Source organism: Tachyglossus aculeatus, chromosome 5, assembly GCF_015852505.1.
Source record: "Tachyglossus aculeatus isolate mTacAcu1 chromosome 5, mTacAcu1.pri, whole genome shotgun sequence".
In the NCBI taxonomy this organism is placed as follows: Eukaryota; Metazoa; Chordata; class Mammalia; order Monotremata; family Tachyglossidae; genus Tachyglossus; species Tachyglossus aculeatus.
This window is the reverse complement of record NC_052070.1, coordinates 103,932,146-104,004,234: the sequence shown is the minus strand read 5'-3', so window position 1 is coordinate 104,004,234 and position 72,089 is coordinate 103,932,146. Positions and strand designations below refer to the sequence as shown.

The following is a 72,089-nucleotide window of genomic DNA, read 5'->3' as shown; positions in this document are numbered from 1 at the left end:
AGCTGCTCAATTATTCCTCTCACTGGTCACTTGTTTCACCCACCCACCCCCCAAATTAAAAAAAAACAGAAAGCATACACCCACACAAACACACACGCATGCAAACACACGCGCACACGCGCACACACACGCACGCACGTGTGTATGAGCCATGTCAACCAGATACTGGGTGGCCATCTCATTTGAGGAAAAAAAATTCCACCCTGAAGGCAAGTTTTAGTAGTCATAAAGATCCGAGTTTACTGCAAGCACTGAGCAAGGGGCAGCTGGTATGTTCTGACTGAGGGAAGGTCTTTGAGATCTTTCCAGGCACAATGTCAACAGTACTGCCCTCGTTTTCTGAGTATGGTGACAGCTGTTACCTCATGGGTTGCAAAGAAAAATAATAGGAGAATTTCATTGCGCTTTATCATGTCTTTCTGCTTTCTGATCAGTAACATTGTTATGAAGGAGAACACTAAGATTTTAATTAAGATAAATAGCATGAACTCTGGAAACTCCACTAGTTCATGTCAGGTGGTGTGGAAGCCTGCCATATACACAGTACTTGTTAAGTCCTTTCGATATGCCAGGCACTGTACTAAGCACTGGGTACAAGATAATCAGGTTGGACACAGTCCCTGTCCCACCTAGGGCTCACAGTCTTAATCCACAGAGCAGTGCAATCTAGAGGATAGAGCAGAGGCCTGGGAATCAGAAGGACCTGGGTTCTCATACCAGGACTGTCACTTGTCTGCTGGTGAGTTTGAGCAAGTCATTTCACTTCTCTCTTCCTCAGTTACCTCATCTGTATACTGGGGGTTAAGACCATGTGTCCTATGTGGGACATAAACTGTGTCTAGCCTGATCAGCTTGTATCTACCCCAGCACTTAATATTGCATCTGGCATTTAGTAAGAACTTCACAAATACTTTGAAAAAGAAAGTAATAGATGAGGTAACAGAGTTACAGAGCACTTGTTAAGCAAGTTGGACACAGTCCCTGTTCCACATGGAGCTCACAGTCTAAATCCCCATTTTACAGATGAGGTAGCTGAGGCCTAGATAAGTTAACTGACTTGCCCAAGGTCACAAAGTACTCATATGCAGAGCCAGGATTAGAACATAGAGCAAATAACCTTGTGCATCTTGCAGACGTGAAAATAAATGAAATAAAATCTTTAGGTAAAATATACCCTAAAGAGAAAAAAGTGGTTACATGAAAAATAGGCATTATTTTTTGGGACATCCAAGCATCCTACATTTTTTAAAATGCTAACAAATACATCCAGTTCTCTGTAACATGAGAGATGCATTCTTGCAGAATCCTACATTTAGGAAATCTTGCATTGTAGCATTCTCCCTGTGTCTGACATCACCTGCATGTGCACGACTGCTTCTCTGAACACTATGTAGTGTTCTATTCAAAAGAATGTTCGTCAATCCTGCCATCATGGTCTATCCAAAGTAAATAGTGAAAAAATCGTTACAGTGGAACTGAATGATTCAGTTTCCCAGGCACCACATCCAAACAGGAGCGATAGAAGAGACACATTTTTGTTTTCAATCGGCATCGCAGTGTTTTAAATAGGCTTTGGTGTTTCTATCTCCTCCGTTTTGCTATCTCCTGAGGATATTTTGGTGTGCTTCATGCAGAGATAAACTCTAAAATCGCTCATTTAGAGGGATGAAATCTACTCCAGCAATTAGCTTGTGAGAAAATCAACTGAACAATAACATTAAGCCTAGAGTGCAGATACTGTCATTTTGAGGCATTCAAATGTCTCTTCAATATTCACTGCAGTACACTGTCAAGTCATGCTTTTTTTCCACTCTAAAGAACGGACACCACGTGTAGAGATTAAGCTACGTGGTTCTTGTTACAGGTAGAAAGAGTTACAGCTTATATCTCAAGCAATGCTTTGAAATTAAGGCAGTAAAACAGCATGTGTAGCACATCATTTGGCTAAAAGCATTTTCAACAAGAAGCACAGTACTGTTCCCCTATTTCACAGTAGGTAGCAGTCTTGCATTCCCTTCCTCACTTATTATGTGACAACAATCCACTTTGCCTCTCTGTGAATCTCTTCCCACCTCACTTTCTCCAGTGGAGACAAGGAAGTTCAGGATAAGGAGAGGTAAATGCAAACACAAGTTATCCTTGTGTTTATCACCCTCCAAGTGACCCATGCATCAACACAGCAGAGGACAGTCCGTATATGCGTACAATCAGTCGTATTCATTGAGCACTTACTGTATGCAGAGCGCTGTATGAAGCACTTGGGAGAGTACACTAAAAGACAATAATAATAATAATAATAATAATAATAATAACAATAATGGCATTTGTTAAGCACTTATTATGTGCAAAGCACTGTTCTAAGCACGGTGCAGGATACAGGGTGATCAGATTCTCCCACGTGGGGCTCACGGTCTTAATCCCCATTTTACAGATGAGAGAAGTGGGGCACAGAGAAGTGAAGTGACTTGCCCAAAGTCACACAGCAGACAATTGGCAGAGCCGGGATTTGAACCCATGATCTCTGACTCCCAAGCCCATGATCTTTTCACTGAGCCACACTGCTTCTCTAATAACAGACATTCCTTGCCCACAGGAAGCTAACAATATAGAAAAGGAAACAGACATTAATATAAATACATAAATTACGGATACGTTCATAAGTGCTATGGGCATGGGGGGGGCATTGTGAATAAAGGAAGCAAGTCAGATCGACGTAGAAAGGAGTGAGAGAAAAGATAATGAGTCAGGGAAGACCTCTTGGAGGAGATGAGCCTTCGATAAGGTTTTGAAGATCGGGAGAGAAATTGTTTGTCGGATATGAAGAAGGAGGGCATTCCAGATCAGAGGTAGGATGTGGGGAAGAGGTCAATGGTGAGATAAAAGAGATAGAGGTACAGTGAGTAGGTTGGCATTAGAAGAGTGAAGTATGTGGGCTGGATTGTAGTAGGAGCGTAGTGGGATGAGGTAAGAGGGGGAAAGGTGATTGAGTGCTTTAAAGCAGATGGCCCTCCAGGGCCTGCTGCTGGGAATGAGGCTAACCCCACAGAGACCACCAGTCTTTTGATCCCATACAATTTTCTCAAGTCATTATGCCCTCTTCCCTTTTAGACTGTGAGCCCCCTTTTAGACTGTGAGCCCCCCTTTTAGACTGTGAGCCCCCCTTTTAGACTGTGAGCCCCCCTTTTAGACTGTGAGCCCACTGTTGGGTAGGGACTGTCTCTATGTGATGCCAATTTGTACTTCCCAAGCGCTTAGTACAGTGCTCTGCACATAGTAAGCGCTCAATAAATACGATTGATTGATTGACTGATTGATTGATTCCCTTGAGGACTATAATGATGCCCTCAACACCACCATTTCTTCTGAACTCAACTCATATGCTCCCCTGTTCCTTCGTCATTCTCATACCACTAACCCACAGCCCTGGATCACTTCCACAGTTTGCTTCCTTTGCTCTTGTGCATTAGCCACAGAGCACTGCTGGTAGAAGTCCAGGTATTAAGCTGAACTCGTCCACTTCAAGTTCATCCTTCCCTGCTTTAGCTCCACCCTCTCCTCTGCCTGGAAACATTATTTCTCCATCCTTATCGACTCCCATGCCCATTACCCTCACCAGTTGTTTCAGATGTTTAACTTCCTCCTTAAACAACCTGCTCTCTCAGCTCCCCCAGTTCTTGTCCCTAATGACCTGGCCTCAGACTTCATTGAGAAAAGTAAAACTATCAGGCGTGATCTCCCTAAAATCTCCCCTGCTCCTCTCCTGTCCCTCCCTTCTCCTTCCCCTTCTTCAACTCTTCTTCTTCCCAAATAATATCACCTGCTTCCTCTCAAAATCTACCCCCTCCACCTTCGACCCCATTCCTCAGCAGTTATCAAAGTTATTTCCCCTCTCTTATTTCTTCCCTGACCACCATCTTTAAATGTTCACTCGTTGCTCCCCGTGGTTTCGGGGGCAACTCTCGGGTTCTTACCCTCTCCGGGTCTTCGGACGTCTCCGAACGCGGCCCGCACGTTCATACCAGGAAGAGTCAGCCAGAGGTTCAAAGCTTGGTTGCCGTTTATTTGCTATCAGCGGTTACATGGTTGAAAGAGAGAGAGAGCCAGAGAGAGAGAGAGAGAGAGAGAGAGAGAGAGAGAGAGAGAGAGAGAGAGAGAGAGAGAGAGAGAGGGCACGCGCCCCCCCCTTGTCTTGTTCGTCTCTTATACCCTCCGTTGCCCGGGGGCAGGGTTTTCTCGGGGAATGGCGTATCGAGGCTTTGCCATGTAGCACATGCCGCCCTCCAGCCACTAGCCTAGCAACAGCTCTGTACAGTCACGAAGCGTTTGCTCTGGCTCGCCCCCAGCCACCCGTTGCCAACCATCGCTGGCTGCGGATATGGCCTTGAGGTTGCCTCCGAGCCTTGCTGGTGCAAGCTTGTTTTTCTTGCCCTGGGCTCTTTATCTCCTGTTGTTGAGTCTGTTTGGCCTTGAGCCGTTGGGTACCGTTTGTGTGCACATACTGCCTGTCTCAGCACCTTCCCCCGCTCCCTACGTTCACTCTCCAGGGGCTTTTTCCTAACTGCTTTCAAATATTCTCACATCTCCCCTATCCTCCCTCGACCCCATGTCTCTCTCCAGTTATCAGTCCATCTCCCTCCTACCATTCCCCTCCAAACTGCTTGAGCAAGTTGTCTACTACACACTGCCGTCTCAGGTTTCTCTCCTACCATTCTCTCTTTGATCCCCTCTAATCTGACTTTTGCTCCCTCCGCACAACACACTGCCCTCTGAAAGGTCAACAATGATCTCCTTCTTGCCAAATCCAACACTCTCTATGCAGTGTTAATCCTCCTCAACCTCTCAGCTGCCTTCGTCACTACTGACCACCCCCTTCTCCTGAAAACAATATCTAACGTAGTCTTCACTGACACCATCCTCTCCTGTTTCTCCTCCTAGCTCTCTGGCTGTTCATTCTCAGTGGCTCTCACAGGCTCCTCCTCTCTCTCCCTTTAACTGTGGGAGTCCCTCAAGACTCAGTTCTGGGTCCTCTTCAGTTGTCCATCTACACCCACTAAGTGTATAAGGCTAAGGTTTTCCAGTTCTGCAGTAGTCCCCTTGGTCCTTTTGATAGGGCACTGTAAGGAGCCCACAACAAGCTGCCTTGTTAGTCACTGCAGTTAGTAGACTGATGAGCTCTACTTGTGGGCAGATGATTGCTGGCCCGTGGGGGTGGAACATGGAGGGCGATGTGGCTTTTCCTTTTCTACCCAGTAACAGTAATCTTGGAAATGAAGAGGTTGTCCAGCAAAGAATACAGGAAAGATTTGAGATCCTGGAGCTAGAAAATCTCTGGCTAGAAAAGGAGCAGTTGGAACTGTCCTCTAGAGAAGGCTCTAGATAGCCTCTTTATGGCGGGACGGACGTTTAATCAATCAATCAGTGAATTGTATTTATTGAGCGCTTACTTTGTGCAGAGCACTGTACTAAGCGCTTGGGAAGTACAAGTTGGCAACATATAGAGACAGGCCCTACCCAACAGTGGACTCACAGTCTAAAAGGGGGAGACAGAGAACAAAACCAAACATACTAACAAAATAAAATAAATAGAATAGATATGTACAAGTAAAATAAATAAATAAATAGAGTAATAAATATGTACAAACGTATATACATATGTACAGGTGCTGTGGGGAAGGGAAGGAGGTAAGAAGGGGGGATGGAGAGGGGAACGAGGGGGAGAGGAAGGAAGGGGCTCAGTCTGGGAAGGCCTCCTGGAGAAGGTGAGCTCTCAGTAGGGCCTTGAAGGGAGGAAGAGAGCTAGCTTGGCGGATGGGCAGAGGGAGGGCATTCCAGGCCCGGGGGATGACGTGGGGCGGGGGTCGATGGCGGGACAGGCGAGAACGAGGTACAGTGAGGAGATTAACGGCAGAGGAGCAGAGGGTGCGGCGTGGGCTGTAGAAGGAGAGAAGGGAGGTGAGGTAGGAGGGGGCGAGGTGATGGAAAGCCTTGAAGCCCAGGGTGAGGAGTTTCTGCCTGATGCGCAGATTGATTGGTAGCCACTGGAGATTTTTGAGGAGGGGAGTAATATGCCCAGAGCGTTTCTGGACAAAGATAATCCGGGCAGCAGCATGAAGTATGGATTGAAGTGGAGAGAGACACGAGGATGGGAGATCAGAGAGAAGGTTGATGCAGTAGTCCAGACGGGATAGGATGGGAGCTTGAATGAGCAGGGTAGCGGTATGGATGGAAAGGAAAGGGCAGATCTTGGTAATGTTGCGGAGCTGAGACCGGCAGGTTTTGGTGACGGCTTGGATGTGAGGGGTGAATGAGAGAGCGGAGTCGAGGATGACACCAAGGTTGCGGGCTTGTGAGACGGGAAGGATGGTAGTGCCGTCAACAGAGATGGGAAAGTCAGGGTGAGGGCAAGGTTTGGGAGGGAAGACAAGGAGTTCAGTCTTCGACATGTTGAGTTTGAGGTGGTGGGCAGACATCCAGATGGAGATGTCCTGAAGGCAGGAGGAGATGCGAGCCTGGATAGAGGGGGAGAGAGCAGGGGCCGAGATGTAGATCTGGGTGTCATCAGCGTAGAGATGATAGTTGAAGCCGTGGGAGCGAATGAGGTCACCAAGGGAGTGCGTGTAGATCGAGAACAGAAGGGGACCAAGCAATGAACCTTGGGGAACCCCCACAGTAAGAGGATGGGAGGGGGAGGAGGAGCCTGCAAAAGAGACTGAGAATGAACGACCGGAGAGATAAGAAGAGAACCAGGAGAGGACGGAGTCTGTGAAGCCAAGGTCGAATAGCTTGTTGAGTAGAAGGGGGTGGTCCACAGTGTCGAAGGCAGCTGAGAGGTCGAGGAGGATTAAGATGGAGTATGAGCCGTTGGATTTGGCAAGCAGGAGGTCATTGGTGGCCTTTGAGAGGGCAGTTTCCGTGGAATGTAGGGGACGGAAGCCAGACTGGAGGGGGTCGAGGAGAGAGTTGTTGTTGAGGAATTCTAGGCAGCGCGTGTAGATAACTCGTTCAAGGAGTTTGGAAAGGAATGGTAGGAGGGATATGGGGCGATAACTAGAAGGTGAGGTGGGGTCGAGAGAGGGTTTTTTTTAGGATGGGAGAGACATGGGCATGTTTGAAGGCAGAGGGGAAGGAACCAGTGGAGAGTGAGCGGTTGAAGATGGAAGTTAAGGAGGGGGAAAGGGATGGAGCGAGGGATTTCATGAGATGAGAGGGAATGGGGCCAGACGCACAGGTAGCCGGAGTAGCACTTGAGAGGAGGGAGGAGAGCCCCTCTGAGGATACTACTGGGAAGGATTGGAGAGTATCAGAGAGTGTTGAGAGCCGGGAGGTTGGAGAAAGGGGGGAAGTGACTTTGGGGAGGTCGGACCTGATGGATTTAATTTTGTTAATGAAGTAGGAGGCCAGATCGTTGGGGGTGAGGGAAGGAGGAGGGGGAGGAACCGGGAGTCTGAGAAGGGAGTTGAATGTACGGAAGAGCTGGCGGGGGCGATGGGCATGGGTGTCAATGAGGGAGGAGAAATAGTTTTGTCTGGCAGAGGAGAGGGCTGATTTAAGGCAGGAAAGGATAAACTTGAAGTGAACGAGGTTGGCATGGTGTTTAGACTTTTGCCAGCAGCGTTCGGCAGCTCGAGCATAAGAGCGAAGGAGGCGGACAGTGGCAGTGATCCAGGGCTGTGGGTTAGTGGTACGAGAGCGGCGAAGGGAAAGGAGAGCGAGTGAGTCTAGCTGAGTAGAAAGGGTAGAGTTGAGAGCAGTAATCTGATCATCAGGACTGGGTAGAGAGGAGAGGGCAGAGAGGTGAGGTGTGAGGCGCTCCAAAAGATCGGTGGGGTCCAGAGAGCGGAGATCTCTGTGAGGGAGTAATACAGATTTACAGGGGAAAGGAGTGTGAGTGAGGAGGCAGGTGAGAAGATTATGATCAGAGAGAGGGATTTCAGAGTTGGTGAGGGTGGACACAGTGCAGCGGTAGGAGATGATGAGGTCGAGTTTATGACCAGGTTGGTGAGTGGGTGAGGTGGGGTGGAGCAAGAGGTTGGCAGCGTCAAGGAGAGATAGAAGGAGAGCGGCAGAGGAGTCGTTAGGGATATCCATGTGGATATTGAAGTCTCCGAGGATCAGAGTGGGCATGGAGAAGGAGAGAAGGAAGGTGAGGAAGGGGTCAAAGTCATTAAAGAAGTTGGAAGTGGGGCCGAGAGGGCGTTAGATGACCGCTACAAGAATCTGGAGGGGGTGGTAGAGGCCAATAATGTGGGCTTCAAAGGAAGGGAAGGAAAGGGAAGGGGGAGGAGGGATAGTGCGAAAGCGACATTGGGGGGCGAGAAGGAAACCAACACCTCCTCCTTTTCTGGTGAGTCTGGGAGAGTGGGAGAAGAAGAGGCCTCCACTGCAGAGAGCAGCAGAAGAGACCGTGTCGTCTGGAGACAGCCATGTTTCAGTTAGGGCGAGGAGGAGTAGAGAGCTGGAAAGGAATAGGTCCAGGATGAGAGGGATCTTACTTCAAACGGAGCGGGGGTTCCAGAGGCCACACTTGGCAGCATCTGTCGAGGGAGGGGAGGGAGGGGCAACGGTGCGAGGGGTGGGGAGGGTTTGGATTGGGATGAGTTGGCAGGGGCCTGGGCGGGGAGAGTGGGAAGTGGGGTGGCGATGGGAAAGGAGAACTGGGATGCGGTGGGGGCGGGGAGAAGGGGAGGTAGGGGGCCGGGAGGGAGGAGCGGAGGACTGGCGCTGGTACTGAGGGATCCTTGGTAGGTGGTGAGGGGGAGTGGTCTTGGTGGGGGAGAGGGAGGGAAAAAGCTGGGTGGAAGAGGGGAAGGGGAAGGTGAGGAATGGGAATGGCAGTTGGGAGCAAGAGAATTGAAAGTTCATGGTGAGGTCAGCAGGGCGAGTGACAGTACAGCAGGAGGTTAACAATTGAGATGCAGAAGCAATAAAACAGTAGCAATGATATAAGTAGGCGATGGCATCACAGGGTATAGTTAAACAATCAATATGCTATGGCAATAATAAAATTGGCAGAAAATGATGTCACAGAGAGCAAATACAAACGATTAAGTGCTGGGGTAGGGTGGGCCTGTTAAGGGGGGTCAGGGAGCAGAGATACCTGGGGAGAGGAGCGAACAGTCAACTAGCATGGGAGGGCTGAGGAGGTGCGAATGAGGTTGTCGTTAATGTAACATGGTGTTAACAAGGGCTCTTTACCTAGGGGCGGGGGGAGAGTCAGTCAGGACCGGGCCGGGAAGGGGGGGATGAGGGGCACTTTAAGGAAGGTCACCTAAGTGGGCGGGGGGGTGGAAGCAGGGGGGCGTCCGTGGGGGCGCTTTGATGGCGGGCGGGCGGGACTCTCGGGAACGGAGTCCCGGGCGTCTATGGCGGCGCTCTGAGGAGAGGATCCTTCCGGGAGCAGCGGGGGTCACGCGGTGTGATGGCGGGCGGGCCCCTCGGGAACGGAGTCCTGGGCGTCTATGGCGGCGTTCTGAGGAGAGAATCCTTCCGGGAGCAGCAAGGCCGCGCGGTGTGATGGCGGGCGGGCCTCTCGGGAACGGAGTCCCGGGCTTAATATGAGGTATACCGTGAAGGTCTTTAGGTCAACCAGGGTTTAATTGAAAATGTTCATGTGATCTTAGATCAAGCATTTCTTGGTGTGGTTTGGAGGGGTTGAAAAATAGAGAAGGGGATGAAGATAATGTATTTTTTGATAAAGAACGTAACAAGTAGACATGAATCTCTTCTTCCTCTAGGGCAGCTTTTACTCCTGAACCATTTGCTTACAGATTAGGGGTGATGTACAGTGGGTAATTAAAATTGGGTGTGATGCCTGAAACTTCCCCATCTCCAAGAAACTTTCTTCTTTCACTAGGAAGGAGCCTTTGGCTCTGCCCTCCCGGATTTTCCTTTCTAGGTGATCTATATCGGCTTCAGTCAAAAACCCACTCTGAGGGCAAATCTGACATTCCCCATATTCCATATGATAATGATGATGATTATTATTTAAGTAATCACTGTAAAATCAATTAAGCATTTGCTATCAAACATTGGGGTAGATGCAAGATAATAGGCTGGACACAGTTCCTGCCCTACATGTGGTTCACAGTCTAATTGGAGACAGAACATGTGTTGAATCTCCACTTCACAAGAGAGGAAACTGAGGCATAGATAAGACTATAACACAGGTCCTCTGACTCCCAGGGTCCGTGCTCTTTCCACTAGATCATAGAGCTTCTGAAATGGAAAGCAGTGTTCGAATGCAAAGCAACATAATAATGTCATGAGTAACGTTATGGGAAAGACCTTTTTCAGCCATTACTGCTGTGTCACCACTAGCAGGCAGAACTTCATCTGACAATGGCAGCACCTTCACAGTTAATTCCTTGGGGCAAGCACAGCAATAAATCTGGAGCATGACTCACTGCACCCCCAAATTGTCCCAGGCCACTCAATGTGGCAGTGGCAAGGTGGGGACATGACTACTCCCCATGGAGTTCCAGTGGGGAAAGAAGACCCCTGCTTATGCCCAGAACCCCACACACTAACAGAACAGGAATGCAGCTACAGGAATGCCAGCAGGGGGGAAAAGATTGACCCCCCCCACCAACACCCCCTTTTTCTCCTGGAAAAATATCCCACCTTGGCTTCACTGACCCTGTCCTCTCCTGGTTCTCCTCCTATCTCTCTGGCTTCTCGGTCTCAGTCTCAGAACCTCCTTCTTTGCCTCCCATTCCCTAATTTTGGAAGTCCATCTACAGCCACTCCCTACACCCACTCCACACCCATTCATTTGTCCCCCTAGTTTCAACTACAACTCTATGATAATCCGTCCCAAATCTACATCTTCAGCCCTGATATTTCTCCTTCTCTGCAGTCTAATATTTCCTCTTCCCTTCAGGACATTCCTACTTCATGTCTCACTGGCAACTCAAATATAGCATATCTGAAACAGAACTCTTTATCTTCCCACCCAAACCCTGTCCTCCCCTTGACTTTTCCATCACTGTAAAGAGCACCACCACCTTTTCTGTCTTGTAAGCCCGTTATCTTGGTGTTATCCTCGACTCATCTCTCTCATTCGACCCACATAGTCAATCTGTCACTAAATGCTGTCAGTTCAACCTTCGCAACATCACCAAAATCTAACTTTTTTTCCCATCCAAATTTCTACCATGTTAATAATAATAATGATGATGGTATTTTTTTAAGTGCTTACTATGTGCCAAGCACTGTTCTAAACGCTGGGGTGTATACAAGGTAATCAGTTTGTCCCACGTGGGGCTCACAGTCTTAATCCCCCTTTTACTGATGAGGGAACTGAGACACAGACAAGTCAAGTGACTTGCCCAAAGTCACGCAGCTGATAGGTGGCGGTGCCGGGATTGGCACCCTCGAGCTCTGACTCCCAAGCCCTTGTTCTTTCCACTAAGCCATGCCAAGTACTTATCCTATACTGCCTTAACTACTCCATCAGCCTTCTTTGTTGACCTCCCTACCTCCCAACCCTGCTCACTCCAATCCATATTTCACACTGCTGCCTGGATCATTTTTCTACAAAAACGTTCAGTCCATGTTTCCTCACTCCTCAAGAACCTCCAGTGTTTGCCCATCCACCTCTACATCAAACAGAAACTCCTCAATATCAGCCTTAATGCACTAAATCACCTTGACCCCTCCGACCTTACCTCACTGCTTTCCTACTACAACCCAGCTCACACACTTCACTCCTTTATTGCCAACCTACTCCCCATACCTCTATATCATCTAATCTCACCACTGACCTCTTGCCGCTATCCTGTCTCTGGTCTGGAAGGCCCTTCCTCTTCATAGAGAACTGATGGTCACCCTCCCCACCTTCGAAGCCTTACTGAAGGCATACCTGCTCCAAGAGGGTTTCCCTGACCAAGTCCTCATTTCCTCTTCTTCCACTCCATTCTGCACCACCCCACACCTGGATTTTCACCCTTTATCACCCCTCCCTCAGCCTCACAGCACTTATGTACATATCCATAATTATTTGTTTATATTAATACCTGTCCCCCCTCTAAACTGTAAGCTCATGGGAGGGAACATATCTGTAAACTAAGTTATACTGTACTCTCCCAGGGGCTTGGTACATACTCTGCATGCAGTAAGTGTCAAACATATACAATTGATTGGTTGATTGATTGAATGGTTTATCATCTTGCCTCCTCTGGTAGTCCTCTTCCAAATTCCAGGGACAAAGAGTGTGAGCACTGACTGCCCTCTCTGTCAGCAAAAGCTGTGGGGATGAAGCTAATGGCATCATTACTGTGGTTCCAAGGTACGAAATGGATATTTATTCCACAATTGCAGCCACCCTTTGGCCATACACGCCACAAGCATATTGGATCTGAGACTCTGGCTTGCGCCCTGCTAACATATGACTCCCGTTCCATCACAAGCTTCAAGAAAGGCAGCATGGGGAAGTTTTTTTTGACCAGATAGGCAAGTACTTGGTGATACTTCTGAGAAAAAAATAAGAATACATTTTTACCATCCCGGTGACGTGAGTACTCCCCAAGAGAGAAGGAAGAAAGCAAAACATATATTGCAAAGGAAACAACTTCAATTCTTGGCAATTAGCTGATTAAGTAAATTAAGTTGCATTGAGTAAATAACATCAGAAGTAGTCATTAAAATTTGCAAGTAAATTAAAAACTAATCAAAATTTTGTTTTTGGTCATTAGAATGAAGATAAAAGGGGAGATATTATTCCTTGGCAATCGAGTTCACATGTTTTTTTTTAAAGAAACATTCCTTTCTGATGATGATTTTAATCCTCACCCCAGGGCTGGCTGGCTCCTGGGTGTTGCCTGGATTGTCTAGGGGAGGCCCCCTTGGCTGCCAGCCATTTCTGGATCACAGTCTGACTTGATTCAGCATGATCTTTGTTCAGGAACACTGTTTGTAATGATCATAAACATTGGGGGAGACTGGTAGCAGGTGGAGGAACTGGGGAATTCTGAACCTTGTCTGTCCAAACTCAAACCAACTCCTCCACTCCAGGTTGCAATGAACATCACATACCTGTTTGTATTTTTCAAGTGACACCTGCAGGGAATAGTGGGTCATTTCTTGGTTGTTGCTGGCCTTAATGCATGAAATTAAAGAAAAAAGTGGTCACTTTTTGGCATGAAACAATTTCCCTATAGAAGATTTACCCAGTAAGCTGGAAGTTTACTATATCCTTTCCCCTCAGAGACAATTGATACGCAATTCACATCCTGAAAAACATGTAAATTAAGCCTTAATAATATAATGTTGGTAATTTTTAAGCACTTACTATGTGTCAAGCACTATTCAAAGCGCTGGGGTAGATACCAGATAATGAGGTTGTCCCACGTGGGGTTCACAGTCTTCATCCCCATTTTACAGATGAGGTAACTGAGGCACAGATAATTTAAGTGACTTGACCAAGGTCACATAGCTGACAAGCAGCAGAGCCTGGATTAGAACCCATGACCTCTGATTCCCAAGCCCGTGCTCTTTCCACTAAGCCACGCTGCTTCTCCAAACATAGTCACAACAGAAAAAGAGAAAAAACCATTTTTCTATCTCATGGTTGCTGTTAGCTTCTCTCTTCCCACTGATATAGATATGTGTGGACAGCACTGCTCAGCCTCTTTATCACCATCTCTCCCCAGAGAATATTGCCCATCTCCTTTCAGAGGGAATTTTTCATGGAATCCTTGTCTGTCTTATCTAATTCAGGTTTCAGCCCAAGGGTCTGGAACGAGATTGGATTGGATTCTGTTCAGAGTTCTTTCCAGTGACTTCGTCACCTGGTATTTATGACACTGGGCAACACATCATGAACAAACCTTGTTATTTGCTCATAATATTCTCCTAAATTAGCAAACAGTTGCCACGTGACCCAATTTCCTCCTATTTTCTCTTGTACAAGTGTCTCATATCAGTCCTCTTATTCTGAACCTCACACCCCAAAACTTCTCTACCCTTCCACCATTCCTGGACCAGAGCTCACAGTGAGGTTGCTATGGGCGGGGAACATGTCCACTTATTCTGTTGTATTGTACTCTCCCATGCACTTAGTACAGTGCTCTTCACATAGTAAGTGCTCAATACGATTGATGGATTGATTTAATGGTCAAGCCAAGTGGGAACCAGAGCAGGACAAGCAGATAGAGTTTCACTGCCACTGTCCGACTCGTTCGCTCTTATGCTCGAGCTGCAGAACGCTGCTGGAGAAAGTCTAAATACCATGTCAACTTCGTTCACTTCAGCTTTATCCTTTCCTGCCTTAACGCAGCCCTCTCCTCTGCCAGACAAAACTATTTCTCCTCCCTTATTGACACCCATGCCCATCACCCCCGCCAGCTCTTCCGTACATTCAACTCCCTTCTCAGGACCCCAGTTACTCCCCCTCCTCCTTCCCTCACCCCCAACGATCTGGCCTCCTACTTCATTAACAAAATTAATTCCATCAGGTCCGACCTCCCCAAAGTCACTTCCCCCCCTTCTCCAACCCCCCGGCTCTCAACACTCTCTGCTACTCTCCCATCCTTCCCAGCAGTATCTTCAGAGGAGCGCTCCTCCCTCCTCTCAAGTGCTACTCCGGCCACCTGTGCTTCTGACCCCATTCCCTCTCATCTCATGAAATCTCTCGCTCCGTCCCTTTTCCCCTCCTTAACTTCCATCTTCAACCGCTCACTCTCCACTGGTTCCTTCCCCTCTGCCTTCAAACATGCCCATGTCTCTCCCATCCTAAAAAAACCCTCTCTTGACTCCACTTCACCTTCCAGTTATCGCCCCATCTCCCTCCGACCATTCCTTTCCAAACTCCTTGAACGAGTCGTGTACACGCACTGCCTCGAATTCCTCAATGCCAACTCTCTCCTCGATCCCCTCCAATCTGGTTTCTGTCCCCTACATTCCAACGAAACTGCCCTCTCAAAGGTCACCAATGACCTCCTGCTTGCCAAATCCAACGGCTCATACGCTATCCTAATCCTCCTCGACCTCTCAGCTGCCTTCGACACTGTGGACCACACCCTTCTCCTCAACATGTTATCCAACCTTGGCTTCACAGATTCTGTCTTGTCCTGGTTCTCCTCTTATCTCTCCGGTCTTTCATTCTCAGTCTCTTTTGAAGGCTCCTCCTCCCCCTCCCATCCCCTTACTGTGGGGGTTCCTCAAGGTTCAGTTCTTGGTCCCCTTCTGTTCTCGATCCACACTCACTCACTAGGTGACCTTATTCACTCCCACGACTTCAGCTATCATCTCTACACTGATGACACCCAAATCTACATCTCTGCCCCTGCTCTCTCAACCTCCCTCCAGGTTCGCATCTCCTCCTATCTTCAGGACATCTCCATCTGGATGTCTGCCGCCACATAAAGCTCAACGTGTCCAAGACTGAACTCCTTGTCTTCCCTCCCAAACCCTGCCCTCTCCCTGACTTTCCCATCACTGTTGACGGCACTACCATCCTTCCCGTCTCACAAGCCCGCAACCTTGGTGTCATCCTCGACTTCGCTCTCTCGTTTACCCCTCCCATACAAACCGTCACCAAAACCTGCAGGTCTCACCTCCACAACATCGCCAAGATCTGTCCTTTCCTCCCCATCCAAACCGCTACCCTGCTTGTTCATGCTCTCATCCTATCCTCTCTGGACTGCTGTATTAGCCTCCTCTCCGATCTCCCATCTTCTTGCCTCTCCCCACTTCAATCCATACTTCACGCAAGTGCCCGGCTTGTCTTTGTCCAGAAATGCTCTGGACATGTGATTTCCCCTCCTCAGAAACCTCCAGTGGCTACCAATCAACCTACTGACCAGGAAGAAACTCCTCTCCCTCGGCCTCAAGGCTCTCCATCACCTCGCCCCCTCCTACCTCACCTCCCTTCTCTCCTTCTACAGCCCAGCCCACACCCTCCACTCCTCTGCCGCTAATCTCCTCACAGTGCCTCGTTCTCTCCTGTCCCGCCATCGACCCCTGGCTCACGTGATCCCCCTAGCCTGGAATGTCCTCCCTCCCCACATCCCCCAAGCTATCTCTCTTCCTCCCTTCAAAGTCCTACTGAGAGCTCACCTCCTCCAGGAGGCCTTCCCAGACTGAACCCCCTCCTTTCTCTCCCCCTCCTCGCCCTCTCCATCCCCCCGCCTTACCTCCTTCCCTTCCCCACAGCACCTGTATATATGTATATATGTTTGTACGTATTTATTACTCTATTTATTCATTTATTTTACTTTTACATATCTATTCTATTTATTTTATTTTGTTAATATGTTTTGTTCTCTGTCTCCCCCTTCTAGACTGTGAGCCCACTGTTGGGTAGGGACTGTCTCTATATGTTGCCAACTTGTACTTCCCAAGCACTTCGTACAGTGCTCTGCACACAGTAAGTGCTCAATAAATATGGTTGATTGACTGACTGATAGAGCTCTGCATATAGTAAACCTTCATGATTCACTGATTGATTGATAGATGGGTGGAAACTATGTGCCTGGTTGGGATTGGATTATCCCAAGGGCCGATGGGGTTTAGGCCCCTGGCTCCAGAGGGCCTGCTGGAATTCGGGAAGCCCCATCCATTAAAAAAAATAAATAATGACATTTATTAACCTCTATGTGCAAAGCACTGTTCTAAGTTCTGGAGAGGTTACAAGGTGATGAGGTTGTCCCACAGAGGGCTCACAGTCTTCATCCCCATTTTACAGATGAGGGAACTGAGTCCCAGAGACGTTAAGTGACTTGCCCAAAGTCACACAGCTGACAATTGGCAGAGCTGGGATTTGAACCCATGACCTCTGACTCCAAAGCCCATGCCCTTTCCACTGGGCCACGTTGAATTATCACTGTGGGTAGTGCCACTACCACATATGCCTCCTCCTCCCACCTACACCTCCCACCATCTATCACTGTTTAACATGCCCTTGGTGCTGATGCCACCACCATTACCTTTCACCCTCATGTTGGATTGGAACAGGCTCTTCCAGACCCCAGCTGTGGGGGCATGGAGTGCCCAGGCAGTTACTCACCCCACTCCCCCACAACCAATACCACCATTAAAATATGTGCAGCCACAGAGAAGGGGCTTGTGTGTGGTTCACTTTAATTGAAGCATTTTGCAGATAGGGCCTCAGAGGGCTGTGTTCTGGGTTATTTAAGGAAAGAAAGATTTAGAGTTCATTCATTCATTCAATCGTAGTTATTGAGCACTTACTGTGTGCAGAGCACTGTACTAAGCACTTACAATCACAGGTCATGGTGAGCAATGGCTTGGGAAATGGGAGAAGCAGTGTTGCCTAGTGGTGCTTAACAAATACCATCATTATTATAAAGCACAGGCATGGGAGTCAGAAGAACTTCTAATCCTGCTCTGATACTTTTCTATGGTATTCGTTAAGCGCTTACTATATTTCCAGCACTACTCTAAGGAATAAGGTAGATACAAATCAATGAGGTCGTACACAGTCCCACGTGGAGCACCGCCAAGTGGATAGAGCACAGGCCTGGGAGTCAGAAGGGCTTGGGTTCCAGTCTCTGTTCCACCACTTTTCTGCTATGTGACCTTAGACAAGTCACTTAACTTAACTTAACAGTTGCCTCACCTGTAAAATGGGGATTAAGACTGTGATCCCCATGTGGGATCATCCTTCGAAGCTATAAGCTAGTTGTGGGAAGGGAATGTGCCTGTTTATTGCTGTACTCTCCAAAGCGCTTAGTATAGTGCTCTGCACAGGGTAAGCACTCCAGAAATGTGATTGAATGAGTGAATGAATGAATGTGGGACATGGACTGTGTCCAACCTGATTAGCTTTTATCTACCCCAGCACTTAGAACAGAGCCTGGCACATTGAAAGTGCTTAACAAATATCATTTTTAAAAGCACAGAATAACTGAATATTGGCTCAGTTCTGCTACTGTGTGACAGTACATAAACTTGAAGCAAGAGCTGAGGGTTAAATAATTATATCTTGAAAATATTGTTTTCTGGAGCTGGAGAATTTGAGTAAAAATTATGCCTCATGCCTTTTCTTTCATCCTTCTTCACTACTTTTTTTACAACATATAACTTCTTTCCCTTCATAAAGTCTCTCAAATAAATTCATGCTTTCCCGTCCTTCTTTTGGTACCTTGCATCCCTTTTATAACCCTCTTATTTGCAGAAATGATCTAATAACCTTATGTTTAATAGCCCTAATTGGGAAAGGGTAGTAAGTCACATAAACATATTTTACCATTTACAGTAAGTAGGTCAACCCTGAAAATTAGCTCACAACTACATAGCTGGAAAGAAATTAAAGTGGGACTGAAAGAACCAGGCTGTAGGCAGAGAAAAATATTGAAGTAAAACTGAAAATACAAAACCCAGATCTAATACTCCATAAGCTACTTTGCCCCCTTCTGATCAGATGTATGATTCCAATGGCATTAACAGAGTGGGGTGAAAGGGGCACCTGGCCTGGGGAAGTTGAGAGGGGCAAGGCTTGTGAGCAGCACCCCCCCCCCCCGAGAAGGTAGCAAGAGGTAGAGGCAAAGCAAAGATCATGGGGAGCTTTGGGGGTCAATCCATTCTCAATCAATCAATCATATTTATTGAGCGCTTACTGTGTGCAGAGCACTGTACTAAGCGCTTGGGAAGTACAAGTTGGCAACATTCTCCTTCCTATGCCCCTCTCTGCAATGGGGCACAATCTGCAAAAATCATCTTAAGGCCATGACATTGTTTCATCAGAATGACCTATGCCCAGCATAACACTCTGCACACAGTGGGACATCATAAATTCTGCTTAATGACAGGGAATGACAGTGTTCAATGAAGGTTGAACAGAGAATATTTTTTGTGAGTTTAGAGATTTCTTTAACTCTATCTACAATATTGAATTAGATGTATGTAGTACCTTGACTAAGGTCTTTTCCACAGAAATTGATCAATAAAACTCCAGAAACCTTTCTTTTAAAATGTACCATTTAATATTCAAAAGAAAAGAGCACTTAGTATACTTACACCAATTTCTAGTATTGAGAATCATCAGAGACAAATAGACAGGATAACAGAGACATATAGGAACACGAAAGGACATAGAAACAGCCTGTCATTTATTGGATGCATGTCTTCACTTTTCCCCTTCTTCCTACTCACGATGAAGTTGGAGTCCTTGAAAAGTGCTGAACTTTTATTAGTGTCCAGGTAGCTATTTGTGGAAAGCCGAAAAGTAAATATCCAGAGAGTGGGAACATTAATCACATCTCAAACAGAAATGCCACAACTAAAAATAAGGTACTAGGATGATCCCCAAATCAGAAATCATAGAATCTAAAAAGAGAAAATGATATATCTTGATCGGTATCACTTTATCATGTCTGTTTCCTCTTTTGCCAACAAATTAATCAATGAATAAATTTATCTCCCCATCTAGACTGAAAGCTCCCTGTGGGCAGAGAACATTTCTACCAATTCCAATGTTTTGTACTCTCCCAAATGCTTAGTACAGTGTTCTGAACACGGTAAGAGCTCAATAAATGTGATTGATTGATTAACCGATTGATTGAGTGCGTACCGTATGCTAAATATTATACAAAGTGCCTGGGAGAATATTGTTCAGGAATAAAGGATCTCTGCCTCCAAGAGATTGCAATCTAGAAGAGGACACAGACACTAATAGACACAGATAGAAAGAAGAGTATAAAAAAGTGTGCATAAGTCCCCTAGGGGGTTATGAGTATTTAAATTATAAGGTGCTGCGGAAGTTCTTAAGTGGCATGTTGGAGAATATCAAGTAAGGAGATTAGAAGTCAACCAGGGAAGTCCTCCCAGATTTGATTTCATGAAGGGCTTCGAAGATAGGAAGATGGGTAAACTGACTGAGTAGCAGGGGAGAGTGTTCAAACAGGGGGGTAGGCAAGAGCAATAGGTATGTGGCAAGAAATATGAGACCAGGGTTACTTGGAGATAATCAAAGAGTGCCCACTGGAGTGAAATAGGAGGAGAGAGTGGATAATTAGATTGATTGATTAATAAGTAGGAGGGAGTGAGCTGATGAAATGCTTTAAGGCTAAAAATACCCAGGAGCATTAAAAATGAATGCTTATCCAGTGAAAATAATTTGATTTAATTTATTTTACTATCTGTACACCCAGGGAAGGAAGCCAGGTTAAACAAAAGAGTCATTAGCTTGTAAATGGGGGTGCCTATCTACACAGGTGCCATATAGGCACGTCTAGGAGGCAGGCTACCATGGTTACTCCCATTTTACAGGGGAGAACCAGGTTCAAAAATATAAAGCAATGTTCCTACCCACTAAGAGCTTAAGGTCTGCTGATATTTATCTACTTATATGTCCCAGGCATTGACTGTAGAAGAGAGTGGGAAAGAGAAATATAATAACTTGGGCCCAGAAAACGGGGACTTAGACCACAAAGAATCATCCCACAGCACACTCAATGAGGCCCACCTAACATTCCTGTTTGCCCTTTGTATCAGTCCAGTCTTAACGGGGGCTAATTCATCCCCATTTTTCAGTTGGAGAAATTAAAGTACAGAAGTTGAGTCACTTGCTTGGAAAACTCGGAAGTCAGGTTGAACTAAAGTCATAGCTTGTATCTCTAGTCTCCTCTGACTACATTTGACTTCCTTCAAAAGAAGGGCTGGAATCCTACTTCCCAATGGGCTTAAAGAGATTCCCAGAGGTACATGCTATTCTGTTCTCTGCCGGGGTTAAAGTTCAAAGAGACCCTTGCTATTGGAAAAAAACAGACACTAAGCATGAGCATTCACACTGTTACCATATGACCTCTAGACTGTGACAGAAGATCCTGTCTTTGGTCAGAACTTGAACTTTAAATTAGACCAAACACCAGAAGAGGGAAGAGAACAGCAGATTCTTTAATGAAAATGGAGAGGAGGTTTCCATCTTAATTTTATAACCAACACTGGGACTCAGACATCAGCCCTGGGCACTCTCTGGAGCTAAATTTCTTGAGCTAGTTTTGTGTGGGATTTAGGGTTAAGCCTTAAATATTTGATGGAAATCTTCAATCAATCATTTCACCAGTGGAAAAAGAATATTAAATTTGAGCTATCAAATTTTTGTCAATATCAACATTGACCCAAATAGTAACATTCAATAAACTCTTGGGCCACCGTATGTATCTTAGAAAAGTGAGTAAATTTCAAAGGCAGAGATGCATTTATCTTATCAAAAGAAATTCCACACCTCTCGTGGGTTTGTCCCTAAGACTGTCACTGTAAGGTAGTTTGAAAGCTAAGGTCATAGGTCACCAGGTAACCTTAATTATAGACATAGAGCTTGTGGTCTTGGGGGTTGTAGTTGATACCTGTCAGTTTTTCCAACATTTTATCCATAAGTATACTCATTCTTCCCTCTTGCCCCTTGCCTCTTGTTTGTGTCATAGGTATTAAAAATTTCATCTTGGCTGGTGTTGACTGCACGAGTAGCATACAGGACCCCACATACAATGAATGCATTGGAAACAGATGGCTTATACTGCTTAGTTTGCCAGGTGTTCAGTACCTCAAGTGTGGTGTCATTGAGTTTATTAATCACAATATTACCAGTGCTGGCTTCAGTAGTGTAAATCACCCACAATCCACTTTCGTACTGCAAGGTCTATATCTTCCCAACTGGCACCGACATAGGTAAAACGGTTGTAATAGGCAGCATCTGGGAGAGTCTTCCGGACAACCACAGCATTGGTGGTCAAGTTGACCTTGGCGATATCCCTTGAACTGTAATAGTGGATATACATGGGATTCTTGTACACTGCTGTGTTGCTGCTTTCTCCATAGGTGATTCGGTTATCTCGGGGATTTTTAAACAACAATAAATCATCCTTGGAATTGTGAAGCCTTTAATACTCCAAGTACCTCGCATTTGTGTTCAAAGGGGCAATCCAATAGAGAGTTTTCTCTGGAGTAAGTGGAGAGTAATCTTTGCCCCAGGCACCATACTTGTAGGTAACACCTTTCCAGTTCAACTGAATTATTGAAGGTTTGCTGATGTTTACCCAGCTGCTATGATTACAGCTACCTGTAAGTAAGGGAAAAATAAGGAAAGCATTTTCAAAATGTGCCAATATTATAAGGTTCTAAGAAACAATATGAACCACAGAAGTGTTTCCCAGTAGCAAAAGTATTAATAACGATGACGGTCTAGGGCAGCATTATTTGGAGACCTGGGATCAAGTTCTGGTTCTGCCAGGCTTATGTGAGTGAAAACTATCCATGTCCTTCACACTGTGTTGTATCCCTGCCTGCCTACTCCCTCATTGTACTCTGGGTCCCAGTGGGAACTGGACTGTCCAGGATGAGACGAGAGAGTGCCAGTAGCAGAAGCAGCATGGATTACTGGAAAAGGCACGGGCTTGGGAGTCAGAAGTCATGGGTTCTAATCCCGGCTCCACCATTTGTCAGATGTGTGATTTTGGGCAAGTCACTCAATTTCTCTGCACCTCAGTTACCTCATCTGTAAAATGGAGATTAAGACTGTGAGCCCTATGTTGGACAACTTGATCACCCTGTATCTACCCCAGAGCTTAGAATAGTGCTTGGCACATAGTAAGTGATTAACAAATACCATCTTCATCAGTAGCACCAAGCAAGCCATTAGCAAAATAATTTATGTGCAGGTTCTTAGTTCCAAATTCTCAGCGCCAAGCCTCACCCTATTATTCTAATGGGAGATGCTGTAGTACAAACAGTGGTTCTCAATTACTGACACTTCACAGCCCAGCAAAGCCTCTTTGAGAAATACTAGTATTGTCTGCTTTACTAAGAGAGGATGAAACTGATCTGTTTGCTCATTCGTTGCCTTTCAATATCCCTTGAGCCTTATTAGTAATGTAAAGGGACTGTTTTCAATGTTAAAGTTTTCTAGAATGTTTTAAGTGTTGTTTTAGATCACTGTTTTAACTCACTATTTCTCTGCTCTTCCCTTCCAGTCTTCCAACTGCCACAGTCAATCTATTGCCAAATCCTGTCAGGTCTTCCTACACAACAACTCCCAGATCCCTCACTTTCAGTCAGCCCAAACAGCTACTACCCTGGTAGAAGCCCTGGTCATAATCACAGCTAGACTATTGTATTGTCCTCCTCGTTGTTCTTCCTGTCTCCAGCCTTTTCCCCCTCAATTGCTGTAATGATCATCCTATTGAAGCAACTCTCTACCACGTGTCTCTCCACTCATCAACTCTCCACTGGCTCCCCAAGTCCTTCTACATCTAACACAAATTCACAACTGACATCAAGGCTCTCTACTAATTCACCCCCATCTTATCTATCTGCTCTCTATGGCCGCTATTGTCCAATTCACTGTTTTTGTCCTTCCAAGCCAAGCGTCTAGCCAGACTTCACATTCTGCCATCATTTCCACTGGTATCTTACTGACTTGAGAGCTAGAACTCATTCCAGGGCCTACCAAATCTTAGGTTTCCAAAAAAGAGTATGGTGAGTTCTTCTCATGGCATGTGTTTTTCCAAGGTAGAACATGACATGAAATCTTTAGGGAACATTCTTCCAACAACACGTGTCTGTCTGATTAGAACTAGATGAGATGTTGGATGAAATGGTTTTGCTCTTCTATGTGGCATCAGTCAATTGTGGTTATTATAACATGAGTTTCCCTCAATGGAGAATCCTGAAGAACATGACCCCTGTGTTATAGGAGAGCTGACTGTATTATTATTTACAAAATCATTCTGCTGTGCCCCATGAAATGCTCAACCTAGTCTATCTAAATAACACAAAAGCAGATTATCCATATGATATAAAAGCCCATTTACTTGACATCGTCTGAAAGATTGAGGCCAAAGTGAATTTAGAGACATAATATATAGGTGTAGACTTGGATGGCGAAATTCAGGTCGAATTCCATAAAAATCTGTAGGGAAGAGCCAAGATACTGGAGAAGGACCATAGTCCATGCGCATTAGTGCTACATTGTGACCTGGGTTATGCATGTGGCCTTCAAAGTTCTGTTCACAATTGAATCTCTTCCACTTCTTAGAGACCATGACCTTCAGCAAATGGAATTCAGCCGTTTTCCCTATAACTACATAGCCCATTTACTAACTATTTTGTGTCCAAGACCTATTTCAGTTTTTCTCTTAGTACATGGTAGAGGAAATCTAATTAGCATAACATTTGTGATCTTCATCACTTGAAGCAAACTGGAAAGGGAGAAAGTGCTGCCCTAGTCACACTGTACATTAGCTGTAAGTACATGAGAAGCAGCATGGCTTAGTGGAAAGAGCACGGGCTTGGGAGTCAGAGGTAGTGGGTTCTAATCCCAAATCTGCTACTTGTCAGCTGTGTGATTTTGGACAAGTCACTTTACTTCCATGGGCCTAAATTCCCTTATCTGAAAAATGGGGATTAAGACTGTGAGCCCCCCATGGGACAACCTGAGCACCTTGTAACCTCTCCAGCGCTTAGAACAGTGCTTTGCACATAGTAAGTGCTTAATAAATGCCATTATTATTATTATTATTATTATTATTATTATTATTCTCTGTGCCTCAGTTACCTCATCAGTAAAATGGGGATTAAGACTGTGAGCCCCAAGTGGGACAACCTGATAACCTTGTATCTATCCCAACACGTAGAACAGTGCTTTGCACATAGTAAGCGCTTAACAAATACCATCATTATTATACCGAAGTGTACTTTTCAAGCACTTAGTTCAGTGCTCTGCACACAGTAAGCACTCAATAAGTACGACTAAATGAATGAACTGTACTTTTCAGCTTGAAGATCATGATTCAATCCATCAATAAATCAATCAGTAGTACTGTGTGCAAGTCATTGTACTAAATTTTTCGGAAAGTACAAATGGAGGCATAAAACACAATCCCTTCTCACCTGATTAACAATCTAACTGGGAAGATAGACACAAAATAATTTGCAGATAGGCAGGAAAAGAGAAAAGGAAAGATGGGTAGATGCATGAAGAAAAGAGAAGCCAAGAGCAAAGACCCAAACACTTCATCCATTCATTCATCCACGAGCATTATCTTCTTGAAATGCTCTCCCTATTCTAAATCTGTAAATAACAGAAAAATCATCTGCCTTCTCTAAAAATCCCATTTACTTGAAATAGCCTGAAAGACTGAGACCAAATTTAATTTGGGAACATAATATGTAAGTGCAGATGCAAATGGTGAACCCTAGTCCTCCAGACTGTAAGATCATTTTGGACTGGGATTGTACCTATTAATTGCTATATTGTACTCTCCCAATCACTTAGTACAGTGAGTGCTTTGTACACAGTAAGCACTCAATAAATGCGACTGAATGAATGAATGAAAAATGAAGGTCTTCACCCAGGAAATCCCTGGCCAGAACACTGAACTAGGCTCTTGGTAAAAGACAATAAAAGTAAAAGGCAGGGGCCGTGCCCTGAATAATCTCACAATCTAATGGGTTTGTTGCAAGGAGCCAAGCACAGCCTAAAAATAATTGCTCTGGTGTTTGATCATTCATATTAAAATGAAACTATTACCAAGGGTCTTCCCTTCATTTTTTAAATTTCTGCTCTTTTAGCCCTAGGTTTAAATACACATTTATTAATGTTGCCTCTAAATTTTCAACTAACAAAACCTTCCGACCACTGCAGCAGGTAAAGAGGATGGAAATTTATCTGAACCCAACCTCAAATAATTTTGCATATGATTAAACTACAGAATCCTGGGTTTCTCTCAATAATTCATGGACTGGTTCATGAATAAAAAACAAAAGTGTGTTCAGCCAAGATATGGCCTTCACAAAAAAAAGGTATGAATTATTATTTTTTCCCTAAAAGTGATCTCTCAGATGAATGCTTGTTTGCTTTTGTTTATGAAACATTGCATGAATTATTAAAATAAAGTTAGTCGGTGTTCAGTTTAATAACAAAACTATTTGAGGTTCTTTGTGATTTATACTTGATTTGCCTTTTGAAATCACTTTGAAGATTTTTATTTATGCTTTACTCTTTAGTAGCAAGTTAGTTATCTTTCCTGCCTGTTCAAAGGAGTCTCAGTTGTTTTCTTAATCTAATCCTGCACTGGCTTCTTATTTGAACCTTGGAGAGAATTTTCCAAAATAAAAAAAGAGAAGATTGCTGTGTCATTTCATGAGTTGTAATGCATGTGACTTAAACAAACATTATTATGAGGTTTCAAGTCAAAGACTGTGCTCTTCCCCTCAGCAGTACAATCATGCAATAAGGGACCAAATGCTTATTGGAAATCAGTTCAACCATATTCTGACATCTTGTAATACATGGTATTTAGTGAGTGCTTACCGTGTGTAGTGCACTGTATTAAGCACTTTGGAGAGAACAATGCAATAAACTTAGTAGACATAATCCCTTCCCACAAGTAATTTACAGTCAATTACAGATAGGGGAAATAGCAGAGTATAAGGCAATAGTAGAGTATAAGGTAAGGCCCTATATTAGCTAATGTAATGTACATGAGTTGGAAAATGCACTGTGTAACTTGCCATCATTTTCCCTTCCCCACCATCTCTCTCCTTGGTGGTACCTTAGCTCCATTTCCTTTTCCAAATCCCTTTCCCTACACCTCTACCAGGACGTCCTGGAGCAAATAATAATAACAATAATAAGAATAAGAATATTTGTTAAGAACTTACTATGCACCAAGCACCATATTAAGTGCTGGGGTAAATTCAAGATAATCAAGTCAGAGACCGTCCCTGTCCCTCATAGGGCTTAGAGTCTAAGTAGGAGAGAATTCTCACTTTACAGATGAGGAAACTAAGTACGGAGAAGTTGAGTGATCTGTCCAGGGTCACACAGCACAGCCAGGATTAGAATGCAGGCTCTCTAACTCCTAGGTATGTACTTTTTCCACTAGGCTATGCTGTTGCTGGCATTTTGATGTTCTTCATTTTCCTCTTCCAATTTGCCACATCTCATTGCAAACTCCTTAAAGGCAGGGTATGTGCTTCTATCTTATATTGGATATTCTCCAACAATCTAGTACAGTGCTTGGCACACATAAGGGGCTCAATCATTGCAGGAAGGATGTTGGTGTTGCCTGGAAAACATCCCAACTGCCTGACCAAACACTCCCACACAGAACTGTCAGGGGCTGCTTTAAAATCACAGTGGTAAAAAAGCCACCTGCTACTCTTCAACACAAATAGAAAATGTGTACTTCCTTTTTTTTTATTTTTCAGGAACACACAACACAACCCAAAATGTACTTGGCCTGCACTTAGCAAATACCCCGATCATTATTATTATTACCAGCACTTAGAACAGTGCTTTGCACATAGTATGCACTTAACAAATGCCATTATTATTATTATTGTTATTGTTATCATTGTTATGCTACCTAGATCAGATGAAGAGTAGGAAGAAGGTAGTAGGGGAATAAAACTGCAGAAAACACCGAAGTGCCTTTTTACCCAAATTAATTTTTAGAGCAATAAAGGCAGGGGACTACGAAATGGATTGGAGTGCAAAGTCTTTCCACCCAAGCACGTTCTTAATCATCGATGTTCTCTTTATCTGTGCATCATGTAGATGACACTTCCCCAGTTGGCAAGATCCTCGGATGCCCAATTTAACGGTGCTGTACAGAAACACCACCCTGACTGGGAAGGCTGTTGTTTTGCAAAAGTCTACTTCGGCCGGCTTGAGTAAAAAAAACACCTGAGAATGTTAACCCCGGTTCTACCACAATTTCATTTTCCAGACCAGGCAGATCGCTGAATCTAGGTTCTTACCTCTGGGCCAGTGGGGAATAAAGCAGTAAATGGCCATTCAAGGAGGTTATGAGGATCAGGCAATTAAATTGGTATAAAGTGCTAGGAAAAAGCTAAAGGGAGTCCAATTCTCAAGTATATGAATATCCAGGAAAATGTATTGAGCAACTGAGAATGTGGTGCAGAGCAATTAGGATACATTGGCCTCTAAATTCTAGATCAGCCAACCCGGCTCCTTTCAGGCTGACTATAGCCAAGCATGACAGTGTCTGCTCCTGATCTATTACTATTAAATACAACTTAAATCCCACACGAAGAAGGGCTAGTTGGTTGATTTGGAAAATTTGATGAAATGAGGCAGATTATTTTGTTTTAAGTTCTAAGAAATGAAATATAAATTTAGAATGGAGACACTGTAAATTTGCAGAAATAACAAATGACACTCTGCTACTTAAAAATATGCTTACTGAATTGCAACTCTAAATAGGCAGTCAAAATATAAACCAGCCACCTATGTAAAACAATCTGACCCAAACTCTGTTTATTTGACCATTTCTAGAATGGCCAGTCATCCAGGATAGATTTTTAAAGTCCTGCAATAGTGAAAAACCATGAACTCTCAACAGAGTTTTGTTTTTTTTTTGGCTCTCTGGAGGTGCTTCAAGTACTCTCAGGTCTACATTATCAACCAAACCAAGCAAAAATAGAAAGGGAGAAATTGATTTAAAAACATGACAAAAAATCAGTTTAATATAAACCTCATAAATATAATATTAACTCAAGCTGGAGAAGGACCAAGGGGTTTGACAAAAATTCAGGTACACCCAAGCTTGTTGGGAAAGTGAAAATAAAACTGGGTCCAATTTTTTTGAGGAAATCTGAATCCAATTTGTTTAAACAACTGACCTAGGATTAGGGTGGTATTCAAAGCCCAGGAGTGCCTTACTAGGAATTTTTTTTTTTAAAAAATGCTCATTTCAATTCACCCCTACTTTCAAGTAACACCTTTCTCTGTCCCATCTCTGGGTTTTCGGTCTCCACTGAGCAATAATAATTTTTGCTTAAAAAAATCATCGGAACAGTCAATACTAGGGTAAAAGTTTCTGGGGAGGAGAGAGCAAGCTTTTCTATTTTCAGAAATCAAACATGGCATCCTTCACTATGCATATGTTGAATCAACACACACACAGAACCTGAAGACACATAAAGTAAAAATGCCCAAAATACAAATATTTCTTAGTACAAAAATGTTTGCAATTCTTCTGACTTACTGGGGATCATTCCCTTCTAGTGTAGCCAGGGTTGGCATGCCAAAAATCTGGACTCCAAAATGCATATGACATCAAGTTTTTAAAACGGCACCCAGCATGACATGACAACATCATGTGGCTGAGTTTTCTGCCAAAATATGCCCAATTCGAGTCAAATTGGCCCAAATCTAGAACATTTACCTGAGGTTCCCTGACTTCCCAATTGTTCCAGGTCCCAACAAGGTCCGTGGAAACTTGGATGCCACATTATTCATTCATTCATTCAATCGTATTTATTGAGTGCTTACTGTGTGCAGAGCACTGTACTAAGCGCTTGGGAAGTACAAGTTGGCGACATATAGAGACGGTCCCTACCCAACAGTGGGCTCACAGTCTAGAAGGGGGAGACAGACAACAAAACAAAACATATTAACAAAATAAAATAAATAGAACAAATATGTACAAACAAAATAAATAAACAAATAGAGTAATAAATACTTACAAGCATATATATATATGTATATATATATACAGGTGTTGTGGGGAGGGGAAGGAGGTAATGTGAGGAGGATGGGGAGGGGGAGGAGGGGGAGAGGAAGGAGGGGGCTCAGTCTGGGAAGGCCTCCTGGAGGAGGTAAGCTCTCAGAAAATTGAAAGCATCAACAGGAGCTGAGATCAAGGGAGATGAAGTACTGATACTTAAGATAACTAAGATAATTAAGATGGCCTTGATACTCCACTCTCGCTGTGTGATTGATTCAGGCTTTGTAGCTGCTAAGAATGGAAAGTGCCAGTCAAACAAATTTCTGGCAACTGAGTCCTAAGGAACTGGGTTTGATTCCCAGAACTTCCACTGACCCAGAGTGTGGAGTTTGCCATGTCCTTTCACTTTTTGTTGCCAAGTCTTTGAGTCTATGTTCTTTCCAATTCAGTCATGCTTCCTGGAGCAATGGCTGCTGCCATGGGTCCTCACCCACCTCTGATATTCCTGGGTAATCTCCAATAACTACTACTGCCATGGGAATTAATGACATTTTCTCCAAAAAACAAATGCCATAAAGGTTTTTCCAACTTCTGTCCCTTAACTCTACCCCCATCAGAGAGATCTTCTCAAGAAAGGTGCTTGGGTCAGCACAGTGTGCAGAGACTCAAGAAGTCTTGCTGCTTAAATGTCTGCTTGGGAATGGATGAACTTCTCTCTGCAACTGGGAACAGTCCAGGAGACTTTCACATCAGCAATTAGCAAAGCAAATTTATCCCAGGTCTCTAGTTCACTTGGTCAGACCCCAGTGGTACAAACAAATCAGTTCATTTCTCTTTGCTTTTGTGATTTCTGTAAATAACTGAAATCTATGAATTTCCCCCATTTTCACACTTCCTTCAAGCTAATCCAAATGATAAATAATAATAATAGTAATAATGATGGCATTTATTAAGTGCTTACTATGTGCAAAGCACTGTTTTAAGCACTGTGAAGGTTACAAGATTATCAGGTTGTCCCTCATGGGGCTCACAGTCTCAATCCCCATTTTACAGATGAGGTAACTGATGCACAGGGAAGTTAAGTGACTTGCCCAAAGTCACACAGCTGACAAGTGGCGGAGCGGGATTTGAACCCATGACCTCTGACTCCAAAGCCCGGGCTCTTTCCTACTGAGCCACATGGAGTCAAACATGAGTCAAACATGGACTTATCCTTCACTGGGGATCAACACACACACAGAACCTGAAGACACATAAAGCAAAAATGCCCAAAATGCAAATATTTCTTAGTACAAAAATGTTTGCAATTCTTCTGACTTCCTGGGGATCATTCCCTGCTAGAGTAGCCAGGGGTGGCATCCCAAAAATCTGGACTCCAGAATGCATATGACATCAAGTGGTTAAAACGCAGAAGCAGCATGTCCTGGTGGAAAAAGCATGGGCCTGGGAGTCAGAGGACCTGAATTCTAATCCCAGCTCCACCACTTACCTGCTGTGTGACCTTGGGCAAATCACTTAACTTTTCTGTGTCTCAGTTCTGTCTTCTGAAAAATGGCGATTCATTCTCCCTCTTAATTACAATGTGAACTCCAAGGGGCACCTGATTTCTTGTCTCTACTCCAGTACTCAATACAGTGCCTCGCATATAATAAGTGCTTAACAAATGCCACAATAAAAAATAATAATAATTACTGTCATTATTACCATCACAAATAAAAGAATGCTTACCTGGTGGGAAATTTTGAACTAGGTCATATTGTTTATTAGATTCTTCACATTCCTTCAGTCTGTTCTTTAGAGCTGCAATTTCCCGACGAATTGTAAGGATATTGTTTTTGTCTAGGGACTCCAGCTCCTGCACCAGGAGAGTCATATTCTTGATCTAGGGAAATAAAAACTCAGAGTGACTTTATGGTATGGAGCAATTTCTTTCATAGACATTCTGGAGCTGAATTTATCATTTAGTGAAACACTGCCAGAGAACACACCAGGGGTTTTTGAAGCTGTTTCATTTGGAAGAATAAATTATATGGATTATCTTGAAGAACTGTCAAATTGCAGGCAGCTGTGTGAGTGACCCGAAAAAATGGCAGAAAAAGTGAACAGTTTTAATAGCATATCATATATTCCTTGTATCATCCCTAAATGCCCATTAGAGCTTACTTTTAATAATACTTTCCTAATAAACTCTTGTATACTAATTCTATATTGTATACATGTTACTAATGAATACTACTTTTTTAAGAAACTCTTTACAAACTAGTTCCAGGAGTAACTTTTTTATTAAGATAAATGATGCACATTGCACATTGTACCACTGTTCATCTGAAGACCCTAATAGCTTTGAAAATTAAACTGTAAAACAATCCTGCTGAGGAGTAAGATAGGTGTTTGGGTAGACATTCTAAGACATTCTAGGGCTAAGGGACATCTGCAGAGTCATAATTAAAAACGGGCACAGTGCCAGGGATTCTGAGGCACAAATTTCAAGTAAATGTTTCCAAGCAACCTCAAAACTGGGAGCTCACATTAGTCAGGTCCCTGAATGTCTACCCTTGTTCAGTCTTGGAAAGACCAAACAAATGCTGGGCATTTCTGCCCCATTTGACCAATAGGAGGATATGTTGCTTTTTGTTTTTTTTCTTTTATGATACTTCTTAAGCAAGCACTTACTATGTATTAGGCACTGTCCTAAATGCTGGGATAGATACGAGGTAATCAGGTTGGACACAGTCACCATCCCACATGGGACTCACAGCCTGTTGGAAGGAAGAGGATTTAAGTGTCATTTTACAGATGAGGTTTCTGAGGCCCAAAGAAACTAAGTGGCTTGCCCCAGGTCACAGTAGAGAAGCAACGTGGCCTAGTGAATGGCACATGGGCCTGAAAGTCAGTAGGACCTGGATTCTAATCCCAAGTCCACCACTTTCCTGTTTGTGACCTTAGGCAAGTCCCTTAACTTCTTTGTGCCTCAGTTACCTAATTTGTAAAATGGGGATTAGGACTGTGAGCCTCAAGTGGGACATGGACTGTGTCCAACCTGATTATAATGTATCTACCTCAGCACTTCATTCAGTGCCTCACACATAGTAAGTGTTTAACAAATACCATTAATAATTTAAAAAGTGGTGGACCTGGAATTAGAAACAAAGTTCTCTGTCTATCAGGCCTGTGATTCCTGGCTGTTACTAAATCCACTAGGTCACATTTGTTGTTCATTCAATATTTCACCCCCAAGCCAAAATTCAAAGGCTAGGCTCAAACTGAACCCTCATTAGGATCATTCGTGGTTATTTGTGGTTGAGAACAGGCTTTTATTTAATAAAATGTCTCTGTCTGTGAGTGTGTTTGTGTGTGTTTGTGTGTGTGTGTGTGGATGTGGGAGACAATAAAGCATATGTAGTGGACCGCAACACACATATAATCACAGGGGAAGTCATTGTAGGCCAATCCCAGATCACAGCTGAAAGCAACAGTCTTGGAAACCATACAGTGCTGGACAGAGTAGAGCACTTAGTGTAATGCTCTGCACACAGTAAGCGCTCAATAAATATGATTGAATGAAGTTGCATTTCTCATTCCAGGAACCAGGAGCTGAAGTAAGACTGGCTAATGCCTTATCTCTATTTCCAGTTGATCAATAATTACACTGCTGCCAAAAAAAGTCGTTTTCATCTGGGTGACCAGTCTCTGCATCTCCTTGACTTCCAGCTTGAGTAACTCAAAGTCCAGGTAATTGTAAGAAATGCTGGTCTTCTCCATGGTCTCAACTCGGATTGTTAGGTTTAGGAGCCTTTGTTCATACCTCTCAATGACTACAGAATACTCTTTTATCTGAAAGAGTTAAGTTCAAGTCAATTCATCACATCATATTGCAATCAAAGAAATACTATTTCCGGAAAGATAGTGTATAGTCAGAGGGTGTGGTGTCAGGGTTCAGACCACATTGAAGGTCTACAGACCTGTATTACTACACAAACCTCTCTACAGTTTTCAGATGCAGATCCACCACAAACACCATAACCAGCTAGAGCAGTGACTTTGTGTCACTTACATCCCACCCTTGGCATCAGGGAGACCAAACAGGATCACCAACATCAAAGTCTTGAAAAGAAATCAGTCTGCTGGAACTGAAGCTGTGTTCAGCCTAGTCAAGCTTTGCAGGCTAGGACCTATGAGGAAAGGGCTTTTGCTAAAAGTCTCCTTGGATCCTGCCCCTTCCTTCCCCCACATACAACTGCTGTTTTTCAGTCTTTTCACATCTTGATGTCCTTTATCTACCCATCAGTTGAATAGAAGGAGCTCCACATTTTTGTCATACAACTCCAGCATGAACTAAAAGCATCTGTGATCCATCAGAAAAGCTACTTGACTTTACAGTGGCCTAAATTGGAAATAGCATTTATTGCTGCTCAGACTTCACAGATGTGTCAGAGGGCTTTGCAGACCCCTGGTCCATGGTTAACAAATGGATAGAAGCTTCTGAAAAGGTCTCTTCCTGCTGACCATGGCCAGGATCTCATTCAAGCTGAGAAAGATAATTTTCACTTCTGATATTTCTTTAGAGCATAGAATGAGGTTTGTGCCTTTGGGTGCTAATTATAGTATAGGACACCAACTCAACAAACAATACATATGGGCAAACATGTATAATACAGCATCTATAATTGAATGCTCCCACATTTATTCTAAAAGCTGAGTCTCACAATCAGAGCTCCAAATTACACATTTGGTGCATATATTTGAATATCTGATCCCAAAATTCCCTCAGTGCATTTAATGACTGGAACGCATAAAAGGACATTCCTATAAGCAGACTCAGTCAATAGTTCTTTCTATGACTGATCTTTCAAAGAAATGTCAGGGATTTAATTTAAGGATTTAATTAGTCAAACTCTAATGCTTATTTAAAAACAATTGTGGTGTAATTTTTTTTGGTTGTTTGTTTTTAGTTTAGGTTATACATCAGTGAAAATAACACTAATATCATAGTGCAGAAGCCTTTCCCCAGTTGAACTGTGTTCAATCTGATTACAGTGTACCTATCTCAATGCTTAGTACAGTGTTTGGTACATAGTAAGAATTTTCGCAGATACCACAATTATTATAAATCCAATGCCAAGCTTTATTTTTGATTCCTCGAACATCAGAAGGAGTCCAATATGTATGACACTGAACTCAAAATTCTGCCCTAAATCATTATACTGAATCCAGGCTTGCAAATTGGCGCTTACTCACAGGCTGCTGAACTGAAAGAAATTAGGCTACAGGCAAAGAGGAATTTTAATAAAAATGGAAAATGCAGTCCGTAGCAATGCTTCTGTATTCCTTCAGGTCCTGTTGCTCATCACTTTTAGGATAGCAAAAGCCTTCCAGAAGGAAAGTTTCAGAGAGAGAGAGGACACACTGGGAGCAACATAAAGCTGCAGAGGAATTGCTTAAGAGAGGCTTATATGCACCTAATTAGAGACTATAAATAAATGTTATTTTGCTATTTAGCAGAGCACGCATGATTGATTGGTTTAGAACTTCCCACTGTCACTATGAATATTAGAACGCTAGGAATCTGAGCCAGGGCTGGTGATATATTTGTAAGCTGACATTTGTTGTTCCTGCTTGCAAGGCTGACACATCATCCAAAGATCTAAAACCAAATCTCTATGCAAGATGACCAAATTTTACTCAACCGGAAGCCATGCAGTATTGCTTTTCAAATCTCCCCTGGAATACTTTTCCTCTAGTAATTTAAAGCTGCTTGCTGTGAAGTAAGTAAATCAGAAATCTCATTTGCTAAGGGAAAGATCAATCGAATATGTCTGGAGACCATTTAGGTGGCATCTGAATCATGCCACTTATCAACTGTGTGTGCTGTGCCTGTCCTTACCATAGGATGAAAAGCTTGGATAACATTGCTTTGGAATCAAACTTTGAATCCCTGGAAACTTTAGAAACTATGGGAGTTTTGGCCTGTATCTCCCGGGGTGACATTGTTTTGAAAAGCCAGAAGACAATGGGCCTAAAAAGCCAAAGTGGAAACATTCCCAGATTGTTTGAACCAAAGGTACTAGAATAGACTCTCAAAGGAAGCCCCTCTTACCTCTTTGGCAAGGGTAATGATGCTTACTGAGTAGCCCCTGGAGGAAACACACTGTACTAAGATCTTGGGAAAGACCAACAGAAATACAAGAAGGACCTACCCTCTAATGGGGGAAACAGATATAAAATTATTTACAATTTGTGGAAGCAGAATAAATAATTGAATGTATAATTGGATGCGGACACATATAGACACAGGTACTGAGGATGGGTAGAGAACTTGGTGGAAGAGATCTCTAAGGCCAACAAACTCAAACTGACAAAAACTCCTTGTTTCTCACACTGAGCAGTCACAGAAAATATCTCTGAACAATACAGCACTCATATATTTCTATATCAACGGAGATCTTACCATTAGTCACCAGTTTAGTGTTAAGCAGTCATGCCAAAAGCATTCCCCCTCAGGGCTCTTTTTTATTTATGAAACATCCTTCTCATGCCAGTGACAGGCTCTAAGATTTTCTCTATACCAGATTTTGGCCTTGCTCTATTTCTGTAACCAGGGTGTTTTCTGTGGGGCTACATGAACCTTTCCATCGCATCTCCCTCTCCTGAAAATTAAGGTCTGCAAATGTATTTTACTTGTGTTGGTTCTGAAGAGGTAGCAACCCCATTAAGAAAGATCTCTGGGATAAAAACAATTCATTCCTAACATGGTTCCTCGGGCACCCAGCGTGTTATTGTTCCTACCTCTTTAGCATCGATCAATAGCTTGGGCTACCTATTTGCATACAATTTGGGGATATCTTCAGCAGGACATGTCCTTGATAATTTTTTATAGTAGTGGTGATGGCAGGGTGGGGGTGCTGAGTCCCTGGCATTCTCTCATCTGGTACATCTCCCCTTCTAGATTGCAAGGTCGCTGTGGGCAGGGGATGTGTCTACTAAATCTGTTGTATTCTCCCAAGCATTCAGTACAGTGATCTGCACACAGTAAGTACTCAATAAATACCACAGATGACGGTGATGATGATGATGATGGTACCCCAGCAGACAATAGCACATTTTGAAAGATATCTGGCTGAGGTGCAGGATGAAATCTGAGGACAAGGATATCTCTAAACACCCTCCCAGCAGAAGACACTGCTATGTCCCTGTCAGCTTCAGGCACCACTGTTGAGCAGACTACTCCTTCCTCCCACAAGAACCACTGAGGTCTTTGCCAAACAGCTAACTGAAAAATAAAGGGAATTTTGGAGTCAGTGAAGGAGAAACAGAGTGGGTGGGAAAGGAGATGAACATACCTGTGAACTTTCTTCCTTTACTCCGAGTCCCAGAATTGGTCACCAGCCAAGAACCTCCCTCACCAGCACCCTGACAAGCAATTCCAGAGGGGAAATCTTGGCAGGTTTCAACCACCCCACAGAAAATACCAGAGACAGGCATTAGTGGGTGAAGTCAGGTTTGTCTTCTGCCAGCTACAGTGGACAATTTAGGGTCACTAACACCATCCCCGCACCCATACTGAGTCTTCTAAGACTCAAAAGCAAGATTTTTGCAGCCCATAGAAGGTGTAGAGACTTTCTATTTCCACTGTTTGCTGCAGATAGGGTGCTCTACCAGTCTCAACAATGGGAGGGAAAGTCAAGCAGAGGCATTTCCATTCCTGGCTTGGGAACTGGCTAGTGCCCTGTCGACCCCTGGCCCATGTCCAACCTCTAGCCTGGAATGCCCTCCCTCCTCACATCCGACAAACTAGCTCTCTTCCCCCCTTCAAAATATTACCGAAAGCTCACCTCTTGCAAGAGGCCTTCCCAATCAATGAATCAATGAATCAATCAATCAATCATATTTATTGAGCACTTACTGTGTGCAGAGTACTGTACTAAGCGCTTGGGAAATACAAGTTGGCAACATATAGAGACAGTCCCTATCCAACAATGGGCTCACAGTCTAAAAGGGGGAGACAGAGAACAAAACCAAACATACGAACAAAATAAAATAACTAGAATAGATATGTACAAGTAAAATAAATAAATAAATAGAGTAATAAATATGTACAAACATATATACATATATACAGGTGCCGTGGGGAAGGGAAGGAGGTAGGATGAGGGGGATGGAGAGGGGGACGAGGGGGAGAGGAAGGAAGGAGCTCAGTCTGGGAAGGCCTCCTGGAGGAGTTGAGCTCTCAGTAGGGCTTTGAAGGGAGGAAGAGAGCTTGCTTGGCGGATGGGCAGAGGGAGGGCATTCCAGGCCCGGGGGATGACGTGGGCCGGGGGTCGATGGCGGGACAGGCGAGAACGAGGCCCGGTGAGGAGATTAGCGGCAGAGGAGCAGAGGGTGCGGGGTGGGCTGTAGAAGGAGAGAAGGGAGGTGAGGCAGGAGGTGGCGAGGTGATGGAGAGCCTTGAAGCCCAGGGTGAGGAGTTTCTGCCTGATGTGCAGATTGGTAGCCACCGGAGATTTTTGAGGAGCGGAGTAACATGCCCAGAGCGTTTCTGGACAAAGACAATCCGGGCAGCAGCATGAAGTATGGATTGAAGTGGGGAGAGACACGAAGATGGGAGATCAGAGAGAAGGCTGGTGCAGTAGTCCAGACGGGATAGGATGAGAGCTTGAACGAGCAGGGTAGCGGTTTGGTTGGAGAGGAAAGGGCGGATCTTGGCAATGTTGTGGAGCTGAGACCGGCAGGTTTTGGTGACGGCTTGGATGTAAGGGGTGAATGAGGGAGCGGAGTCGAGGATGACACCAAGGTTGCAGGCTTGTGAGACGGGATGGATGGTAGTGCCGTCAACAGAGATGGGAAAGTCAGGAAGAGGACAAGGTTTCGGAGGGAAGACAAGGAGTTCAGTCTTGGACATGTTGAGTTTTAGGTGGCGGGCAGACATCCAGATGGAGATGTCCTGAAGGCAAGAGGATATGCGAGCCTGGAGAGAGGGGGAGAGAGCAGGGGCAGAGCTGTAGATCTGGGTGTCATCAGCGTAGAGATGATAGTTGAAGCCGTGGGAGTGAATGAGGTCACCAAGGGAGTGATTGTAGATCGAGAACCGAAGGGGACCAAGCACTGAACCTTGGGGAACCACCACAGTAAGGGGATGGGAGGGGGAGAAGGAGCCTGCAAAAGAGACTGAGAATGAACTACCCGAGAGATGAGGAGAACCAAGAGAGGACGGAGACTGTGAAGCCAAGGTCGGATAGCGTGTTGAGGAGAAGGGGGTGGTCCACAGTGGAGAAGGCAGCTGAGAGGTCGAGGAGGATTAGGTTAGAGTATGAGCCATTGGATTTGGCAAGCAGGAGGTCATTGGTGACCTTTGAGAGGGCAGTTTCCGTGGAATGTAGGGGACGGAAGCCAGACTGGAGGGGGTCGAGGAGAGAGTAGGTGTTGAGGAATTCGAGGCAGCACGTGTAGACAACTCCCCACCTCCAACTTCTTTAACGATTTTGACCCCTCCTCACCTTCCTTCTCTCCTTTTCCATGCCCACTCTAATCCTAGGAGACTTCAACATCCACATGGATATCCCTGATGACTCCTCTGCCGCCTGCCTTCTATCTCTCCTCGACGCTGCAAACCTCTTGCTCCACCCCACCTCACCCACTCACCAACTTGGTCATACCCTCGACCTCATCATCTCCTATCGCTGCACTGTGTCCACCCTCACCAACTCTGAAATCCCTCTCTCTGATCATAATCTTCTCACCTGCCTCCTCACTCACACTCCTTTCCCCTGTAAATCCATATTACTCCCTCACAGAGATCTCCACTCTCTTGACCCCATCCATCTTTCTGAGCGCCTCACACCCAACCTCGCCTCCCTCTCCTCTCTACCCAATCTTGATGATCAGATTGCTGCTCTCAACTATACCCTTTCTACTCAGCTAGACTCACTCGCTCCCCTTTCCCTTCGCCGCTCTCGTACCACTAACCCACAGCCCTGGATCACTACCACTGTCTGCCTCCTTCACTCTTATGCTCGAGCTGCCAAACGCTGCTGGCGAAAGTCTCAACACCATGCCAACCTCGTTCACTTCAAGTTTATCCTTTCCTGCCTTAACTCAGCCCTCTCCTCTGCCAGACAAAACTATTTCTCCTCCCTTATTGACACCCATGCCCATCACCCCCGCCAGCTCTTCCGTACATTTAACTCCCTGCTCAGGCCCCCGGTTCCTCCCCCTCCTCCTTCCCTCACCCACAACGATCTGGCCTCCTACTTCATTTACAAAATTAAATCCATCAGGTCCGACCTCACCAAAGTCACTTCCCCCCCCTTCTCCAACCCCCCGGCTCTCAACACTCTTTGCTACTCTCCCACCCTTTCCCGCAGTATCCTCTGAGGAGCTCTCCTCCCTCCTCTCAAGTGTTACTCCGGCCACCTGTGCTTCTGACCCCATTCCCTCTCATCTCATGAAATCTCTCGCTCCATCCCTTCTCCCCTCCTTAACTTCCATCTTCAACCGATCACTCTCCACTGGTTCCTGCCCCTCTACCTTCAAACATGCCCATGTCTCTCCCATCCTAAAAAAACCCTCTCTTGTCCCCACCTCACCTTCTAGTTATCGCCCCATATCCCTCCTACCATTCCTTTCCAAACTGCTTGAACGAGTTGTCTACACACGCTGCCTTGAATTCCCAGACTGAGCCCCACTTTTCCTTTTCTCCTTCTCCCCTCCCCGTCATGCTTACTCCCTCCCTCTGCTCTACCCACCTCCCTGCACTACAGCACATGTGTACATTTGTACTTATTTTTTATTCTATTTATTTTATTAATGATGCATATATCTATAATTCTATTTATCTATTTTGATGCTATTGATGCCTGTCTACTTGCTTTGTTTTGTGGTCTGTCTCTCCCGTTCTAGACTGTGAGCCCACTGTTGGGTAGAGATTGTCTCTGTTGCTGAATTGTACTTTCCAAGCACTTAGTACAATGCTCTGCACACAGTAAGCACTCAATAAATATGATTGAATGAATGAATAGTGAGTGAAAGACAATCTGCTACAAGTCAAAACTCACCTGTGCTGGGCAGCAGTGGCACGGGCACACAGTAAGTGCTCAGTAAATACGATTAAATGAATGAATGAATGAATAAAATTTTCTGCTTGGAAGGAGGCAGTGGTAAGCCAGTTCTGTATTTTACCAAGAAAACTCTATGGATACATTACAAGAAGGATTGCAGATGGAGATGGGGCGTTCTGGAGAGATGTGCCCATAGCATTGCTGTGGGTCTGAGTTGACTCAACGGCATAAGACAAGAAAATTGTGTTGAGGAATGGAATGTTTTTGGTTTGGCTACTGCATCAAAGAAAGAATCTGTCCTGTAAATCTTTTACCAGCTCCAAAATCCTTTACAACATATTTAATGTTTTTACATATGTGATATACACACATACACATATATGTATTTGCATATTTACATATATACATGTGGGGATATAATCCCTTTCTGCCTTTTCTGTGAGCCTTCTACTGGGACAGGCATTGTGAACAACTGGTTATTTAATAATTGTGGTATTTGTTAAGTGCTTATTATATGCCAAGCATTAGGGTAGATACAAGGTAATCAGGTTGTCCCACTTGGGGCTCATTGTCTTAATCCCCATTTTACAGATGAGGTAACTGAGGCCCAGGGAAGTTAAGTGACTTGCCAAAGGTCACACAGCAGACAAGAGGCAGGCCTGGGATTAGAACCTGCATCCTTTGACTCCCAAACCCCTGCTCCTGCCACTAGGCCATGTTTATTTGTTTCTTCCCCAGCGTTTAGTACTGTGCTTGCCACAGAGTAAGCACTTCACAAAGAGTACTATCAATATTAATATTACTATTAGTAGTAGTAGCAGTAGTAATATATTCACACACATAAATCCTGCAAAGGGCTTTGCATTCAGTACTAGGTGCATGGGTTTTATATTTCAGGTGCCTGCTACAACAGCAAAGTCAGGTAGACACCAATTATCAACACTACAAGAAGTGTGTGTGTGTGTGTGTGTGTGTGTGTGTGTGTGTGTGTGTGTGTGTGTGTGCGGTTTGCTGTTCTGCAGCCCCAGGTGACTGATTTGTCTTGATACTCAACAGTGAGATTCTATTGTGGCTCAATCAGGACTTTAAGTGCCCACTACTGCCTTTCCTATCTAAAAGTTTCCCTATCTGTTTTTTGACCCAACCAGTTACAAAGCAAGCAGATGCTTCCAGCCCCTACAAAAAGACAGCATATACAAACTCCCATTTTCACAGATCTATCGTTATCCATTTACCCTCAAGCACTGTGTATATTAAAAAGGCCCTTCATATTTTTTCCAACAAGTGAGTACATATAAATCATTAGCTTCCATTATTGCAAAGAAAGTGATTTTAACCAAAAAAGTCTTTACCTACACTTCTCCTCCACTTTTTTTCTGTTTTTAGGCACAACTTCTTATATGCTCTTGGTTATGCTAGGAAAAGGTTATGAATACTAATAGATGGAATTTATAATTTAGTGCTGTGCTTTTTGGGCTTATTAATTCCAGGACATTTTATTTCTTAAGAAGCTTCACTCCTAGAGCAGTCAAAGACATTTTCCTGGATAACTCATTTAAACTCTGAATATTTATCTACCAACTCAGGTTGAAAGTGGGGCCTCATCCATACAATCATTTCATTGGGGAGGATAACTACATTTGAAATTGAGATAGTTGGCCCAAATGTATATTTGGTTTGATAATGTACCTCCGATTCTGCCATAAAACCTCTAGATGATTGTAATTTAAAAGGAAATGGATTAAATGAGAATACAAAATTCAATCATCTCTTTTACCTGAATTCTTTATTGGAGACTTTTCCCATTAATTTTAAGTCTACTAAGAGAGTGAGGACTGGAGGCGGGAGATATCTAAATATGGACTACGTCAAGTTTTCCCTGGGCAGTCTTTTTCCTTATAATCTTCGGTATTCCCTCCCTTTCCCTCCTCCAGCTAGCTGAAGGGGATCTGACATTCTGATTTAGATGGGACAGTCCTGAAATTTGAGAGGTCTGTCTCTCCTCCCATATTAGGTTCTTTGAGCCCAACTCTGTCCTAAAAAGCTCTCAGGAAAAAAAAAAACTGGTCTGAGATGCACCTGCATCTTAGCCATATTGGAAGGAGAAGGGGGCTGGCAGGGAGATGGGGGAAGATACCACTTGTCACCCAGAAAGCCTTGGCCTGCGGCTCCAGGACTAGATTTCACCTCTGCACTGGGGAGAGATCAGAACCAGAGCCACCAAGCGGGAATACCAGATGAGGCAACAGTAGATGAAGCTGACAAGGGCTTCTCCTCATCTCCACTGCCTCTCTCCTCAATTCTACCCTCTGCCTCTCTCCCCCTTTCTTTCCTTTTCCCTCTTCCCTTCTCTTCCCTATTTCCTTTTTTCTCTTTTTCCTTTTTCCCTTTCATCCCTTTTCCCCTCCCATTTTTTCTCCATTTTACATCTCCTCTTTTCCACTTCACCCTTCTACCCTTCTTTGTTTTACCTCCAGCCCTCTCTCTGGCCTCACCCCATTTTCCTGGCCTTACCGCTTTTGAATGTCACCCTGCCCTGATCTGCTGATAAATTGAACCTGGTCACCTGAAGACAGCCAGACATGGGAGGAGTCCTTCAAACTGATAGAGAGGCCCTGCTGCCAAAGGGGAGTATCTCTGGTTCCCAATAGCAAGGTAACTCCCTTGGAGTTCTTTTAAGACCAAGTATGGTTAGTCTGATGTACAAAAGTAGTTCAACAGATGAAAAAGGAGGAGAAAGGAAAGAAGAATGAGGGGAAGAAAGGACAAGGACAAAAAACAGGGGGCATGGGGCAGAGAGAAGGCTGGAGAACAAAACTTGGGGAAGACATGGGTTTAGGTAGTCCTGGAATTATGTAGCCCATCTATGCCAATTTAAAGAAATATGTTAATGTCCCAGAAGTGAAATTGTATCAGATAAACTGGTCAGCCTATAATCTCTAGTCAACCTGCAATCTCTCTTGCTCATTTTAAGTGCTCAGTTTTCTGGGTCCCAGTTGTGGCATCCTCCATAGAATAAACATTTAGGAGCTTACAATAGGGACACCTCAGAATTCTGGGGGATTTTCACCCCATAATGTTTTCCTTTACCTCTTGCTCTCACAGTGGACAAGAGGGACCGGGGAGGGATGGGCAGGAATTCTGATTCCCTGCCCTGACTTTCAACAAAAATATGTCCTGCCTAGCTACAAAGCTTAATGAAACCCATGATTCTATGCCAGAGTACTGACTTTATTTTCCTTATAAACTCATCTTTTTCCTTTTATAAATGCAAAATTGAGGATGGTCAACAAAATAATTTGCATTTACCCAATACATTCATTGCTCCCATAACATGGGTGTTGTGTTTCTGAAGAATCTTGCATTCAAGCCAACACATGCTGTTGAGTTCACCCCTTGCCTGACTCCACATGTGTGCAAAACTGTTTCGTTTGACATCACATCATGTCATAACCAGTGGAAGAACATTCCCTAATTTCACAATGGTGTCCCAACCAAACTATGTAATGAAAACCACATTGTGTCAAAATGTGCTGCAACAGCATATATTGTAAATGCCACTGGTATCCTCACCTTGAAAGGAAGGGAAGGAGATTCATGACGCCTGACTGTCCCGAGGTGACCCTTGGGTACCGGCCATCTCAAGATCAAAAGCTATCTCATGACCACCTGAGCCAGCAGGCAGAACTCAGAAGTGAGGGTGGGATACCGCCCCCACGACCAAATCTGCTAGATTGACAACCCAAGCCGGGAACACAGAAGGTGTCCTTCGCTCCCGTGCAAATCAATTAGGTATGGAGGAGGGGGGAGGGCAGAGACTGGATAGACTGAGGCCGGAACCTGGAATGGCCTAGGGGCACAGGCAATAAATACCTGTCGGCTCTGAACTTCAGGGTCAGAACACCAGGACATGCAGCAGCAGCAGCAACACACGTGTCTCTCTGCCCAGAAGGCCAGATGCCCACTCTACGACCAGAACCAACACAATGAGGCAAGGGCCGCGGGACGGGTGAGTGTCTCGTTGGTCGGACCCAGGTACGCCGCTGCTGATGGGAATCATTAGTGGATTCCTCCCATGTAGGGAGAGCACATTGTGAGAGCTAGCCACCCACCACGTGTGCAGGTAATGTAATGAATTCTTCCCATGTGGGAAAGTAAGTGGATTCTTCCCGAGTGGGAAATGCACATGGGTGAGAGCTAGCCGCCTCACCCACGTGCAATTAACATATGATTGTGTTCCTCCTGTGTAGGGAAGCTCTAATATTTCTAATTGGTTATATTCCTCCCGAAAGGGAAGTGCAATCCATTGCGCCTAAACAAAACAATTACATAAATTCAATTTGCCTCGCGGAATAAATTTTATATAAAACTCAGGCTTTCCGTCCCTGGCCTCTCTCTCTCTCTCTCTCGCCTGGCCGATCACTGAACGAACCCGTCCCCAGACGACGGGTGACACTGACCAGCCTATCATTATAGGTTTTCTCATTTCCTTACTTTCCAAGAATGTTGGCATGTATTTGAAAAAAGAAAAGAAAAGGACTACTTACTTTAGTAAGTTCGCTGTAAAATTTCTCTGAGAGGTCATGGGTGGTTAATATCAGGCTTTCCATCAAGGAAGGGAACAGGGAAGGGAGTGTATGGTAGGGAGACGGAGCACTGGCAGGTTCCATGGTCATCCACAGAGCCGGTGAAGTTGGACACGAACTGAAAAAAATAAGGTCAGGGTATGAGATGAAGCACACAAGAACCTAAGAGATGCATGGAGGATCCACTATCTTCATAAACACCCAGACTGTTCCAGGAAAAAGCTGCCAGCTGAACCAAGCCACTGAAGATCTTTCATGAAGGACCGAAAAGTGAAGCTCAGCCAATGAAAAGGATTAAAGGAGAGAGATAATGATTAACATATTCACCCCAGTTAGAGCTACACTAAGTAAGAACCCTGCCTGGTCTTTCACTCTCAGAAGTGGTCACACTGACTCAATCAATCAGTGACAATGACTCAATCAATCAATGGTATTTATTGAGTGCTTCCTGTGTGCAGAGTACTGTGCTAATGCTTGGGAGAGTGTAACATAATATAACAGAATTGGGAGATATTTTCCCTTCCCCAAGGAGCTTACAGTCCAGAGGGAGAAAGACATTAATGTAAACAAATAAATTACAGATATGATATATATAAGATATATATATACAGATATAAGATATATATATATATACAGATATAAGTGATGAGAGTTGTAAGCTCATTATGGGCAAGGGACGTATTTTCTATTTCTGTTGTACTCTCCCAAGTGCTTAGTACAGTGCTCTGCACATAGTAAGTACTCAATAAATACCATTGATTGAACTCATTTTGGGCAGGGATTGTGTCTGTTTACTGTTGAATTGTACTCTTCCAAGCGCTTAGTATAGTGCTCTGCATACAGTGAACACTCATTAAATATGACTGAATGAATGAAAGAATGATTAATAGAGAGTGGGATGAATGAAGGGTGAAAATCCAAGTTCAAACGTCATGCAGAAGGGAGTAGAAGAAGAGGAAATGAGGGCTTAGTTGGGGAAAATCCCTTGCAAGAAAAATCACTAAAGGCTGTTGGGGGACTTTGTAGGGAATGGGAGAGGAGAATGATGAAGTGGCAGTTAGAGAAGCAGAATGGCTCAGTGGAAAGAGCATGGGCTTGGGAGTCAGAGATCATGGGTTCGATTCCTGGCTCTGCCACTTGTCTGCTGTGTGACCTTGGGCAAGCCACTTAACTTCTCTGTTCCTCGGTTACCTCATCTGTAAAATGGGGATTAAGACTGTGAACCCCACGTGGACAGCCTGATCACCTTGTATCCCCCCAACGCTTAGAACAGTGCTTTGCACATAGTAAGCGCTTAACAAATACCATCATCATCATTATTATTATTATGGGAAATAAAGCTACCTGGGGCAGGGAAACATAGTAGGGTTGGACCACATTCTCAGGAAGAACACCTGGCTAGACTGGAGAAAACTGAATACTAAGGTCACCCAGAGAGTCCGATAGCCCACTGTCTTTCCCATCACAATTAATTATCATCATGTTAAACAACATGCATTGAAGGCCTATTTGGTAGAGACCACTATGCTAGGCCCAATCCCTGCCCTTAAGATGCTTACAATCAAATGAAGGAGATGGGAGTCACAAATCTATGAACACACTATAAGGCAGAGAGAGAGAGAGAGAGAGAGAGAGAGAGAGAGAGAGAGAGAGAGAGAGAGAGAGATGGAGAGCCAAAAAGCAGCCCAAGACTTTTATATCTAAGTAACATCTAGCAATACTGGTTTCTACCATACGTGCTACTACTTAGAAATAGTGCAGTGTATGAGTGGGAAAACTAACTTCAAAGTTCTTCCTTCTTATTTGAAATAAAAGTTTTACAGTTCACCCATTTCCAGAAAACTCATTTTACTATATTTGATGTTCCTTTAAGATATTCAGTCTCATGCTTCAATGCCGGTGCATATTTTTAAATGACAGATTTGAAAGATCTTGATCTCCCTTTGTCCCCATCTTTCTTCCCCAGGGGCATCCCACTACAATTAACTTTTTTTAATATTGTTACAAAAAGCCAGTCCTGGAAACTTTATTTCCAAGTTGAGCATTCACCATACATTTTTTATTTCATCTTACTGCTTCACAGGGCCTTTGTTCCAGAGCTCCTCGCAATAGATGTCAGCACTGAAGGTCTCTCTGTAAGTGTCGCAAGGAAGCAGCAGTGATCTGCAAAGTTTTAAGAGACTTGTTCCACACCACTTAGATTTTGGGAGTTCTGTTTGCCACAGCAAAGATTACATCCTCTGTGCATTCAATTTCTGCCAATCCCCTTGACTCCCACATCTGCTGCAATTAGATAATGTAACCTCTTTCATCAGGACCCTCCCAAAGAAGGAAAACAGAGGGTTTTTTATTTTATTTTTTTACTCCAGTACTTCTGATGTGTACTTCACAAAAAATGGCAGGGTCCTGTGGCTCTTAATGCACCAGTATCTGGGTAATAATTAATCAATTTAATCAACCATATTTAAAGTGTGTCTCCTATGTGCAGCACACTGTACTGAGTGCTTGGGAGCATATCACTGAGTAAGAGACTTCTCAAGAAGTAACGTGGACCACAGGGAAATTTAAAGAAAGTGATGTAATTCTCATATGTAAAAAACATGGGAAATAGAGATCAGACTGCAGGAGTGTTTTAACCAGCAAGGTTACTAACTGATCACTTCAGTTCTTAGTACAGTGCTCTGCACACAGTAAGCGCTCAATAAATACAGTTGAATGAATGAATGAAACAACTCAGCAGATGTCAAATAATCTGAAGCCTTCTGGCTAGGCTGTTGAAGAGCCTAACAGGAACAGAAGTAAGGAACAATGTATGCATTGCTTTGTAAAACTAGTTCAGTATGATGGACTTGATAGCACTTAGAGAAAATGGAGGTTATAAACCAACTAGGTTGGCCAGTGACAGCCCTTCCATATACTGGACAAGGAAATGTTTGTGATGTGTGTGACACCGGCCATGCAGCGTAATGTGATGACATTGCAGGCCCCATTTTCTGGAAATTTGTAAATTTCACATAATCCTAGAAGACTTCTCCAGGGGAAACCTTGAGCTCCTCACTTGCTCCAGAGCCCTTGTGCTTTCCTCCCAGGCCAGCTTGTGAAGTCTGGCCAGTGTCTGAGCAACAGGATGTGGCACAGGAGTCACAGAGGAGGAAATCTCAAAGCAAAGAAAGAATTTAATGGGTATAAAAGCACCCAGACAGGGGGAAGTCCAGCTGAAAATCAGAATGTGCAGTAAAAAACTGGATACCTCAACACCAGGCTGCCCCAGGGAAACCTCACCTACTGATATAGCTTTTCATCAAGAATAAAGGGAACGTGTCTATCAACTCTGTTACGTTGTACTTTCCTACAATGGAAATACAATTGATTAATAGATACAGAACTGAGAGCTACCAATCAGTTAATAGTGCTTGTTTAGAATTTACTCTGAACAGAGGATTGTATTAAGCACTAAGGAGAGTGAAATGGGATAGAATGAGTGAGTGGGACAAAGTAGCATGACAAAGGAAAGAGCATGGACTTGGGAGTCAGAGGATGTAGGTTCTACTCACGGCTCCACCACTTGTCTGCTGTGTGACCTTGAGCAAGCCACTTAACTTCTCTGTGCTTCAGTTACCTCATATGTAAAATGGGGATTAAGACTGTGAGCCCCACGTGGGACAGCATGATTGTCTTGTATCTACCCCAGTTCTTAGAACAGTGCTAGGCACATTGTAAGCACTTAACAAATACCATTATTATTACTATTATTATTATTATTAAATGGAGTTAGTCAAGGACCTTATAATCTAGCAGGAGTGACAGATGTTGAAATAAATTACAAATAGATGAAAACAATAGTGTTTAAAGATATGGACACAGACATTACATAAGTGCTTAGGTGATGCAGAAATATGGGGATGCTAAATGTTAGTAATGCTAGTGCTCGCCTACCTTCAAAGCCATATTAAAATCACATCTCCTCCAAGGGGCTCTCCCCCCTCTAAGCCCTCATTTCCTCTACTCCCTCTCCCTTCTGAGCCACCCTTGCACTCGGATTAGTATCCTTTATTTACCCCTTCCTCAAACCCACAGCACTTACATAGAAATCTGTAATTTATTTTAATGTCTGTCTCCCCATCTAGACTGTAAACTCCATGTGGACAGGGAACATGTCTACCAACTCTATTGCACTGTGCTCTTCCAATAACTTAGTACAGAGCTCTGCAACAGTAAGCACTCAATAGATGTAACTGATGGATTGATTCTCTGTGTCTCAGTTTCCTCATCTGTAAAATGGGAATTCAATACCTGTTCTCTTTCCCCTTTAGACTGTGATCACCATGTGATACAGGGACTGTGTTCTACCTTATTCTCATGTATCAACCCCAGGGCTTAGTACAGTGTCTGGGGCACAGTAAGCACTTTACAAATAACCATTTTAAAGAAATGGAAAGAACACTGGCCTAGGGGTCAGGGACCTGGATTTTAATTATGACTCGGCCACTTGCCTGTGTGACCTTGGGCAGGTCACTTAACTTATTTGTGCCTTAGTTCCCTCATCTGTAAAATGGGGATTCAATGCATTTTCTCCTTCCTACTTAGACCTTGAGCCTCATGTGGACCTGATTATATTGTCTGACCTGATTATCTTGTATCTAATACTGCACCTATTACAGTGCTTGGTAGGCTCTTAACAAATAATATTATTTTCATCATTGTTTCCTAAAATGGCATAATTCCATTTTTGCAGTGAAGTAATGAAAATATAATACATTTTAAGAATTCTAATTTACAAAATGATTCAAGAGTTAGAATTTAGATTAAATTGGGTAAAATCCAGAACATACTTGGATGTAACGATTAGGACACATCCAGATATTTTGGAAGATCTTATATCTGTCTCTGCTGCTGGTAATCTATGCTGCTGGTGACCATAGATAGTAATACTGTTAAAGGATTCTATTTGCATTCATAATGCAGGTGAAACATCAAGCACTTCACCTCCCTGCCCTTCCCCAAAGCCTCTGATGACTGTCTATTCCTTTCTCCATCAGACAGAAACTTCTGATCATTGGCTTCAAGGCCCCCACTCAGCCCTCCCCATCAGCTCTCCTCCCTCATCTCCTCTACTTATCCTTCCTCTTCTCTCATTTCATCCTAACTCACATACTTTTCTTCTCAACCCAGTTTACTCACAGTGCCTCATTCTTGTACCCTTTTGTGGCTGACGTCTTGCTCACATACTCTTTTCTCACTGAAATTCCCTCACTCTTCACATCTGGCTGATTACTCCCCATCATGGAAATTCTTCTGAAAGTGCAAACTTTTAGAAGTCTTTCCCTGGTTAATCTCTCAATTCTCTGCCCTATTTCCCCTCTTCTGGACAATCAATTTCACCTAAACATTTGAGTACTCGCTTTCCCTTGTGCTGGCAAAATGTGTGTACATATCCTTAAACACTGTTTCTTCCCCCTAACTTATTTTAGTGTCTGTCTCCTCTGCTAGGCTCTAAGCTCTTGAAGATGGGAATCATGTCTTCCAATTCTATTGCATGCTCAAGTGCTTAATATAGTGCTAGTCACAGAATAAGCACTCAATAAATACTATTAATTGATAAATTGACTGATTGAAGACAGAAGGTCTTCACAAGAGACAGTATCATAACTATGAATTAGAAAACATTTTTGGATGGAATTAATATGTATTATTATTTTTCTTTAAATGAAAACTAACATGAATCATTCATCAGCCCGCAACCTTGGTGTCATCCTCGACTCCGCTCTCTCATTCACCCCTCACATCCAAGCCGTCACCAAAACCTGCCGGTCTCAGCTCCACAACATTGCCAAGATCCGCCCTTTCCTCTCCATCCCAACCGCTATCCTGCTCATTCAAGCTGTCATCCTATCCCGTCTGGACTACTGCACCAGCCTTCTCTCTGATCTCCCATCCTCGTGTCTCTCTCCACTTCAATCCATACTTCATGCTGCTGCCCGGATTATCTTTGTCCAGAAACGCTCTGGGCATATTACTCCCCTCCTCAAAAACCTCCAATGGCTACCGATCAATCTGCGCATCAGGCAGAAACTCCTCACCCTGGGCTTCAAGGCTCTCCATCACCTCGCCCCCTCCTACCTCACCTCCCTTCTCTCCTTCTACTGCCCAGCCCGCACCCTCCGCTCCTCCACTGCTAATCTCCTCACTGTACCTTGTTCTCGCCTGTCCCGCCATCGACCCCCGGCCCACGTCATCCCCCGGGCCTGGAATGCCCTCCCTCTGCCCATCCGACAAGCTAGCTCTCTTCCTCCCTTCAAGGCCCTGCTGAGAGCTCACCTCCTCCAGGAGGCCTTCCCAGACTGAGCCCCTTCTTTCCTTTCCCCCTCGTCCCCCTCTCCATCCCCCCGTCTTACCTCCTTCCCTTCCCCACAGCACCTGTATATATGTATATATGGTTGTACATATTTATTACTCTATTTATTTATTTATTTATTTATTTATTTATTTATTTATTTTACTTGTACATTTCTATCCTATTTATTTTATTTTGTTGGTATGTTTGGTTCTGTTCTCTGTCTCCCCCTTTTTGACTGTGAGCCCACTGTTGGGTAGAGACTGTCTCTATGTGTTGCCAATTTGTACTTCCCAAGCGCTTAGTACAGTGCTCTGCACATAGTAAGCGCTCAATAAATACGATTGATTGATTGATTGATTGATCAGGAAAGAAAATAATCTTCTCACAAGTCAGTCAGGAAATATTTGGGTCCTTCAAAAGACAATTCTTTGAGCAAATAAAAACATGCATCAGGGATAAAATAATTCAGAATGCTGATTGGGGGAGACAATATAGTTGGGGGACATAATATAGTTAAGAGATAACGACCAATTTTAAATTATCTTCCTGGTTTACTTGAGACAGTTTTACCTTCAAAGCCTCAGAGAGAGCCAGACTTTTAAAATGGTTTATCACTCCTGAATATACAAATTCTTGGACACTCAGGCCACTTTTATTAAGGAGCAGATGTCACTTCCATTATATATCCAAATTTCTTGGCTGTTGAACTAAGCTTTTTTAATTTACTCTAGGACGACATGCAAATTAACAAGTCTGATGCACATTTTTTAATAGTAGGAGAAATCCTTTTGAAATGGTTTGAAGTGGTGGATACAGCCCAGGCCTGGGAGTCAGAAGGTCATGGTTTCTAATCATGGCTCCTCCACGTATTAGCTGTGTGACCTTGGGCAAGTCATTTCACTTCTCTGAGACTCAGTTACCCCACCTGTAAAATGGGGATTGAGACTGTGAGCCTCACATGGGGCAAGGACTGTGTCCAACTCGATTTGCTTCTATCCACCCCACTGCTTAGTACAGTGTCTGATACCTAGTAAGTGATTAACAAGTACCTTCATTATTATTATTATTATTACATGCCTTGCAGATAACCCCTCTCACCCCACACGGAAGGTTCCTGATCAGCTCACTGATCTTATGGCTCACACAACAGGCATAATAATAATGATAGTTGTACTATTTGTTGAACACCTACCATGTGCCAAGCAGGGTAATAAGTGCTGGGGTAGATACAAGATAACCAGGTCAGATACTGTCCCTGTCCCTTAAGGGGCCCACAGTCTAAGAAGGAGGAAACCCGTTGTTGAGTAGGGACTGTCTCTATATGTTGCCAACTTGTACTTCCCACGCACTTAGTACAGTGCTCTGCACACAGTAAGTGCTCAATAAATATGAATGAATGAATGAATGAATGAATGAGTGTTGAATCCTCATTTTACCAAATAGAGAACTGAGCTAAAGAGAAGTTAAGTGTAAGTTAACTCTTCACTTAAGAGTTAAGTTGCTCAATGTCATCCATCAAGTGAGTGACAGAGTGAGATTAGAACCCACATCCTCTAACTGTCAGGCCCATGTTCTTTCCACTAGGCCATCTACTTTTCCTAGGACAGGAGAGATGAATCTGGTAGATTTCTTCCCTAGTATGCTTCATTCTCCCCATTTATGTTCTATGCAGTAATAATGATTGTGACATTTATTAACCCTTACTATGTGCCAAGCACTATGCTAAACATTGGGATAGATTCAAAGATAATCAGGTCAGAAACAGTCCCTGCCCTACATGGGGCTCACAGTCTAAGAGAGGATAATAATAGCTGTGAGATGAATTAACCACTTACTATGTGCCAAGCATATACTAAGCACTAGACTGTAAGCTCATCTCTAGTCTGTAAGCTCACTGTGGGCAGGGAATGTGTCTATTTATTGCTATATTGTATTCTTCCAAGTGCTTAGTACAGTGCTTTTAGACTGTGAGACCACTGTTGGATAGGGACTGTCTCTATATGTTGTCAACTTGTACTTCCCAAGGGCTTAGTATAGTACTCTGCACACAGTAAGCACTCAATAAATATGATTGATTGATTGATTGATTGCTTTGCACACAGTAAGTGCTCAATTAATATGATTAAAATAATAAATCAATGAATGGGGTGGTTATATGCTAATCATCAGGCAAGTGGGTGAGGGGACGGTGGCGTGATAGATGCCATTGAGGCACAGTGAGTAGGTTGGCATTAAAGTTGTAAAGTGTACAGGCTGGGTTGCAGTAGAAAATCAGTGAGGTAAGATAGGAGGGGACAAGCTGATTGAGTGCTTTAAAGCCTACGTTAAGGAGTTCCTGTTTGATGTAGTAGTGGATGGTCAACAACTGAAAGTTATCAAGGAGTGAAGAAACATGAACTGAATGGATTTTTAGAAACCTGATTCAGTCAGCAAAGTGAAGTACGGACTGGAGTGAGGAGAGACAGGAGGCAGGGAGGTTAGTAAGGAGGCTTATGCAGTAATCAAGGTGGGATAGGAAAAGTGCTTGGATTAATGTGTTAGCTGTTTGGATGGAGAGCAAAGTGTGGATTTTAGTAATGTTACGAAGGTTAAACCAACAGGATGTAGTGATGGACTGAATGTGTGGGTTAAATCAGAGAGATGAGTCATGGCCTACTGTATAGATAGAGCATGGGCCTGGAAGTCAGAAGGACCTGGGTTCTAATCCTGGCTCTGCCACTTGTCTGCTGTGTGACAAGTCACTTCACTTTTCTGGGTCTCAGTCACTTCATCTGTAAAGTGGGACAGTGTGTCTAGCTGATTATCTTGCATCTACCCCAGTGTTTAGAACAGTGCTTGACACATAGTAAGCACTTGACAAATATGAGAAGCAGTATGCCACAGTGGATAGAGCATGGGTCTGGGAGTCAGAAGGTAGTGGGTTCTAATCCCATCTCTGCCGCATGTCTGCCGTGTGACCTTAGGCAAGTCACTTCATTTGTCTGGGCTTCAGTTACCTCATCTGTAAAACGGTCATTGAGACTGTGAGTCCCAAGTGGGACTGTTACTTTGTCCAACACAATTTGCTTGTGTCCACCCCAGCGCTCAGTACAGTGCCTGGCACATAGTAAGTGCTCAACAAACACTAGTGCTTAGTACAGTACCTGGAACATAGTAAGCACTTAACAAATGCCATAATTATTATTATGAGTCAAGTAAATCAAACGTCACAGGAGTCAGAAGGACCTAAGTTCTAATCCTTGCTCTACTACTTGTCTGCTGCACGACCTTGGACAACTTTTTATTGTCTCAGTTACCTCATCTGTAAAATGGGGATTGACTGTGAGCCCCATGTGGGACTTGGACTGTGTCCAACCTAATTAGCTGGTCTCAACCCCAGTCCTTAGTACAGTGCCTGGGTCATAATAAGTGCTTAACAAATACTATAAAAAAGAAGGAAATTGCAATGGTTATGGGCATATAAAACAGAGAGAATGATGGTACTGTCTACAGTGATGGGAAAGTCAGGGTGAGGACAGGATTTGGGTGGGAATATGAGAAATTCCATTTTCAACACTGTTAAGTTTGAGGTGTCAGTGGGGCCTCCAAGTTGAGATATACTGAAGGCAGGAGAGAATACAAGACTGAAAAGCAAGAAAAAGATCAGGACTGGAGATGCAGATTTGGGAATCACCCACAAAGAGATGTTAGTTGGGCCCGTGGGAGTGTATCAGTTCTCACAATGAGTGGGTGTAGATGAAGAACAGAAGTGGGGTTAGGACTGAGCCTTGAGGGACTCCCACAATTAATGTGTGGGAAGAAGAGGAAGAGCCAGCAAAAGAGACTGAAAACGAGCTGCCAGAGAGGTAGGAGAAGAACCAGGAAAGGACAGTATCAGTGAAACCAGGGTTAGATAATGTTTCCAGTTGAAGGAGATTGGCCACAGTGTCCAAGGTAGCTGGGAGGTCGAGAAGGATTAGGATGGAGTAGAGCCCATTGGATTTGGCAAGGAGATCATTGGTGACCTAACAGAAGGTGTTTTCTGTGGAGTGAAGGGGTGGAAGCCAGATCAAGAGGGGTATGGTAGGGAATTGGAGGAGAGGAAGTGGAAAAGGTGGATGTAGACTACTCACTCTAAGAGGCTGGAAAGGAATGGAAGGAGGGAGACAGGGTGATGGGGTGATAACAGGAGGGAGCTGCGGGGTCAAGGGAGAGTTTTTTAGGATTGGGGATACATGAGAATGTTTGAAAGTAGTGGTGAAGATGCCATTGGCTAGTGAACAGTAAAAAGATGGCAGACAGGGAGGGAATAGGCAAGTCTTTTGATCCCAGCTCTGCCAATTATCAGCTGTGTGACTTTGGCAAGTCACTTAACTTCTCTGTGCCTCAGTTCCCTCATCTGTACAATGGGGATTAAGAATGTGAGACCCCTGTGGGACAATCTGATCACCTTGTAACCTCCCCAGCGCTTAGAAGAGTGCTTTGCACATAATAAGCATTTAGTAAATGTCGATATTATTATTATTATAAGATATAAAGAGATGGGGTTGGAAGTGCAGGTAAGGGGTATAGATTTTGAGAGAAAACAGGAGATCTCTTGAGATACTGCTGTGAAAAATGGGAGAGTCAAAGAAGGGGCAGGAGAAGGGAGGGATAGAAGCAGGGGAGATTTTAGGGAGCTTATGTCTGATTGTTTCAATTTTATTAATAAAGCATACGGCCAGTTTATTAGGAGTTTAAAACAATTCAGGAGAATTCAAGGAATTGTGAAGGGCTTCAAGAGCAAGAGGGAAGAAGAAGAGTTCAGAATTATATGTGCCATGCACAGCCTTACCTCAGGTTGGGACAGGTTTGAAGTCGGTGCTGACAAAGTCGGTGCTGTCGGAAGCAGTGTATTTGAATGTAGTGCATTTGAGGTGTATGCACTTGTAGTCAGTTGATGTGCAGCCATGATACTTGTTGCAGTTGTCACTACTAAACTAGAGCATTGCAGCTGCAGCAGCACAGATAGGAAAATTGAGACCATCATTTCTCTTAACTGAAGTGACTGTGACTCTGCATAGGCCTAGACAGGCTTTTTTATACTGTTCAGTGGGAGTTTCCCAATTGCTAATCTATGTGGAAAGACAGAAGTTGACCAAGATTGTAAAATTGATTGGCAGTTCTCATAGAGGGGTTTACAAATCTAAGGGGGCTGAGCTAAGACTTAAAGACACTGTGCTCTAGCCATAAAGTCCATCCTGACAAATGTTTACTTCAGGATATGCTGCAACAAAGCTTCCTGAAAGTACAACGTCTAGTTTCCAGCTTTGTATTCCCTGGAGAAAATGCATGGAAGGGTACAAATGGATAAGATTGATCCAGACACTAGAGCGGGGAAAGGTATCCACTGATCCTTGCCCTAAAGCTCTTTGTTCACATTCTTCATGCCACATTCACCCTACATTCTAACCGGTTCAGCCACCCTGACCGAGGATTTACAGGTAGTTGTTCCTGTGGTTTGCCCTTTAGAGTGTCTTTTAGAAATTTTTACTTTCGTTGGTTACTCTTTCAGGCTGAGTTTGAATAGGATATGAATATTTTAGAGGCAGGAGTTCCTGCTTCCTCCTTTTAACTCTTCTCTATGCCAGTTATAGGGATAGTAACAATGGTGATAGTAGTAATAGTACTAATAGGGTTCTAATCCCTGCTCTGCCACTTAATAATAACAACAATAATAATGATGATGGCATTTATTAAGCACTTACTATGTGCAAATCACTGTTCTAAGCACTGGGGAGGTTATAAGGAAGGTGATCAGGTTGTCCCACAGGGGGCTCACAGTCTTCATCCCCATTTTACAGATGAGGGAACTGAGACACAGAGAAGTTAGGTGACTTGCCAAAAGTCACACAGCTAACATTTGGCAGAACCGGGATTTGAACCCATGACCTCTGACTCCAAAGCCCGAGCTCTTCTCCACTGAGCCATGCTGCTTCTCACACTTGTCTACTGTGTGACCTTGGGCAAGTCACTTAACTTCTCTTTGCCTCAGTTGTCTCATCTGTAAAAATAGGTATTAAGATTTTGAGCCCCATGTGGTACAACTTGATTACCTTGCATCTACTTAGAACAGTGCTTGGCATATAGTAAGCACTTAACAAATACCATCATTATAGTAGAGGTAGTAGTAGTAGTAGCAGCATTTACTAAACTCCTATTTGGAGCTTGGGAATAAAGAAGTGACATGTTCCCTGGTCACAAAGAGTTTACACTCTAAAATGGGGAGACAAACCGCTTTTCATAAAGGGACAGTGCAGTAAATGTCACTGACCAAAGAGTGTGTCTGTGGATTTCTGAGTCTGTGGCAAACTCGCCATCTATGACTTCCCTCTGATCTCTGACCACCTCTTTCTCTCTACCAAGACTACAGCTTGATTAGACATCTGCCTTATGTCAAACTCTATTTTTACTACCTTCTCTTGGCATAGCACTAATACAACCTATGTTTTCACCCTACCAGACAGCAACACAGAGTGCTGAAAGAAGTATTTAAGTTGTGAAAGGATTTTTCAAGGGTTTAAAAATATTTAATTCAGGAGATACTTTTATTTTCTCAAAGTTCTGGTAAAAGCTGATTTTTTTAAAATTTGGCACAGTTTTATCCTCCATTGTTATAAATCATCTATAATGACAAATGACCCCAATTGCTAAACTAGTGATAGACATCAAAATTACCTTCCAGCGTATCCAACAATAGTGCCACCCTAACCCTAAACTGCTAAAATATTGGATCCTATGATTTGTCCAAAATCTAGTACTATCCAAACCTTATTTTTCAGAGGAGGGCTCTATTTGGACTGAAAATGGTGACACACACTCAAGAAATAAACCAGTCACCAAAAGAAACTCCAGGTTCTAGAAGAGTGAGGTCTTTATCTATGACCTTAAATATTTCTGTCAGGTTTCCACCGGGATGAGAGAGACCAGAATATGAAAAGTCTAAACTGACTTTTTTTCAAAAACATCAGGAAACTCTAATTAAGGTTCTAGTTCCTAAGCCCAAGGCTCTTTTGTGTGCGTGTGAACATACCCGACAGGACCCCAAGTAACCTCTGTTAATGGGAAAAATGAATAATTCAAAAGCACAGACTAGGTACTCAGTAGACGAATCAAATCCAAGCCACGATATTTATTGAGCACTTACCCTGTGCAAAGCACTGTATTAAGCACTTGGAAAAGTGCACTTCAACAGAGTTGGTAGACAGATCATCTACTCATGAAGAGCTTACAGCCTAGAGGGGAAGGCAAATATTAAAATAAATTAGAGCTGTGTACATGTGTTGTGGAGCTGAGAGTGGGGTGAATTTCAAGTGCTTAAAACTTACATATCCAAGTGCATAGAGGATACAGAATGGAGAGGAACAGGAAAATGAGACTATAGTTAAGAAAACCTCTTGGAGGAGATATGATTTTAAGAAGGCTCTGAAGGTGGGAAAAGTATTGGTCTGTTACATATGAACAGGGAGAGAGTTCCAGGCCAGAGGAAGGACATAGGCAATGGCTTGACAGGTTTGAGGTACAGTGAGTAGATTGGCACAAGAGGAGTGACGTGAATGTGCTAGGTTGTAGTAGGAAATCAGTGAAGTAAGGTAATAATAACAATAATAATGATGATGGTATTTGTTAAGCACTTACTATGTGTGAAGCACTATTCTAAGCACTGGGGGCCTTTTTTTAAAATGTCTTTTTAATCTTCAAATATCTCTAGAGAAGGAAATTTATCAACCTTCTTTGGTAATCCATTCAGTGTCTCAGTCCTGAAAGTTTCCTTTCAACATTCCTCCTTATTTTAACTCTAAATTTTTCCTCTGAAATTTACGTTCATTCTTTGAGAGGATAAGGATGTAAGCCATCTTCCCTTTTTGTCTACTTTAAGAGAATTACTAAACTACTCAGCCCTTTATTTAGGATGAAATAACTGCCAGTTTTTCAGCCTTTTTGTCAGGTTTCTCGTTCTTAGCCAATGATCACTTTTGGTTTTTGTTTAGGGGGTGGTTATTGTATTTGTTAAGTGCTTATTATGTGTCAGGCACTGTATAAGCACTAGGGTAGATATGAGCCATCAGATTGAACACGGTCCATGTCCCATATGGGGCTCATTTTACAGATGAAGTAACTGAGGCACAGAGAATTTGGGTGACTTGCCCAAGATCACGCAACAGAAAGGTGGCAGAGCCAGGATTAGAACTCAAGTTATCTGACTCCCAGGTCCATGTTTTCTACACTAGGCTATATTGCTTCCCATCCTTCCCTTCCCTTTTGTTGGCCTCTTCTTGAACTTCTTCATCTATATATAGCCAACCTGTTGATTCAAATATGAGGCAACTGTCAAGTAGATTTTTTATTAGTGTGTGGGAATATGACAGAATATGACTGCGTGACTATTTATTCCACACTGGGAGCACCAAAGTTTGTCCTTTTCTGCCCTGTTACGTTTGTTACCTACAGTGCCATTTTCATGTTATATCGTGATGCCTTGAGTCTAAGAGAATCAAACCATCTCCAATTGATATATGCCAGGCTTTCTGTTCCTGCTGCTGTCTTCCAGTTCTCCATGCTTATGCCTCCTCAATTTAAGATTTTGTATGTAAAGCAGTTCTTCTGTCCTCCCTACTTATCATTTCCCATTTCAGTTCATCGTGCAGCAGCTATTTAGGTATCCTCAGAGGGAACCATAGGTTATTCTCATATTGCCCACCTAGAGAAGATTTGAAGTAGAACTGCCTGCATTACAGGATTTCAATTTTTACGATATTTGACCATATGAGGTAGAATTGTCCTTTAGTATGAAGATGATGCTGCCACTGGTGAGACTGCAAACATGAGTATGAGTCTCTCTGAAAGAGAGAGGCCTCATTCTGGCCCTCCTTCATTCATTCATTCATTCATTCATTCCTTTGTATTTATTAAGCACTTACTGTGTGCAGAGCACTGTACTAAGTGCTTGGGAAAGTTCAGTACAACAATACACAGTGACATTCCCTGCCCGCAGTTAGCTTACAAGTCTAGCAGGGGTAGACAGACATCAATATAAATAAATAAAATTACTGATATATAGGGAAGTGCTGTCTTGCAGGTGGTTGTTATTCAGATACCAATGGTTCAATGGTATGTTCCACCTCCAGCAGGACTTGCATTTAAGTAGATATTATGAAAATGGTGAAAAGGAGCAGCATCACCTAGTGGAAAAAGCCTGGGCCTGGGAGTCAGTAGGACCTGGGTTCCAATCCTGACTCTGCCACTTGTCGACTGGGTGCCCTTGGGCAAGTCTGTTAACTTCTCTATGCCTCAGTTACTTTATCTGTAAAATGGAGATTAAGACTATATGACCCATGTGGGATATGGACTGTGTCCAGCCTGATAAGCTTGTATTTAACCCAGTACTTAGTACAGTGTCTGGCACATAGTAAGCACTTAACAAACACCATTTTAAAAAAAGGCTCACACTGAGCCATCCACACTTTCTCATGCAGTCTTCCTGCGCTCAGCAGAATGCATTATGAGACAACTAATAAGGAGAGAGGGCACAGAGTGTGGTCATCAAACAAAATACTCTTTGTCTGAAACCTCGAAAACAGAAAACAGCACTATGCCCTCACTCACTTTGAAAGCCATCATTGAGTATGATACTTAGAGTGGTTTAACAAGGGTCGAAGGGAGGGGCTTTTCCCCCTCCTCTTTTAGATTGTGAACCCCCTGTGAGCCAGGAGCCAAGAGCCCTGTCTGGATAATTATATCTTGGGGATTTTTTTGGTGTTTTTTCTTTAAATGGCATTGCTAATTGCTTACTATATGCCAAGCACTGTACATAGAGCCATGGTAGATACAAGCTGGTCGGGTTGGTCACAGTCCCTGTCCCACATGTGGCCTAGTCTTAATAGCTGCTTTGCAGATGAGGTAACTGAGGCACAGGGAAGTTAAGTGACTTGGCCAAGGTCAAGCAGCAAGACAGTCACTCAGCAAGACAAGTGGTAGAGGCAGGATTAGGACCCAGATCCTTCTGACTCCCAGGCCCATTCTCAATCCACTAGGACAGGCTATATGCAAATAACCCAGAGAAGCTTCCAGGAGGACTCAAATATTTTAACTCCCTTTCCACGAATGACTGATGTGCAAAGTACAGTACTTGACACATAGTAATTCCTTAGGAAAACCATTTTTATTATTATCATTAGAAGTTTAACAGGTATGTTAATGACACTATACGGAGCGCTGATTAAGCAAAGCAGGCAGATGTTGGGGAGAAATGCATAAAATGAAAATTGCAGTGTTTCCATGGCTGTGAATGCAGACAAGACTAAGTTCTTCGAGGTTCTCCTTCACCAGAATTCAGACTCTCCCTTCCATAACTCGCACTGGCCAAGCTATATTGATGCTGGGTCTACATCTATATATTGAGAAGCAGTGTGGCTCAGTGGAAAGAACAGGGGCTTTGGAGTCGGAGGTCATGGGTTCAAATCCTGGATCCACCAACTGTCAACTGTGTAACTTTGGGAAAGTCACTTAACTTCTCTGTGCCTCGGTTACCTCATCTGTGAAATGGGGATTAAAACTGTGAGCCCCCCGTGGGACAAGCTGATCACCTTGTAACATCATCAGAGCTTACAACAGTGCTGTGCACATAGTGAGCGTTTAACAAATACCATTATTATTATTATATCAGGGATACATATGGTTGATGCTACTGAGAGTGAGAGAGTGTGGGGGAAAAGACCTGCTTTGATTCATTCAGTCTTATTTATTGAGCACTTTCCATGTGCAGAGCATTGTACTAAGAGTTTGGGAAAGTACAACACAACAAAAAACAGTGACATACCTGCCCACAACGAGCTTACACTCTAAAGCATTTGAGAACCCATTCCACCCCGTGATGCACAGCAACTGTTTGTTGCCTCTTGAAATGGTGGAGATTTAAATGTAGCATTTTTTGCTCTATTTTCTAATCAGCCTGGGTCTTGCCAAGCCCCTGCAACCCACCAGAATGGCTGGCCACTACTCATGTTTCCTTGCCAGTCTGCTATTGCCCTTCATTGTTTGAAACTATGCTTCAATGTGTCTTTAAAATGTCTTGTCTTTTTTCTCCATCTGTTTGTGTATGTCTAATTTCAGGACCCCATCTAGCAACTGTTAGGCTATCTTTCTACCAGCTCACCAACTCCACTATATCTGTTCTACATTTGGGCTCTCTCACAATAGCCTATTGAATTTTATCTCACGTCTTAATACCCCTCTGCTTCTGCAGGAGTGCAAAGTTTACTTAGGCTCAAACTCCTTTCATCTTTCATTCTGTTTTCCTGAAATTTAGGAATACGTTGGCTGACTTGAACAGAGAGGTTAGAGTCCATTTCAGATTCTGTTTGTTCTTCCTTTGGCGTTAGATAATGATCTTGTACTGTGCTAAAACAAGGTGACATTTTGCTGCTAGAATGTGAAAGAAAACACTTTGAAAATCAAATATTTATCTATGGTACAGATAAAAACCCCCAACTAATTTATAGTATTTTATTATTGGCACATATTTATATTATCATTTGATTATGCAATTATGTGCTTTGCACTTTTATTTCTCTTACTCGAGATATTTATATTGTTTTGGCCTTCTTTTTGGATCCTGGGAATGTATTAATGCATTTTACATTATTTCCTATGGGAAACTGTCCTTCATTTAGTGCACACCTCCTGAATATTATATTTTCACAATAGTGATTAAAAGTGGTAACCAGGGAGTCTCTGTGTATCCATACTTCCAAATATGTTCCCCCAGAAAGCTGTATTATTAGGTACATTGATTGTCCCAATACAGGTGATTCAATCTATCAATGGTGTTTACTGAGCAGTTGTGTGGTCAGAGCAAGCAGTGCAGCTTAGTGGATAGAGCAGGGGCCTGGGAGTTGGAAGGACCGAGGTTCTAATATCGGCTCCACCACATAGCTTCTGTGTGCCTTGGGAAAGTTTCTTCACATCTCTGGCCCTCAGTTACCTCAGATGGAAAATGGGAATTAAGACTGTGAATGCTATGTGGGACAGAGACCGTGTCCAACCCAATTACCTTCTAGCTACCCAGCTACCCAGTGCCTGGCACACAGTAAGTGCTTAACAAATGCCATAATTATTATTATTATCGTTATTATTATTACAATAAAATAGAGTTAGTAGACACGTCCTCGTGGGCAGGTGCCCTAAGATCTAGAGGGTGAAGTGACTGCATTTCAGGGGCTCTTGGCTGGTATTCCTGTCCTGCCATTTGACATTGAATATGATCCAAAGGCAACACTGACAAAACTTCCTCTGCTTGTGTGCCTCTTCCACAATGCGCTACTGGTGGAAATTCAGTCAGTATGCTGAACTCGTCCATCACAAAGTCATCCTCACCTGCTATTCCTCTTCCCCCTCCGCTGCAACAATACTTCTCCTTCTTTATTGACTCCCGTGCCTGTGGATCATGACAGTTGCTTCACACTTTTAACTCCCTTTTCAAATACCTCCCACTCCCCTCTGCCCCCCTCACTTGTCCCTAATGGCCTTACCTCCTACTTCAATTAAAAATAATTGTAACCATCAAGTGTGGGCTCCCTAAAATCTCCCTTGCACCTCTTCAACTCTCCCATCTTCCCCAGTAGTATCTCAAGAGGCGATTTCTCTCCTCTTTTCAAAATTGACTCTCTTCATCTGGCCCCCCGATCCCATTACTTTGCACTTTATTAAAACACTTGCCCCCAACGCAAACAATTCTTCCCATCTTGACCATCATCTTCAGTTGTTCACTATCTAAAGGACCCTTCACTACTGCTTTCAAACATTCCCAGGTACCCCCATCTTAATAATCTCTCCCTTGACACCATTGTACCTTCCAGTTATCACCCTGTCTCCTTACCATTCCTTTCCAAACTCCTCAAGCATTGCTTACACCTTCCAAATCTTTCCTCAGTGCACTACAATCTGATTTCCACCTCCTTCACTCCACAGAAACTGCCTTCTCCAACATCACGAATGACCGCGATTTGGCCAAATCCAACAGACTCTACTCCATGTCTATCGTCCTTGACCTCAGCTGCCTTTAGCACTGTGCACCATCTCATTCAGTAGCCTTGGCTTCACTGACACTGTCTCCTCCTGGTTCTCCTCCTATCTCTCCGGTCATTGGTCATTCCTTCTTCAGTCTCTTTCACCAGCTCCTCCTCTACTTCCCTTTCCTCACTCCCCACCCTCCAAATTAACTGTGTTGTTCCCTCAATACTGAGTTGTAGGTCCTCTTCTGTTCTCCATCTACACCCACTTCCTTAGAGAACTTATTCATTTCCATGGCTTTAATTACCATATCTAATAGTGATGGCATTTGTTAAGCGCTTACTATGTGCAAAGCACTGTTCTAACTGCTGGGGAGGATACAAGGTGATCAGGTTTTCCCACGTGGGGCTCACAGTCTTAATCCCCATTTTACAGATGAGGTAACTGAGGCCCGGAGAAGTGAAGTGACTTGCCCAAAGTCACACAGCTGACAAGCAGCGGAGCAGGGATTTGAACCCATGATCTCTGACTCCCAAACCCGTGCTCTTTCCACTGAGCCACGCTGCTTCCCAAACAAATGACTCCCAAATCTACCTCTCTAACCTTGACCTGCCTTCTTCTCTGTAGTCTCACATTTGTTCCAGCCTTTAGGATCAATCAATCAATCAGTCGTATTTATGGAGCGCTTACTGTGTGCAGAGCACTGTACTAAGCGCTTGGGAAGTACAAGTTGGCAACATATAGAGACAGTCACTACCCAAAAGTGGGCTCACAGTCTATAAGGGGGAGACGGAGAACAAAACCAAACATAATAACAAAATAAAATAAATAGAACAGATATGTACAAGGAAAATAAATAAATTAATAGAGTAATAAATATGTAAAAACATATAAACATATATACAGGTGCTGTGGGGAAGGGAAGGAGGTAAGATTGGGGGGATGGCGATGGGGACGAGGGGGAGAGGAAGGAAGGGGCTCAGTCTGGGAAGGCCTCCAGGAGGAGGTGAGCTCTCAGTGGGGCCTTGAGGGAGGAAGAGAGCTAGCTTGGTGGATGGGCAGAGGAAGGGCATTCCAGGCCCGTGGGATGACGTGGTCCGGGAGTCGATGGCGGGACAGGTGAGAACGAGGTACGGTGAGGAGATTAGCGGCAAAGGAGCAGAGGGTGTGGGGTGGGCTGTAGAAGGAGAGAAGGGAGGTGAGGTAGGAGGGGCGAGGTGATGGAGGGCCTTGAAGCCCATGGTGAAAAGTTTCTGCCTGATGCGCAAATTGATTGGTAGCCACTGGAGATTTTTAAGCAGGGGATTAACATGCCCAGAGCGTTTCTGGACAATGACAATCCGGGCAGCAGCATGAAGTATGGATTGAAGTGGGGAGAGACATTAGGATGGGAGATCAGAGAGAAGGCTGATGCAGTAGTCCAGACGGGATAGGATGAGATCTTGAATGAGCAGGGTAGCGGTATGGATGGAGAGGAAAGGGCAGATCTTGGCAATGTTGCGGAGCTGAGACTGGCAGGTTTTGGTGACGGCTTGGATGTGAGGGGTGAATGAGAGAGCAGAGTCGAGGATGACACCAAGGTTGCGGGCTTGTGAGACGGGAAGGATGGTAGTGCCGTCAACAGAGATGGGAAAGTCAGGGAGAGGACAAGGTTTGGGAGGGAAGACAAGGAGTTCAGTCTTGGACATGTTGAGTTTTAGGTGGCGGACAGACATCCAGATGGAGATGTTCTGAAGTCAGGAGGAGATGCGAGCCTGGAGAGAGGGGGAGAGAGCAGGGGCAGAGATATAGATCTGGGTGTCATCAGCGTGGAGATGATAATTGAAGCCATGGGAGTGAATGAGGTCACCAAGGGAGTGCGTGTAGATCAAGAACAGAAGGGGACCAAGCACTGAACCTTGGGGAACCCCCACAGTAAGAGGATGGGAGGGGGAGGAGGAGCCTGCAAAAGAGACTGAGAATGAACGACCGGAGAGATAAGAGGAGAACCAGGAGAGGACGGAGTCTGTGAAGCCAAGGTCAGATAGCCTGTTGAGGAGAAGGGGGTGGTCCACAGTGTCGAAGGCAGCTGAGAGGTCGAGGAGGATTAGGATAGAGTATGAGCCGTTGGATTTGGCAAGCAGGAGGTCATTGGTGGCCTTTGAGAGGGCAGTTTCCATGGAATGTAGGGGACGGAAGCCAGACTGGAGGGGGTCGAGGAGAGAGTTGTTGTTGAGGAATTCGAGGCAGCGCGTGTAGAGAACTCGTTCAAGGAGTTTGGAAAGGAATGGTAGGAGGGATATGGGGCGATAACGAGAAGGTGAGGTGGGGTCAAGAGAGGGTTTTTTTAGGATGGGAGAGACATGGGCATGTTTGAAGGCAGAGGGGAAGGAACCAGTGAAGAGTGAGCGGTTGAAGATGGAAGTTAAAGAGGGGAGAAGGGATGGAGCGAGAGATTTCATGAGATGGGAGGGAATGGGGTCAGAAGTACAGGTGGCCGGAGTAGCACTTGAGAGGAGGGAGGAGAGCTCATCTGAGGATACTGCTGGGAAGGGTGGGAGAATACCAGAGAGTGTTGAGAGCCGGGGGATTGGAGAAGTGGGGGAAGTGACTTTGGGGATGTCGGACCTGATGGATTCAGTTTTGTTAATGAAGTAGGAGGCCAGATCGTCGGGGGGAGGGAAGGGGGGCGAGGAACCGGGGGCCTGAGAAGGGAGGAGTTGAATGTACGGAAGAGCTGGCGGAGGTGATGGGCATGGGTGTCAATAAGGGAGGAGAAATAGTTTTGTTTGGCAGAGGAGGGGGCTGAGTTAAGCCAGGAAAGGATAAATCTGAAGTGAAAGAGGTTGGCATGGTGGTTAGACTTTCGCCAGCAGCGTTCGGCAGCTGGAGCATAAGAGCAAAGGAGGCGGACAGTGGCAGAGATCCAGGGCTGTGGGTTAAGTGGTATGAGAGCGGCGAAGGGAAAGGGGAGCGAGTGAGTCTAGCCGAGTAGAAAGGGTAGAGTTGAGAGCAGTAATCTGATCATCAAGACTGGGTAGAGAGGAGAGGGAGGGGAGGTGGGGTGTGAGGCGCTCAGAAAGATGGATGGGGTCAAGAGAGCGGAGATCTCCGTGAGGGAGTAATAAGGATTTACGGGGAAAGGAGTGTGAGTGAGGAGGCAGATGAGAAGATTATGATCAGAGAGAGGGATTTCAGAGTTGGTGAGGGTGGACACAGTGCAGCGATTGGAGATGATGAGGTCGAGGGTATGACCAAGTTGGTGAGTGGGTGAGGTGGGGTGGAGCAAGAGGTTGGCAGCGTCGAGGAGAGATAGAAGGCAGGCGGCAGAGGAGTCATCAGGGATATCCATGTGGATGTTGAAGTCTCCGAGGATCAGAGTGGGCATGGAGAAAGAGAGAAGGAAAGTTAGGAAGGGGTCAAAGTCGTTAAAGAAGTTGGAGGTGGGGCCGGGAGGGCAGTAGATGACAGCTACAAGAATCTGGAGGGGGTGGCAGAGGCGAATATTGTGGGCTTCAAAGGAAGGGAAGGAAAGGGAAGGGGGAGGAGGGATAGTGCGGAAGCGACATTGTGGGGCGGGAAGGAAACCGACACCTCCTCCTTTTCCGGTGAGTCTGGGGGAGTGGGAGAAGAAGAGGCCTCCACTGGAGAGAGCAGCAGAAGAGACCGTGTCGTCCGGAGACAGCCACGTTTCAGTTAGGGCGAGGAGAAGTAGAGAGCTGGAAAGGAATAAGTCCAGGATGAAAGGGATCTTACTTTAAACGGAGCGGGGTTCCAGAGGCCACACTTGACAGCATCTGTCGAGGGAGGGGAGGGATGGGGAAGGATGCGAGGGGTGGGGAGGGTTTGGATTGGGATGAATTGGCGGGGGCCTAGGCCGGGAGAATGGGAAGAGGGGTGGCGATGGGAAAGGAGAACTGGGATGGGGTGGGGGCGGCGAGAAGGGGAGGGAGGGGGCTGGGAGGGAAGAGTGGAGGACTGGCAGTTGTACAGAGGGATCCTTGGTACGGGGTGAGGGGGAGAGTCTTGGTCGGGGAGAGGGAGGGAAAAAGCTGGATGGGAGAGGGGAAGGGGAAGGTGAGGAATGGGAATGGCAGTTGGGAGCAAGGGAATTGAAAGTTCATGGTGAGGTCAGCAGGGCGAGTGACAGTACAGAGGGAGGTTAACAATTGCGATGCCGAAGCAATAAAACAGTAGCAATGATATAAGTAGGCGATGGCACCACAGGGTGTAGTTAAACAATTATTATGCTATGGCAATAATAAAATTGGCAGATAAAGATGTCACAGAGAGTAGATACAAACTATTATGTGCTGGAGTAGGGTGGACCTGTTAAGGGGGGTCAGGGAGCAGAGATACCTGGGGAGAGGAGCGAACAGCCAACTAGCATGGGAGGGGTGAGTAGGTGCGAATGAGGTTGCCGTTAATGTAACTTGGTGCTAACAAGGCGGGGAGAGTCAGTCAGGACCGGACCGGGAACGGGGGGGATGTGGGCCACTTTAAGGAAGGTCGCTTAAGTTGGGGGTGTGTGGAAGCAGGGGGCGTCTATGGGGGCGCTCTGAGGAGGGGTATTTAGCATATTCCTATTTGGATGTCATTCATTCTTTCATTCATTCAATCGTGTTTATTGAGTGCTCATTGTGTGTAGAGCACTGTACTAAGCGCTTAGGAAGTACAAGTTGGCAACATATAGAGACAGTCCCTACCCAACAACGGGCTCACAACCTAGAACCCGCCAACACTTCAAACTTAACATATCCAAACAGAACTCGTCAGCTGCCCTCTCCTCCCACTAACTTTCCCATCAGTGTAGATAATAACACTCTTTCTTATCTCACAGTTCTATAACTTTGGCTTTATTCTCTACTCATCTCTCTGTCTCATTAAACCAACATATTCAATTTGTCACCAAATCTTCTCAGTTCAACCTTCACATCATCTCTGGAATCCAGCCTTTCCTCTCCATCCAAACTGCTATCACCCTGATCCAAGTACATAGCATAGAAACGTTTATCCTGACCCACCTCAACTACTGCATCAGCCTCCTCACTCTCCTCCCTGCCTCCTTTCTCCCCCACTTCAGTCCCTACTTCACTCTGCTATTCAGACTATTTTTCTTAAAAACATTTGATGTTTGTCTTCCCACTCATTACAAAACCCCAGTGGTTTTCCATCCATCTCTGCATCAGTGAGAAATTTCTTACCATTAGTTTTAAGGCAATCACACAGCTCTCCCTTCCTGTTTAGCCTAGATCAGCTTACACTATAACTCAGCCCCCACAATTTCTTCTTCAAAATCTAACCTATTTAGTGTATTTTGATCTTGTCTCTATGTTCACCGATCCCTGACCCACACCCTCCCATGGGCCTGGAACTCTCTTCTGATTCACACTGAAGAGAACACTGCTCTCTTACATTCAAAGTCCTAATAAAATTATATCTCCTCCAAGAAACCTTCCATGACTAACCTATCAATCAATCAATCATACTCATTGAGTGCTTACTGTGTGCAGAGCACTGTACTAAGCACTTGGGGGAGTATAATATATGCATTCATTCGTTCATTCAATCAATCGTATTTATTGAGTGCTTACTGTGTGCAGATCACTGTATTAAGCGCTTGGGAAGCACAAGTTGGCAACATATAGAGACGGCCCCTACCCCAAAACGGGCTCACAGTCTAGATACAGAGTTGGTAAGCACAAAACTTTCATCTCTCCACCCTATTCTCCCTCCCTTATGTGTCATTTACACACTTGGGCTATCACTAAGCGCTTTGATCCCCACCCCACACCTCCCCAACATCACTTTGCCATTTTTACCCTGCATAATTTAACTTCTGTTTCCCTCACTAGATTGTAAACTCCTGGAGGGCAGGGATTGTGTGTAAACTCTATTGAATTGTACTCACCCAAGCACTGAATTCAGTTAACTGCACACATAAGTACTCAATAAATAAATACCATTGATTAATTTATTAATTGCTAAAAAAACCTGGATGGTCTCACTGATGTAGGAGATTTGATACCACCACTGCTTTGTAGATCTCCAGTGAGGTGTGTAGCTCACTTTTGAACCCCTGAAGTTATTTGCTTTTGTCTTCAGGGTCTATTAGTGTATAAAGTAACAGCTCTGAAATGTGTTGGACCAATTCAGATTGGTTAACACCAATACCAAGAAAGGAGGAGTATTCAACATTTTTAAATGGTGCTGTTTTCTCTGGCATGGCCTTGGAGTCTCTTCTACAGTAAATTCACAAATTTAGCTCCCCTGGAAGAACACTGAGCAAACAAAAGGAACTCACTTACAGTGTGACATGGAATAGTCATTTGACTTCTCTGGTATTTAACAGTCCCCCACCTCTACAAAGAGGGACTCTTCAGAAGTCCCCTCAGTCTGTAAAAGTCAAAAGTAAAATGTGGTACAGCAAAGAAGCCATTAACAGGGCTCTAAATGAACAAATGAGGTTGAAATTCTGAAATTCTCAGCATAAAATTTACAGCCCTTTGGAAGCCATTATATTTTCTGAGAACCAGCTACTTTCTTGTAACCTCGAGATTTGGAAATGTGGATCCTAATATTTCATTGTTTGGAGGTGACCAGTTAATAAATGAAGGAGGGACTTGTAAAATCAGTAATCTTGAACAGTTTAGCTACTTTGCAGAAAAGAAAAACATTGCATGGATTTATTTTTCGTTGCTTAATTATTATGGAGGGGTCAAACTTTTTTCACACATCGATCAAACCTTATCCAATAGAGTCATCATACCTGCAACCATTTACCAGGATGTGACTCAAATTTACATTGGAGATGATATGAAATAGGAAAAATGCATTTGCCTGTTTATTGATTTGGAAACAGAAACCCATAAAGACTACATTGAACTTTTATAGCAGGCTCTTTCCTAAGACTTTTCATGACTTTACTTATATTTAAAACCAAGCTTTCCTGCAAAAGGAAAAGGCCCAGCTTTTTCCACCAGGCAGGAAGACAGAAGTACTCAGCCCACCTGAGGTAATGTGGCTTGCCCAAGTCATACAGCTTGTAGTTAAAACTACTATGGGACCCATCTCTCCAAAGTCAGTATCATTGCCACTGGAGTAAGCAAGATAACCCAAGCAGCCAATCCCATTCTGCCTATACATTCACTCATTCAGTCGTATTTATTGAGCGCTTATTGTGTGCAAAGCACTGTACTAAGCGCTTGGGAAGTACAAATTGGCAACATATAGAGACGGTCCCTACCAACAGCGGGCTCACAGTCTAGAAGGGGGAGACAGACAACAAAACAAAACATATTAACAAAATAAAATAAATAGAATAAATATGTACAAGTAAAATAAATAAATAAATAAAATAATAAATATGTACAAACATATATACAGTTGCTGTGGCGTAGGGAGCGGGGGAAGGCGATGAGACAGGCAGTATGTGCACACAAACCGTACCCAACGGCTCAAGGCCAAACAGACTCAACAACAGGAGATAAAGAGACCAGGGCAAGAAAAACAAGCTTGCACGTGCAAGGCTCGGAGGCAACCTTAAGGCCATATCCGCAGCCAGCGATGGTTGGCAACGGGTGGCTGGGGGCGAGCCAGAGCAAACCCTTCGTGACTGGACAGAGCTGTTGTTAGGCTAGTGGCTGGAGGGCGGTCAAAGCCTCGATAC

The 72,089-nt window shown here is 44.1% G+C and overlaps 1 pseudogene; it reads right to left on the bottom strand.

The window, feature by feature from the left end:
- Positions 1-21,213: 21,213 nt before the first annotated feature.
- LOC119928857 lies at positions 21,214-56,417 on the bottom strand (annotated as a pseudogene).
- Positions 56,418-72,089: the final 15,672 nt, after the last annotated feature.